The sequence below is a fragment of the Panicum virgatum genome, chromosome 9N (genome assembly GCF_016808335.1).
Source record: "Panicum virgatum strain AP13 chromosome 9N, P.virgatum_v5, whole genome shotgun sequence".
Taxonomy (NCBI): Eukaryota; Viridiplantae; Streptophyta; class Magnoliopsida; order Poales; family Poaceae; genus Panicum; species Panicum virgatum.
Genome location: NC_053153.1, coordinates 78634020 through 78704268, shown reverse-complemented (window position 1 = coordinate 78704268; position 70249 = coordinate 78634020). Strand labels below are relative to the sequence as shown.

The window sequence follows — 70249 nt, the reverse complement described above, 5'->3', positions numbered from 1 at the left end:
AGAATAAACAATTTAAGTGTTCTCATTAGGCAAAAATAATAAAGTCGTTAGGCAAAAATACTACTAACATTAGGCAACATCAAATGATGTTTTGCCAAATGAAGAAATCATTCACAGAAAATAGGAACACACAAGAAGTAGAAAAAATGGACGATACAAAAATCACGAATAGACAATTTTAGTGCTCTCATTAGGCAAATGTACTGAAGTCATTAGGCAAAAATACTACTACCATTAGACAACAATCAAATGATGTTTTTGCCTAATGAAGAAAGAATTTGTGCCTAACTAACGAAAACTCTAAAATTGCTTAATGGCGAAGCGGGGAGCAGGGGAGAGGAGGCTCGGGGAGGACGAAGGAGAGCCTCCATGCCGGCCGAAGTGCTGTGCCCAACGTAGAGGATGAGGAGGCTAGCGTTGGCACGGCGCCGAGCGGCGAGGAGCGGAGAGAGGAGGCTCGGAGGTGGATGAAGCCACCGGCAACATGGATCTGCAGAGCAAAGACCCAGTCGCCCGGCCGCTAGCTCCTCCGCCTGCTCGCCCGCCTCTCGTGCCATCGCCGGCACCGCGCCAAGATCCAGCCATCATTACCAGCGCAGGATCCCAACACTGTGGAGGGGAGCCGCCGCCGGTCCGGGCGGGATCCGCCTCCTCCGCCCTGGTCTATGGCTAGCTCTGCAACCGCGCCACCGCCTCTCGCCATGGCTGGGGTAGCGGTCACGGTGGTGGTCGGTGTAGTGGATAGGGGAGCGGTCGCGGCGGCGGTGCTTCATGGCCCGCCACCACGCCACAGCCGGATCCGGCCGCCATGGCTGCCGCCGCCCGCGCCATGGGCAGATTTGGGGGAGCGGTCGCGGCGCGTGGATGGGGACGGGGAGCGGCAGTGCGGGGAAGGTGATGTGGAGACCATGGAGCGGCCGGGAAGGCACACCACGGCGAAGGCAAGGCGGCGCCCCCGAGCGGGACATGGCGATGGCGGATGGCCGGATCGGGGGTGGGGCGCTGGGGATTCGTGGAGCGTGGGAGAGTTCGAGAAGGAGAGAGAAGCAGAGGGGGAACTGTTTGAGCGGCTGCGGGCGGAGAGGACAGAGGCGAGTGGGCATGGGAGTGGGTGGCCGTGCGGGAGAATTAAAATACGGCTAGCCGTGTTGTAGTCTTTATCATACTATAAAGGAGGAAAAATTGAATACAATTCTTACGGACTCTAACCCACCCATCCTTCTCACAAAGTACCTATTTTAGGCCCACATGAAAGATTCTAGTGCTTGACCAAATCTCAAAACACTATCAAGGTAAATATTTCTGCCTAATTTCTTAATTTTTTTTGTCACCGCGCCAATTATACCCGCCCGTGTATACCCACGTTGCTAATTTTGGTAATGCGCAGCAAATCAGGTGGCAGGTTTAATTTTTTCCATAAATTGTTGAGGCTTAATTTTCTTTCAGCCTCCCCCAACGACGCCGCCTCCCCCGACGCCACCCCCACCTCCCTCTCGCGGCAACGCCACCCCCACGACGCCGCCCGCGGATCGACAGGCTCCGCGGATGCCGCCTCGCCTCGCCTCGCCCTCCCTATCTCCCGCCGTCCTCCCTCCCCATTCGCTCGATCTTCCACAAGAAGCTGCATGGAGGTGGGAGGCGAGCCATGGCGAGGGGAGCTTGGAGGCCGAGGAGGAAGAAAGCCTCGCCCCCGTCGGTGGAAGGCGACGCCGCGGACGGCGGCCCAAGGGACAGGGGCCCGCCGCGTCGGTCGAGGCTTTCCTCCTCCAGCACAACGGCGAGATCACCGGCGGCGCGTGGCACACCCGCCGCCGACGGCCCTGTGAGATTGTGCTCTGCATCTACGGCTTCCCCTCCAACATCGCCGCGCTCCAGGTACCACGCGACCGCCCCCCGCCTTGCTTCGACCCCTGCTCGCGCTTGCGCCTCCTGTTCTTGCATCGCAGTCTTGAACAACGGCCCTGATAGATTAAGGGCCGAGCTGCAGCGCCGCGTCGAGCAGAGATCAACGACAAGTAGCAATGGTTGCTCGAAGAGACCCGCGGTCGGAAGTCAGATCCACAAGATCCGCGCGCGTCTCCATGAGGGCGAGCAGCAGCCGCTGCCCCACGCGGAACCTGATCCCGATTGCTCCGCCGCCACTACCTCGCCGTCTTCTTAGGTGCGTGCGTAGCCTCACTCAATCGAGTCTTGTTATCCGGTTCCGCGATGCTGCCTTGTTGGTCAAAAAATGCTATCGATTGCTAGCAGTAACAATCGATCGTTTCCTGTCGCTGATCGAGCAGTAGTTACCGAATTCCCTACTCAGGTATGCTCTGTCTCTGATCGAACTGTAGCTACCAAATTCTCTTTTCGGTTGTTGTCCATCTCTGAATCTGATTGAACAGTATGGCTCGCAAATTCTTTTCCTTCCGATTTTTGTATGCAGGGCATAGTGCTGCCAGATGCTTGTCGCTGCTGCTTTTCATTTCCGGAGTCCGTGGTGGCGAGGAGCAAGGAGGACAAGGAGATAGGCCGTGGATGTGACAATTTAGTTCTCTCAGGCAGTACGTACCTCTCACCAATGCATGCTAGGTGTGTTTGTTGAAATTACCCATTGAAATATCTGTGCTGCGTCTGCCATGTTCTTTATGAAATTTTGAATTCAAAGAATTGTATCCAGAGGCAGAACCAGCAGCAGTATGGGATCAGCTGGCAGATGCAGTCGTTGGAAGACAGGTTGGTGCAAATGGAGCAGCGGCAGAGGAATATCGTAGCCTCCCTGTGCGACATTCTGCAGCGACACAGGTTGTCTCAACCTCAATGCTGGAGACAGACCACTTCAGCAAGAAGAGGAGGGTTCCAAAGATCGATTTCTTTGTGAACGGACGAACCCACAGTCGAGGAACAGCAGGTGTCATTCCTGCAGACACTAGGTGCAGAAGCACCAAGCAGCCTCCGGACTGTTGAAATTAATCCTCAATCGATCACCATCATGTACATAGCTTTAGTTAGTTGGCTCCTTTACTAATTTTAGCTATTAGCTGCACGTTCTGGTGCATGCTACGTGACCCTGACGCATGCTGCGTTCCTGCGGGGCGCGTCCGAGTCCTAGGGACGTCGTGCGGTGGTGCGGAGGCTGCGGGATGGCACAGTCAGTTAGCGACGTGCTCACCGCACGTTCCGGGAGATTAGCTCCCACGTTTGCTTTGTTGTTTCTTTAAATTCCTAGGCAATACAACAGAAAACGCTGCCGCATTTTGCAGCACCAAAACACCTGTGTCCACTGTGTTCTTGCGTGCGTTCTCTGGAGCTTACCGGCGATCGGAATTCCGGTGATCTCCGACATTTGGTACCAGAGCGGTTACGTTCTCGGCGACCATGTCGGCCGCGTCTGCGCCGGTGATCGGCGGGCGCTCGGCATCCCCGCCACCGCGCCGCCGAGCCTCGCCATCTCCAGCGCCGCGCCGCGGACGTCATCGCGGCGAAGTCATCATCGAGCGCATCAAGGAAGGCGGCGGCGGCTCCGTGCAGTACCCTATGCTCACGCGCACCAACTACCAGGAATGGGTGTTGTTGATGCGCGTGAACATGCAGGCGCAGGGCATATGGCACGCCGTCGAGCCGGAGGAAGACGAAGTCATCGAGTACCGCGAGGATCGCCTCGCGCTCGCCGCCATCCTGCGCGCCGTCCCCGCCGACATGCTTGGCTCCCTCGCGCGCAAGCGGACTGCGCGCTCGGCGTGGGAGGCGGTGAATACTGTCCGCGTCGGCGTCCAGCGCGTCCGCGACGCCAACGCCAAGCAGCTCTTGAAGGAGTTCAACGACATCGCCTTCAAGGCCGGCGAGAGCGTCGACGGCTTCTCCCTGCGCATCGTCGGGCTCGCCAACCAAGTGCGCATCCTCGGCTGGAACCTCACCGACATTGAGGTCGTGACGAAGATGCTCGAGGTCGTTCCCGACCACCTGTCGCAGGTCGCCATCGCCATCGAAACCCTCCTCGACGTCGACACCATGAGCATTGAGGAGGTGGTGGGGCGACTACGTCAAGTGGAGGAACGCAGGAAGTAGAAGGCCTCGCCGGCGACATCTCCGGTGGACCCAACCTACGACAAGCAGGGCATGCTACTTCTCAGTGAGGAGGAATGGCTTGCAAGGCTCAAGATTCGCGGGGACGACGGGGGCAGCGGCTCCAACACCGGCGGCAAAAAGCCCGGCAAGACCCGACGCGGTCGCGGCGGCGGCAACGCCGGCGGCGGCGGAGGGGCGACGCGGGACCCCAACAAGCCGCCGAGCACCCCCTGCTTCAAGTGCGACAAAGTTGGGCATTGGTCTCGCTATTGCCCCAACAAGCCCAAGAAGGAGCAGGCCAATCTAGCCCAAGGTGAGGAAGACGAGTCCAGCCTTCTAATGGCCCATGCCTCTGTCGTCGCTGCGGCCGGCCACTCTACCTCTTCGACGCCGCCGCCGTCACGCCGCCGCATCGACCTCAACGAGGAGCGCGTCTTCGCCCAGCTTGGCCCTCACACAGATCCGAATCCTCACCGATGGGTTCTGGATACTGGGGCCACGAACCACATGACCGGGGAGAGGAGCGTCTTCTCCGAGCTCGACGTCAACGTCCATGGAACCGTCCGTTTCGGTGACGGATCTGTGGTGGCTATCGAGGGCTGCGGCTCCGTTGTCTTCAGTTGCAAGAATGGAGAGCACCGCGCCCTCACCGGCGTCTACTTCATCCCGAGGCTGCAGGCGAACATCATCAGCCTCGGTCAACTAGAGGAGGGCGGCTGCCGCATCGTCCTCGACGCCGGCGTCCTCAGCATCCACGAACCCGGGGGAAAACTGCTGACGCGGGTGAAGCGCTCACCCACGCGCCTCTACTTGCTGGAGCTCAACATCGGGCGTCCGGTGTGCCTCTCCGCCCGGAGCACCGAGACGGCCTGGTGCTGGCACTCCCGATATGGCCACGTCAGCTTCCAGTCGCTGTGCCGCCTCGCTCACCATAACATGGTGCGCGGCTTGCCGCCGTTGGAGCAGATCGAACAACTCGGCGACGCCTGCCTCGCCGGCAAGCATCGCCGCAGCCCCTTCCCCGAGCAAGCACACCGACGCGCGATCGGCCTCCTCGACCTCGTCCACGGGGACCTCTGCGGACCCATCTCTCCCACGACTCCGAGCGGCAACAAGTACTTCTTGCTGCTCGTCGACGATCTCAGTTGCTACATGTGGCTGGTGCTGCTGCCAAGCAAGGATCACGCCGCGTCTGCGATCAAGAACTTCCAGGCCGGCGTTGAGGTGGAGACTGGGCGGAAGTTGAAGGTCCTCCGCACTGATTGTGGGGGGGGGGGAATTCACCTCTGTTGAGTTTGGTAGGTACTGTGCGGAGCGCGGCGTGCACCGGCAGCTCACTGCTCCTTATTCCCCGCAGCAGAATGGGGTGGTGGAACGCCGGAACCAGAGTGTCGTGGCCATGGCGCACTGCATGTTCAAAGCTAAGAGCCTGCCTGGATACTTCTGGGGGGAAGCCGTCACCACCGCTGTGCACATCCTGAACAGAGCGCCGACGCGTGCGCTCGACGGCAAGACGCCGTTTGAAGCCTGGCACGGCGAGCGACCACACGTCCACTACTTCAGGACCTTTGGGTGCATCGGCCACGTCAAGAACACACGCCCAGGGCTGAAGAAGCTGGAGGATCGCAGCAATCCGATGATCTTCATCGGCTACGAGAGCGGATCCAAGGCGTACCGCTTCTACGACCCCAACGCCGAGCGTGTCGTCATCTCCAGGGACGCTGTCTTCGACGAGGCCGGGGCGTGGAAGTGGAAGGACGATGGCGCAGAGGCCTCGGACACGGGGACCTTCACCATCGAGTACACGGAGGAGTACATCCCGACGGCGCCAACAACAGAGCACGGGAGTGCAACTCCACGCACCCCGTCTCCAGCCGACATTCATGCAACGCCTGAACACGACGCTCCGGCCACACCAGTCCAGTTCGTTTCCCCTCCGCCGGATGACGAGCTGGACCTGGATGACGACCATGACGACGCCCCACTGCGGTTCCGCGCCATCGACAACATCATCGGCGCCAGAACCACGCCGCCCGGGCCGGCCACGCGGAACCTCGACGCCGAGCTCCACTTCACCTCCGCGGAGGAGCCAGCCACGTTCACCGCAGCAGAGCGCGAGCCGTGCTGGAGAGCCGCCATGACCGAGGTGATGAAGGCCATCACCGACAACGCCACCTGGGAGCTTGTCGAGCTCCCGACGGGGCACCGCGCCATCGGCCTCAAGTGGGTCTACAAGGTGAAGCGTGACGAGCACGGATACATCGTCCGGCACAAGGCGCGGCTGGTGGCTAAGGGGTATGTCCAGCGCGCCGGCGTCGACTATGACGAAGTGTTCGCCCCCGTGGCGCGCATGGAGTCTGTACGTCTGATGCTGGCCGTGGCGGCGCACCAAGGCTGGGAGGTCCATCACATGGACGTCAAGAGCGCGTTCCTCAATGGCGAGCTCAAGGAGGAGGTCTATGTCGCGCAGCCGCCCGGCTACGTCGTCAAGGGCGCCGAGTACAAGGTCTTGCGCCTGCGTAAGGCGCTGTACGGCCTCAAGTAGGCACCCAGGGCCTGGAATGCCAAGTTCGATGCCACCATGTTGGCACTTGATTTCCAAAGGAGCAACTCAGAGCACGGTGTGTACACACGTGTACAGGGTGAGCACCGGCTCATAGTCGGCGTCTACGTCGACGATCTGGTGATAACTGGGGGCAGCAACATCGACATCCACCAGTTCAAGGCCGAGATGCGGAAAGTTTTCCGCATGAGCGATCTTGGTCTTCTCTCCTACTATCTCGGCATCGAGGTCCACCAGAGCGACAGCGGCATCACGCTCCGTCAAGCCGCCTACGCCGACAAGCTTCTGGAGCGCAGCGGGATGCAGGACTGCAACCCTGCCTTGGCGCCCATGGAGTCCCGCCTCAAGCTGAGCAAGGAGAGTATCACTCCAGCTGTCAACGCCACGGAGTATAGGCGGATCATTGGTGGACTCCGGTATCTGGTGCACACCCGGCCGGACCTCGCCTACGCGGTGGGGTACCTAAGCTGGTTCATGGAGTCGCCACATGAGGAGCATCTGGCCGCGGTGAAACGAGTACTTCGGTATCTCGCTGGAACGCGCGGCTATGGGCTGCACTATGGGAGAAAGAAGAGCGATGAACTGAAGCTGATCGGCTACAGCGACGCCGACATGGCCGGGGACATCGATTCCCGGAAGAGCACAAGCGGCGTCATCTTCTTCCTCGGAGACAGTCCGATCACTTGGCAATCAGCCAAGCAATAGGTCGTTGCTCTGTCCTCATGTGAGGCAGAGTACATCGCTGCGGCTGTCGCCGCATGCCAGGGCGTCTGGCTTGCTCGTCTCCTCGGCGACCTCGTCGGGCTGGAGCTTGCAGTGCCGGAGATCATGGTGGACAATATGTCTGCCATCGCCCTCACCAAGAACCCGGTGTTCCATGACCGTTCGAAGCACATTGACGTGCGCTACCACTACATCAGGGAGTGCATCGAACGGGGCAGGATCGTCATCGACTACATCGAGACAAAGATGCAGCTCGCGGACGTCCTCACCAAGGCGCTCGGGCGCGTCCGCTTTCAGGAGCTGCGCGTCAGGATCGGCGTCAAGGATCTTCCAGGTGATCTGATCAAGGCTTAGGGGGGGGGAATGTTGAAATTAATCCTCAATCGATCACCATCATGTACATAGCTTTAGTTAGTTGGCTCCTTTACTAATTTTAGCTATTAGCTGCACGTTCTGGTGCATGCTACGTGAGCCTGACGCACGCTGCGTTCGTGCGGGGCGCGTCCGAGTCCTAGGAACGTCGTGCAGTGGTGCGGAGGCTGCGGGATGGCGCAGTCAGTTAGCGACGTGCTCACCGCACGTTCCGGGAGATTAGCTCCCACGTTTGCTTTGTTGTTTCTTTAAATTCCTAGGCAATACAACAGAAAACGCTGCCGCATTTTGCAGCACCAAAACACCTGTGTCCACTGTGTTCTTGCGTGCGTTCTCTGGAGCTTACCGGCGATCGGAATTCCAGTGATCTCCGAAGAATTTACCTTTTAAATGCCGAGCCATTCAAGAAGATGGAGCTGGCCTTAGTGTCACTGGAGAATTTCTTCCAGAGGGCGAGCCATGGGTCTGCCGAAGAGATGTACGGTGCTGCTGCTGCTGCTGAACCCAGCCCTGATCTGACTCTAGGAGAGATGAATTCAGCACCAATGGACACTAGCATCAATCAACAGTCATCAGCTGGGCTGAGTCCCTTTTCTTCGACCACAGAGCAAGCTCATTTCCCTTCTTCCTTGGCAGATTCTGTGAGCTACGCGCCGAGTCCAATCCTGACATTAGTGCTGCGCAAGAGACAGCATGATGGTGGCGGCAGCCCATGGTCCTGTATTGAAGGAATGGGCATTGCGATGCGCCGACGCCGCTGCATCCTGCAGGACAGAGCTAGGACGGGGCCATCACCTCCACATCGTCTACCCCGTCGTCCTCTCTTGTATCTTGGAAATCATCCATAGCTTCGTTATCTTCTGTCGTGCCAAGCGATTTTCAGGTTGGTTAATTCAATTGATGTGATTTCTGTTGTCTTTGTGCGTTCAATTTGTTAGGATTGAAATCCTTAACTGGATTCACATGGTCAAGTGCTGGGGGTTTGTTTCCTGTTTGTGTAAACATTTAGATGGATCCAGCGTGCAATGTGCAATAATGCTAATTTCAAGTTCCCTGATTTGGATGATAATTTTTCTTTTTGGCTGTGTACAAGAGAAGTGAAATTGGATTACCAGTTTACCAAGCGCAGCATGTGTGAGGGGTTCAGACATGGCTTGGGAAAAGTGCTTGGGAACATCCCGCGCGGATCTGCTTAGGATAGAGGAGCTCTACTCCTCCCTGTTCGATTCCGCTAAAGGTAACCCCTTTATTACAAGAAAAGTCCTCAAAGACAGCGACACTAATTTTGCCCCCAAATTGGCCAAATGTGGCATTTTTTCCTGAAGTTTTGGTGGAATGGGCGCAGGTGACGGTGTCAGATCGCGCTCACAGTTGATTGAGAGGAAGATTGAAGCCCTCAAGGATATGGCCACCAAGGTGAGAGAGCTCTTCCTGATTGCTGTTATGTTGATGATTAAGTCAAATTGTTGTGGTTCTCTTGTGATGAGAAATAAAATGAAGTTGTGCATAAATAGCAACTTACTTTTTCTTCTTCTAACCTGTCATGCGTGGTGTAAGGAGCATGCTATGTTGTGTATTAGGGTAGGGGTCTGCAGGTTGATGTTTCACATATTATTGCAATGTTACACAGGTCAGTAACAGGTAGGATGGTTGAATGATCGTTTGCTGATTGAACTTGTCCCACGTCTTCATGTCGAAGATATCAAAGACCTCTTTGCTTCTCCACCGTGGGGTAAGCTACAAGTGCTGCTTGAAAAGCTTCAGTCTATAATGACAGAAACATAAAGAGAGTTTTTTCTTTTATTATTAAACATGCCCATTTTATATGTTCAGAAGTACTATAGCACTGAAAAACTGTACGTGAATCACATTCCCTATTCCGAATGCTTATGTGTGAGAGGTCAAGTTGACAAGTACCTTGACCTCATATATTGTGATGAATGATTGTCGTGATGACTTGGAGGTTTTGGCGTGTTAGCTTGATTTTGGCTTGTGTTTGTGTCAGGCTAACCGCCGTGTGTGCGTTTTGTTTATGTTCTTGTGTTTCCTTCTTGAGTGCCTGTGTGGAGCGTTAGGTGTTGACGGGTGGTCAACACGTGGAGTGGACTAACCGTGGTGTAGTCGCGACTCTGTGGAGATTGCGCCGTGCGCTTGGTCTTTGGATTGCAGGTACACGGGCGTCGAGTGTTGACGGGGAGCTGCCGTGGAGGTGCTGTGGCCGATGGACCGTGCGGTGGACGGCAGTGAAGGGCAGCCGGGACCGGAGCTCGGACCGGGCGGCAGCTGTGGCGTCCACTCCTGGATCGAGGGCGCAAGCGGCGACGGAAGGCGGGTTTCTTGGTTTGCGCCACAAAACCAAGGAGGCGGATGGCGGTTGAAGACGTCAAGTCGTGGAGGCACGGGCGTCGGTCTCGGGACTGACGGAGGCGACGGGCATCGACGGCGTCTAGGGCCTCGCTGCGGGCGAGGAGGTGACGGGCGTCGGGCGGCGTCTAGGGCCGTCAGAAGGCCGAGGCGGGAACGGCGTCTAGGGCCACGGCGTGGAGGCGGGAATCTTCCCGCGTGTGAGGTTTTGGCGGTTTTCTCAAAACCGGCCATCTACCCGGGTTTCGCGGACCCTTCAAAACCGCGGACTGGATCTTCATCAAGACGGCGGCATCGCGGAGAAGACTTCGTTTCGAAGAAAGAACCTCGGCCGTCGGATGAGATCATGTACAGGGGGTGCTGCAGGCCAACCGGTCTGACCGGTCCCTGGCACCGGTCTGACCGGTCTAACCAACCGGTCTAACCGGTCCAGCGTACCGGTCTGACCGGTCCCGCGGGTATAAATACCCCTTCACTTGTGTTAGGTTAATTGCGCCTTTTGTATTTCGTCCGTGAATTGTTCTATCTCCCAGGTCGCCGCCCCTGTGTTCCTCTCCCCCTGTTCTTCTCTTTAGAGTAGATTTAGTCCATGGATTATTGAGATCTTGTGTTGGATTTGTTTGGGAAAGGAGGCTCTATCCTCCTCGTGCCCTCAGGGCTTTTGAATCTGATGAGTTCACTCTTGTGTGCTGAGTTCTCGTCCTCCCCCTCCTCTTTCGCGCTTTGGACTTGAATTCTCCTCTTTTGGTGTGTTTAGCGTTTGGAGGAGACAAGTTCATTGATTCGTGGTTTGCTGGACTCTTTGTGGCGATTCTGATCTCTCTAGCCAAGTGCTAAATCCCCTGGAATCGCGAGTGCACCCGAATTGCTGTTCTTGAGTTCTTGAGAAAACCACAATCCACTTTGATCTTTCCTTGATTTCCCACGATCCGTTAATCTTCTGGGAAAGATCTCTTGGGGGTATGTTCACGGAATAGTTGTGAAGGTATCCTCCAAGTTTTGTTGGATTTGAAGGTCGTTTGCTCAAGATTCATCGTTTGGAGGTTGATTTTCGAGCTATCTGGAAAGGACCGGTCTGACCGGTGTGTCGTACCGGTCAGACCGGTGGCTCCTACCGGTCTGACCGGTATCCTGAACCGGGGTCAGACCGGTGGCTCCTACCGGTCTGACCGGTATCCTGAACCGGTCTGACCGGTCCCTGCAGTTCAGTTCAGCAAATTGCCTCTTTTTGCTTCCGCGCAGCTTCCTAGGGCATTTTGTAAAGAGATAGCTAGTCCATAGCTATTCTCTCATATCCTAGGTTTGAGGGCTTGTGGTGATTTTCGGGATATAGGCCGACGGATCGATTTCGAAAGAAATTTTTGATCGGCTCCCATTCACCCCCCTCTGGTCGCCGGCTTCGGTCCCACAATGTGAACTTGCTCTTCCATTCATCATGGGCATCACAGGCATGCTTTTTTCCCAGTGTATATAATGGAAAAGCTCATCTCTATGTTATTATAATGATTATGTAGGTGAGGAACTGCCCTTGTCAGCATTCTGCAGTACAACTCTTGGTGAATGGGATGCCTTCAGGAGCATTGACATGGATGCTTAGGTAGGTAGCACGTTATTGCCTGTCTTGCTATCCACATGATGGCCAAGAATGGCTAACAATATGATTTAGTGAAATGTACAAAGAAAAATAAGATTTATTCTTATTTCTACTAAGATGCAAACCACCAAAAGCTTGCTAGATTTCAGTTAAATGATTATTTGTTTGTGTCTTCCCAATTGGATTATGATTTTCAAATAATTTTTTTGGGCACTGAAGTGAGCAAGTGAACTTGCAAGTCATAGGAAAATTTTGCTCATTTCTTTTCATGTGCATCTGCGCAGGCTGGGGATGATCTGCACCGGTGCTCCCAACCATACCAGATACTTGGGGTGTCATTCTTCCTCAGATCTGAGACCGAAGAGGTGAGTGCGTTTGGTCGGTTATTTGTTGACTGATGAGCAGTGGATATATAGTTCTGCAGATTAATAATTGTGTTTTGTCAGGCTAAAGTAGCTCTAACTTAGCTAGATGAGAGGAAAAGATGGTATGATCTGTGTGCTGTGGCTTATATTGGCCTGGTAGTGGTCAACTTGGAATTCTAATATTCACCAACAGAGGCTGTGATTGCATAATTTGTAACTTGCGGTTGTCGCTCGAGCTGAAGAGATAAAGAAAGTCCATGAAGTATCATGTTTGGGTGTTGATGGCTATAAGTCCGCATTAAAATATGTGTACGAGTACATAATATGATGTGAGAATCTTCAAGAAATCAAAAATGAATTTTTTTACGAGAACATAGATTAGTTTAGATTTAGAATAGAGTTGATTGTTACATTTTTAATAAAAAAATAATTTAGTCATTTTAGCAGAATTTAATTGTTTTAGTAGATTTTGCTTTGTTATATCAATTTTGAATCTCATGTTATTTTTAAACACGTACCTGTGGTATGTGCATCTCCACTAATTAAGAAAATACACATGTAATGTTCAGATTGACCTCCTTCAAAATCTTTTCTTAAAATACTCTCGACCCTTTAATGTGGGACCCTTTAATGTGGTATATTAACTCAGAGGGTAGAAAACGTTCAATGTAACACCTAGAAGTCTCTGTTCAAGATTTTAAGTTTCCCTCAAAATTACGGAATATTTCAAAATTCATACAAAAGCTTTTTCGATCAAATATCACTTTCTTCAGAAAATTAGTGCGCTAAAGGAGAGATGGTGACTGCCACGATAGCATGGTCCTAGCAGATTAGCCATTATTACAATTTACTAACACAAGCCGCCCCTGTGGCTTTTAAAATTTAGATTAATCAAAACTCCAAAGGGAGATTGAGACTCAGTGACTCAGGAAATCACTTCGCCAGTTCTTTCTTCAGATGTCATCAATCATCTAGGTACGAAAAAAGTGTTGGTAGCCTTGCAGTACGGGAAAAAAAAGAGAGATTGGTTGCTTGTGTTAGTCTAGCCAGGCTTATGATCTAAGCCAGGCTTGGTCTGGCTTTAACAATATGATCTGTTGTTGTTTGGTTTACTGTGTTATGAATAAACTTGTACTAGCTAGGTTATGTTTGGTTGGTTGGCTATCGGTGATATAATAACCTTGCACATGATAAGGTGGAGTTACCCCATCGCCTCCCCCTCGAAGCGGTCCCCAAGCTGCTCGCCGTGAGCGGGTGAGCATCGCCGGTCACGCGGGGGAATCGCAGTGCACGAGCTAGCGCCGTTGGCCGCAGGGGAGTGGCCGTCCAAGCGAGCTCCGCCAGTGTGCAGGGGAGTTGTACCTTCGCCCGACCCTTCGGCACCGCCGCCGCTGTGGCCTACGCTGGAAAACCGAGAGGCAGAATGAGGACGCGCAACGCTAGAGCTCGAACACGACCCAATGGCGATTGCAGCAATGGAAGACACGTTCTTCCGCCTCGGCCCACCATGCATCCATATCTTGGAGATCAAGAAGCTCTACTGCTTGTCCACCACGTTCTTGAACAATTGCTGCTGCTGCTTGAGCGGTGTGTCGAGGTGCCGCAGCGCGTGGAAGCCAGCACCGCCGGCCGCGTCGATGTGACAGAACCGCCAAATTAAAACTCAAATCAAGCTAAATGGCCATCCTTTGAACACATCAGGCACATTTGGCTTAACGGTTTAACTTGACAGTCCTTTCGAAAACGACATTCCGATCGAAACAAACACCAGTAGTCCCACGCGAAGGTGAGCGCAGGCAGTACAAATATGACGAGTACATATAAATACGATTACAATACTGAGTAGAGTACACTAAGTTCTACAGACCTGGTTTAATTACATATGTAATATACAAGAGCAACTTTATTTTAAAACAAGGTCCAATATAGAAACCTGACGTCTATAATACACGAAGTGCCGTATCGAATCACACACTCAGCCCACGGGTGTGTGATTTGGAAACTAGCAATGACTAAGCATCTGGTCCGGACACCTCCCAACCATCCGCGCCAAGCTGGATGAATTTAGCACAACAAGGACAGAAGTCTATCTCATCCTGACCTGAAATAGTTTGAGCCACAACCCTGAGTATACTAATACTCCGCAAGGCTTACCCGACCAGTGAGTATAACTTAGCCCACATAACTAGACATGCAAGGCTTTTGGCTGTTGGTTACTTTTGCAGAAAAAGCTCTAGAAATGAGTCCTTATTTTCCCTCTTTTAGCCCCAAATTCTATATTCATAAATCATTAACTATTATTTGCACCTGCTAAGCAATCATAACAACATTGAGTAATAATTCCTGGTAGACTCCACTAATCATCACTTGAAATTCATATAGCATCACTACGATGTGGTGCCGTGATCAAGGTGCTCATATCCGAGATGCGACGTACGGCGGATCGATCCGATTTAACCTTGCAAGGTGGACCTAACCAACACGGCACGTATTAGCCCCGTCGGACCATACGGACCAACCATTCCCCTCCCCGCCTCGAACTACAGAACCGCCCCACCTGCATATAGTCAGCCGAGCCCTACGAGAGACCACCAAAAGTAAACTTAAACATCCCATTTCTCCGCGGCCACTCGACTCGCCCTAAGGGGTGGGTAGAAGTTCTGTACTTTCGAATCAAGGCAGTACTCGGATTACCGGTTTCGACTACCTCCTACTCCCGGCATGCGGTTAGTACAATTCAAACTCGATCACAGGGCCAGGCAACGAACGGTCCTTAACCGACACAGGCGGGGCTAATCTTTCCCCGCCCGGTCTCCATTTTCTTTTCCTTATCCAACCTATTCCAATATTCCATATGCTCAAAATAACGAGATATCCTATATCTCGCGAGTGACCCGAAATCACTCGTCTTCTACCGAGTTCTATTAAGCATAGCATTTCTATCGTCCTCTACATACTAGTATAACTCGAGGAGACCTAGAGATCATGCAATTAGGGTTTCAAATAATTCCTGAACCTAATGCACAAGTAATAGAAACATAATATATGTGTCATAGTTTGAAATAAACGGATGTGCACCGGGGCTTGCCTGCGGGCTGCTGCTCAGAGCTAGTGTCCACTGGGCCTTGGGCCGGGTCGTCACGAAACGCCTGCGGGGCTGGCTCCGTCTGCTCCTGCGGCTCCGCGATCACCTTGTATACGACTTCCTCGGTCGCGGATTCTATATGTATGCATATGAAACAATGAGTAAACGCCAACATGACTTTGCCATTAGATGATAAACATTAAACAACTTAACAATTTACATAAAAGGATGCAAGTATGGTGATAAATAACTTTAATCCTAGTGTTAGAAACAATTAGAGGCCAAATTATTAATTAGAGCATGATTTACTATAAAATAAAATATGACTAGCAAAGGTATTATTATTTGCCTCTTATAATTTGTATAAAAATTTACATGTAAAATAAATATTATTATACCTATACACATATTTAAGTTTCGTTACATATTATATTCATATACTAAACTAGGTCCTATGAGTATGAAAATTTTATGGTGGATCACTCATGTATAAAGTAAGCTACTGCAAAAATTTCATAATTTTTAGATTAACAGATCTATAGAAATTAATTAAGCAAGACTAAACACAATCTAAATTATTGCAGGGGTAAAAAATGTCATTTTTCCACTGTGGATATTTTTCCTCTATAGATCTTACTCTAACAAACCCAACAAAATTTATTTCATATTTTTCTCATTTTTCCTTGAATTTATATGGAATTTACAAGCTATAGCGGAAAATAAACACAAAATAAAAGAAAAACCTCCCCTTAACTCCCCCACTGACCAGTGGGCCCCACTGGTCAGTGGGACAAAACAGAGGAGGGGCGGCCCGGCCAGGCACGCCATGGCGCGCGGCGCAGCTCGCGGCGCAAGGGGGCGGCGAGGCCCGCGGCCGGCGGCGGTCGGCGGCGGCCCGCGCGGCGGCGCGGCAGCCGCAGCGCAGTGGGGCCCGCGCGCACGCGCCCTAGGCAGCGGCGAGGTCAGCGGCGGCGGCATGCCCTAGCGGCGGCGCGACACAGGGGAGGTGGCGGCGCGGCTTGTGCCGGCGGCAGTGGGGCCAGGCGGCGGCTGGGCGGCGCGGTGCGAGCAACAGTGAGCTCGGGTGGCCCTGGTGCGCGCGCAAGTGAGGCGGGGGGGCGGCGCTAGCGTGGCGCGCGCCGTGCGGCGGCGGCGAGCGGGTCGGCCGGCGGCGGCAAGGCGTGGAACGAGCGTGGAAATCAAGCGAACGCGAGGGAACGGGGAGAGCATGAGCACCAGTGGCTCACCTAGGGTCGATTTGAGCCGTCAAGTGAAGAAATCGATGATCGGACGAGGGAGTTCAACGGCGACCAGAGCTCCAAGCGGCTTTAATGGCTGGCGGCCGGGGAACCTCCGATTTCCGGCGAAGCAGGGGTCGTGGCTAGGATTGGAGGGGTTGGGAAGGTCGCTAGAGAGGTGTAGGAGCTTCGGGTGAAATGGATTTGGAATTCGTGGAGCGGAGCTCGCGAATCGGGCCGGCGAGCATGAACTGCTCAGACGCTGTCCATGGTGAGCAGAGGAAGGAGAAGGAGAGCGAGGCGAGGCGCAGAGAGAAGTGAGGCAGGTGGCGAGCTCGGGAGAGGGGCGTGGTCGACTTGGCGACGCCACCGACGGCCGGGCACGCGGCGACGTTCCTCGACGGCCACGCAACGGCTTCGGGAGGCGTCGGCGCCATTACTGCGAACCGTGCGTCACCGGGAGAAACAGGTAGAAGGGAGGTGAGAGCATGACATGTGGGGTCCACATGTAAGCTCCAATTTGGCTAAACTTCCTTAATCTTTGGTGAATTCGTAATTTTGATTTGAATTTGAAAATCGGATTGTTACAATCCTTCCCCCTAAAAGAAATCTCGTCCCGAGATTTAGGAGAAAAGTGGCGAATTGAAAGGAAGTCGGAAAATCATATACCTTGGTATAATTGGAGCAACTCAGGACATTTGGATTGAACAAATTCCTCCGTTTCCCAGGTAGCTTCTCGCTCTGAGTGATTACTCCACTGTACCTTATAGAAATTGCTAGTTTGATTTCGAGTGACCCGAGTCTTGTGATCAACAATTTTCACCGGATGCTCTGGATAGACAAGATCGGGCTCCACTTGTAATTTCTCTATGTCCATTATCTTGTTTGGAACACGGAGGCATTTCCTGAGCTGGGAGACATGGAATATATTATGAACTGCGGATAATTGGGCAGGAAGTTCCAGACGATATGCTACCGGCCCACATCGCTCAATGATAGGAAAAGGCCCAACATAGCGAGGGGCGAGCTTTCCCTTCACACCAAACCGTTGGACTCCTCTCATTGGAGATACCCGTAAATAGACATGATCTCCCACTTGGAACGAGACCGGTTGACGTTTCTTGTCCGCATAGCTTTTCTGTCGGGATTGGGCTATTTTCAAGTTCTCCTGTATAACCCGGACTTGTTCTTCTGCCTCACCGACCATATCAGGGCCGAATACATTTCTTTCACCGGCTTCTGACCAATTCAATGGAGTTCTACACCTTCGTCCATATAATGCCTCAAAAGGAGCCATTTTGATGCTTTCCTGATAGCTGTTGTTATAGGAGAATTCAGCTAAAGGTAGACACTCATCCCATTTATGACTATAGGTGAGTGCACAGGCTCTAAGCATATCTTCGAGAATCTGATTTATTCTTTCCGTCTGACCATCGGTCTGAGGATGATAAGCCGAACTGCGAATGAGTTGAGTACCAAGGGCTGCATGGAAGTGTTCCCAAAAACGTGCAACGAATTGGGTACCACGGTCAGAAATGATAGTCTTGGGTACTCCATGCAAACTCAGGATACGACTGATATATAGCTCAGCATAATGTTGTGCCCTATAGATGGTTTTTACGGGAAGGAAATGAGCTGACTTCGTCAGACGGTCCACAATAACCCAAATAGAATCATATCCTTTAGAAGTCTTAGAAGTCCAACAATGAAATCCATACTAATATCTTCCCATTTTCCTGATGGAATAGCCAGCGGTTGAAGAAGACCAGCTGATCTCAAGTGGCTCGCTTTAACTCTTTTACAAATGTCACACTCAGACACATATTTGGCAATTTCCCGCTTCATTCTTGTCCACCAAAATCGCTGCTTCAAATCTTGATACATTTTATTGCTGCCCGGGTGGATAGAATACCTAGAGAGATGAGCTTCATCAAGGATTTGTTTTCGGAGCTCTAAATCTTTAGGTACCACCAACCGATCCTTGAACCATAGAATTCCAGCCTCATCTAAATAAAAACACTTCACCCCCGGGTCATTTTCCGCAAGTCTTTGGCGAATCTTTTCCATCCCGACATTATGTTGTTGGGCAGAAATAATCCGATCTCGAAGAGTAGATGAAAGGACCAAATTATCAAGACTGCCGTGTGTGATGATCCCCAAGTTTAATTTTTCCAGTTCATAACAAAGGGTCTCATTGAAAGGCACAATAGACAGGCAGTTGCACTGAGCCTTACGGCTTAAAGCATCTGCTACCACATTGGCCTTACCCGGGTGATAGTGAATCTCCAAATCATAATCCTTAATCAATTCCAACCATCGCCTTTGGCGTAGATTTAGCTCATTCTGGGTGAAAATATACTTGAGACTTTTATGGTCCGTATATATGTGAACAGGATTGCCCAGAAGATAATGACGCCAGATCTTCAAAGCATGAACCACTGCTGCTAGTTCTAAATCATGAGTGGCATAATTTTCCTCATGTCGCCGGAGTGCTCGTGAAGCATAAGCAATTACTCGACGGTCTTGCATGAGGACACAACCTAAACCCGTACCTGATGCATCACAATATACATCAAAGGGTCGAGTAATATCAGGTTGGGCTAAAACAGGGGCAGATGTCAATAGTTTCCTCAAGGTCAGAAAAGCCTGATCACATTTATCGTTCCAATTAAATTTCACCCCTTTCTTGAGCAACTCAGTCATGGGCTTAGCAATTTTTGAAAAATCCGGAACAAACCGCCGGTAATATCCTGCTAGCCCAAGAAAACTCCGAATTTCCGGAACAGATGTAGGTGCTTCCCAATTCAAAACATCTTGGATTTTACTAGGGTCAACAGAAATTCCATCTTCTGATATAACATGACCCAGGAATGGAACCTTCTTCAGCCAGAACTCACACTTAGTGAATTTGGCATACAACTCGTGTTCCCGAAGACGCTGGAGAACAATGCGAAGATGCTCAGCATGTTCTTCTTCATTCTTGGAATATATGAGAATGTCGTCAATGAAAACCACGACAAACTTATCTAACTCGGGCATAAACACCGAGTTCATGAGATACATGAAATGAGCAGGGGCATTCGTCAATCCAAATGACATAACGAGATATTCATAAAGCCCATATCGTGTGGAGAAAGCCGTCTTTGGGATATCTTCGAGCCTAATTTTTATTTGATGATAGCCCGATCGAAGATCAATTTTGGAGAATACCTTAGCCCCGACTAACTGATCAAACAAAATATCAATTCGGGGAAGTGGATATTTGTTTTTGATAGTGACAGCATTCAAAGGCCGATAGTCCACACACAACCTGAGGCTTTGATCTTTCTTTTTAACAAAGAGCGCTGGACAGCCCCAAGGTGAAGTGCTAGGACGGATATAACCCTTATCAAGCAACTCCTGCAATTGCTTCTTTAGTTCTGCTAACTCATTGGGTGGCATACGATAAGGTCTTCTAGAAATTGGTGCCGTTCCCGGTTGCAATTCAATGGCAAACTCTATCTTACGGTCAGGTGGCATGCCTGGTAAGTCATCCGGAAAAACATCCTGGTATTCACACACCACTGGTATTTCAGCCAGACTTTTGGCCTCAACCTGATTCACTGTGGATATCGAAGGTATATGGTCCACCAGATTCAAAGTCATAGAACCATGAAGAGGAGAATTAATGTGCACAGACTGAGAAAGAGTGTCCAGAATGACTCCATGAACCCCCATCCAATTCATGCCTAGAATAATATCCATTTTCTGAGTTGGTAGTACTATAAGCTGTGTGGCAAAAATATTTCCCTGTAACTGCAAGGGTACTTGCCTAACAAGTTGATTGGTAACTAAATGCCCCCCGGGTGAATGAATATTGTACGACCTTGATATATTTTCCACTTCCAACCCAAGTCTACTGGCACATTCATTGCTAATGAAAGTGTGTGAAGCACCAGAATCAAACAATACGGTAACAGGGAGATTGTTAACTGAAAACATACCCGCCATCACTTGAGCTCCCTCAGGAACATCCTCTAGCGTGGTATAATGCACGCGTCCAGGCTTGAAATGAGCCACTTTCGGCTTCTGATTGTGCTGATTAGAACCCTGAACTTGTTTTGGTGGCATAGGGCATTCACGTGCAAAATGACCAACTTGACCACAGTTGTAACAGGGAGGGAAATTAGGGCGTACACCCTGTGGCTGCACCCACGTCTTCTGCACATTTTGCTGAGGCACCGGAGATCTGGTTACCCCCTGAGGCTGTGGGTACTGAGGTGGTGTATAACCCGTCTGGTGCTGTGTTGGCCTATAACCTGACTGCTGTTGTGGAGGCCGATATGTGGTCTGATACTGTATTGGTCGGTACACTGGCCGATGCTGATAAGGCGCACGAGGGGGTCCGGCCTGAATCAGACGAAACCTCTGATTAGCCTGACTAGAAGATCCACCCATTGGTGCCTTCCTCTTTTTCTCTGCTTGGTGAGCTATACGGGCGTCCTCTTGAGTGATAGCTCCATTGACCAGCTCACTAAAAGTGTTGAATTTGAACATAATCAAGCGTTCCTGTAGCTTGCTGCTAAGCCCCTGCCTGAAGCACGCTTGTTTCTTTTCATCTGTTTCCACGTGATACCCCGCATATTGAGACAACGTGTTGAAGGCTTGAGCATATTGTGTCACAGTATTATTGCCCTGTTTCAGAGCCAAGAACTCATTGAGCTTCCTGCGAATCACCCCTGCAGGGATATGATGTGCTCTGAAAGCTTCCTTGAACTCATCCCAAGAAAACCGAGTGCCAGCAGGGAACATAGCTACGTGATTATCCCACCACGTACGTGCAGGACCTCTGAGTTGCTGAGCTGCAAATGCTGCCTTGTCATTGTCATCATACTGATATAGAGTGAACTTGGACTCAATGGTCCGGAGCCAACTGTCAGCTTCCAGAGGCTCATCCGCCTTATGGAAAAGCGGTGGCTGAGTACCCAAGAACTCCTGATACCCAGGGACAGGCGGCTGGTGATGATTATGATTTCCATGCCGCGGTGCAGCACCCTGATGAACGAGCTGACGGAGCAGTTCCGTCTGTTCATCGCGCCCAGTCAACATGGCCGCGATTGCCTCAACCAAATTGGGAGGCGGTGGCAGCGCATTAGCGCTATTGGGCGCTGAGGAATCATTATCGGTGTTCGGCATTCTGCAATTAATCATGAATCGATTAGTTCCAATATCTGATTAAATTAAATAATCAAGATAGCAACTAATATTCAGTTCATGAAAAATGCTGAATTTAGAACACCGATTAAATAACTCAATATTTGTATCACCACTTTTATGCCCTACAATTGTAACAAGAATAACTGGATCTTGCATGAGGGAGGCACAACCATTTTTGCATCAACTAGTGAATACAACATAGGCCCCAACTAAATCTCAGAATCACAAAACTTTGCGGTATAGATTTGACAATATCTCCCAAACTATACGTCCAAAAATTCACAACTTTTGCAAGCGAGTGGCTATCAAAATACTCTACCACTTTTGTATAACTCGTTAACCCACTCTTATAATGCAATGAATGATATTATGCATGATCGTCCTACGTCACCCTTCCAACAAAAATTGCCGACAATAATAGGGCATTATACGTGGTCTTTTGGTGGCAACATACGCTCTCAATTATATAATCGATTTCTACACGCCTTAACTTACGCGTTCGTTTGTTAGTGTACCTGCAGAAATCACATGATATACAGATATATGCATATATCCACGACTGGACCCTTCGTGCCAGCACACACGAACGGCCCCCATGTGTCCTGCGCCACATGGGTAACGCATATGCAGTTGCCCACATATTCACACATACATCACCATCCACTATAGAGATGGCGCCCATGCGTTCAACGCTGCATGGACAGCGCTGCATACGTTACCGAGGCAACGTATTCACTTCCCGTACAAATCGCCTTACGGGACATCCAAGGGTACACGTGCCCCAAGGTACACGGTCATAACCAATCGCATGACAGATTTACATCTCGTAACATTGCCTTACGAGATGGCCGTGATTGCAATCACACGGTGGGAAGTCCGCGCTCCATATCAGGCGGCAGATAGCGACAGGCTCATTTGAATGGAGCCTTATCACCTCCTCGTATGCTCATCATACGGGACCCGCGCACGTATGAAACACGTGGGCTATTCTAAAGACTACCAAGAATTGCTCACCTTGCTTACCTCAGCGTAGGTGCGTCGTTACAATATTAAGTAAGGGTTGTGCAAGAAATTAAGGTTTAACAGAAAGAAATGTGCTGGAAGTCAGTGAATATAAATATCGCCACCAATTTATAAATAACCAAGTACTATATAGGGCTTAGTACGGATTTAATCGTAAAGCGTGACTGAAACGATTTTCCTCATACCCCAGAAATTAGTTTTCACTTTTAAAAATCTAGAAAATAGTCACATCCATACCACCCCTGGTGTATTTCGGCTCTGATACCAGCTGTGACAGAACCGCCAAATTAAAACTCAAATCAAACTAAATGGCCATCCTTTGAACACATCAGGCACATTTGGCTTAACGGTTTAACTTGACAGTCCTTTCGAAAACGACATTCCGATCGAAACAAACACCAGTAGTCCCACGCGAAGGTGAGCGCAGGCAGTACAAATATGACGAGTACATATAAATACGATTACAATACTGAGTAGAGTACACTAAGTTCTACAGACCTGGTTTAATTACATATGTAATATACAAGAGCAACTTTATTTTAAAACAAGGTCCAATATAGAAACCTGACGTCTATAATACACGAAGTGCCGTATCGAATCACACACTCAGCCCACGGGTGTGTGATTTGGAAACTAGCAATGACTAAGCATCTGGTCCGGACACCTCCCAACCATCCGCGCCAAGCTGGATGAATTTAGCACAACAAGGACAGAAGTCTATCTCATCCTGACCTGAAATAGTTTGAGCCACAACCCTGAGTATACTAATACTCCGCAAGGCTTACCCGACCAGTGAGTATAACTTAGCCCACATAACTAGACATGCAAGGCTTTTGGCTGTTGGTTACTTTTGCAGAAAAAGCTCTAGAAATGAGTCCTTATTTTCCCTCTTTTAGCCCCAAATTCTATATTCATAAATCATTAACTATTATTTGCACCTGCTAAGCAATCATAACAACATGGAGTAATAATTCCTGGTAGACTCCACTAATCATCACTTGAAATTCATATAGCATCACTACGATGTGGTGCCGTGATCAAGGTGCTCATATCCGAGATGCGACGTACGGCGGATCGATCCGATTTAACCTTGCAAGGTGGACCTAACCAACACGGCACGTATTAGCCCCGTCGGACCATACGGACCAACCATTCCCCTCCCCGCCTCGAACTACAGAACCGCCCCACCTGCATATAGTCAGCCGAGCCCTACGAGAGACCACCAAAAGTAAACTTAAACATCCCATTTCTCCGCGGCCACTCGACTCGCCCTAAGGGGTGGGTAGAAGTTCTGTACTTTCGAATCAAGGCAGTACTCGGATTACCGGTTTCGACTACCTCCTACTCCCGGCATGCGGTTAGTACAATTCAAACTCGATCACAGGGCCAGGCAACGAACGGTCCTTAACCGACACAGGCGGGGCTAATCTTTCCCCGCCCGGTCTCCATTTTCTTTTCCTTATCCAACCTATTCCAATATTCCATATGCTCAAAATAACGAGATATCCTATATCTCGCGAGTGACCCGAAATCACTCGTCTTCTACCGAGTTCTATTAAGCATAGCATTTCTATCGTCCTCTACATACTAGTATAACTCGAGGAGACCTAGAGATCATGCAATTAGGGTTTCAAATAATTCCTGAACCTAATGCACAAGTAATAGAAACATAATATAGGTGTCATAGTTTGAAATAAACGGATGTGCACCGGGGCTTGCCTGCGGGCTGCTGCTCAGAGCTAGTGTCCACTGGGCCTTGGGCCGGGTCGTCACGAAACGCCTGCGGGGCTGGCTCCGTCTGCTCCTGCGGCTCCGCGATCACCTTGTATACGACTTCCTCGGTCGCGGATTCTATATGTATGCATATGAAACAATGAGTAAACGCCAACATGACTTTGCCATTAGATGATAAACATTAAACAACTTAACAATTTACATAAAAGGATGCAAGTATGGTGATAAATAACTTTAATCCTAGTGTTAGAAACAATTAGAGGCCAAATTATTAATTAGAGCATGATTTACTATAAAATAAAATATGACTAGCAAAGGTATTATTATTTGCCTCTTATAATTTGTATAAAAATTTACATGTAAAATAAATATTATTATACCTATACACATATTTAAGTTTCGTTACATATTATATTCATATACTAAACTAGGTCCTATGAGTATGAAAATTTTATGGTGGATCACTCATGTATAAAGTAAGCTACTGCAAAAATTTCATAATTTTTAGATTAACAGATCTATAGAAATTAATTAAGCAAGACTAAACACAATCTAAATTATTGCAGGGGTAAAAAATGTCATTTTTCCACTGTGGATATTTTTCCTCTATAGATCTTACTCTAACAAACCCAACAAAATTTATTTCATATTTTTCTCATTTTTCCTTGAATTTATATGGAATTTACAAGCTATAGCGGAAAATAAACACAAAATAAAAGAAAAACCTCCCCTTAACTCCCCCACTGACCAGTGGGCCCCACTGGTCAGTGGGACAAAACAGAGGAGGGGCGGCCCGGCCAGGCACGCCATGGCGCGCGGCGCAGCTCGCGGCGCAAGGGGGCGGCGAGGCCCGCGGCCGGCGGCGGTCGGCGGCGGCCCGCGCGGCGGCGCGGCAGCCGCAGCGCAGTGGGGCCCGCGCGCACGCGCCCTAGGCAGCGGCGAGGTCAGCGGCGGCGGCATGCCCTAGCGGCGGCGCGACACAGGGGAGGTGGCGGCGCGGCTTGTGCCGGCGGCAGTGGGGCCAGGCGGCGGCTGGGCGGCGCGGTGCGAGCAACAGTGAGCTCGGGTGGCCCTGGTGCGCGCGCAAGTGAGGCGGGGGGCGGCGCTAGCGTGGCGCGCGCCGTGCGGCGGCGGCGAGCGGGTCGGCCGGCGGCGGCAAGGCGTGGAACGAGCGTGGAAATCAAGCGAACGCGAGGGAACGGGGAGAGCATGAGCACCAGTGGCTCACCTAGGGTCGATTTGAGCCGTCAAGTGAAGAAATCGATGATCGGACGAGGGAGTTCAACGGCGACCAGAGCTCCAAGCGGCTTTAATGGCTGGCGGCCGGGGAACCTCCGATTTCCGGCGAAGCAGGGGTCGTGGCTAGGATTGGAGGGGTTGGGAAGGTCGCTAGAGAGGTGTAGGAGCTTCGGGTGAAATGGATTTGGAATTCGTGGAGCGGAGCTCGCGAATCGGGCCGGCGAGCATGAACTGCTCAGACGCTGTCCATGGTGAGCAGAGGAAGGAGAAGGAGAGCGAGGCGAGGCGCAGAGAGAAGTGAGGCAGGTGGCGAGCTCGGGAGAGGGGCGTGGTCGACTTGGCGACGCCACCGACGGCCGGGCACGCGGCGACGTTCCTCGACGGCCACGCAACGGCTTCGGGAGGCGTCGGCGCCATTACTGCGAACCGTGCGTCACCGGGAGAAACAGGTAGAAGGGAGGTGAGAGCATGACATGTGGGGTCCACATGTAAGCTCCAATTTGGCTAAACTTCCTTAATCTTTGGTGAATTCGTAATTTTGATTTGAATTTGAAAATCGGATTGTTACAGTCGAGGTACCGCAGATGCAAGCTCCGCCGGCGTGCGGGGGTGCACGACCGATCGTGCGGGGCGAGCGCCTTTGGCCGCGTCGAGATGTTGTGCGGGCGGGCTCCGTCAGCGGCACCAAGCTCGGCGCATGGCGAGCTCGGCCAGCTGTAGGGGAGTGCCGCTGGCCACGCGGGCAAGATTCGTGCGTGAGGGAAGCAGGCTGCGTGCCGGAGCTCACCGGCTGTGAGGCGCTGAAACACGCGAGCGAGCGCCTCCGACCGAGGACAAGCTCCACCGGCTTCAAGGAGCGTCGGCGGCTGCGCCGAGTCCGCCGCATGAGCGAGCTCCTCTGACGGTGCAGAGTGCTCCCCGCATGGTGAGTGATTACCAGCGGTGAGGAGATTCGGGTGTGGCCAACTTAGGCCCACCAAACTTTGGCCCGCGGGAGTTCAATGTAGGCTGCATAATCGGAGATGCAACTCGATTGCGTTCCCGGTTGTGCAAGCCGTATAAGGCCAAATGCAAAACCGGAACCTGACTAAGGGTGCTATTCAAACAAATCACCTGCATTATGGAATTGTAGCTAGGCCTTAGTGCAGCCTACCAACTATGGTCTTGTTCGGCTGGTCACATCTAGATAGATATGAGTTGAATGCCGATGGGCTTATCAACCCAGCAAGTTCGGCTGGCTGACGTAACGCCCCCTCCCCCCGCATATCCTCTCCACCGCCGTACTCTGTTGGCTGAGCCACCATTTGCCCAGAATTCAAATGTGCAAGCCGTGCACTATTGGTTGAAATCTGATATTGTACACATTCAGCCTATTTCAGGCAACAAGTGACCAGCCGAACAAATCCCATGCCCAAGTGCTCTCTGTACCAGTCACATTGGAGAGATGAGGGGAGAGAAAAAAGTGTAGCCAGATCCAGCGACTCATGCTAGCAGGCTCCACGAGCGAGATTTTTGTGCTGCCTAGGAGGTGGTGCGGATGAGAGAGAGAGGATCCCTAGGTCAATAAGATAGTTGTGGGTCCTATAAAACTTTGTAACAGGTGTCAACAGTAAGATTATTGGATAAGTTGTCTATTATCTCCACAACATCATTCTTGGGCTCATTCCCTTAAACCTGGATAGGGCCACGTCGATATATTTAAAAGCAGCCGTTGGATCAAATTTGGATGGTCAGAAAAAGCACCAGGGTAGCCATTCCACAGCATTCTAGATCCCTCCACCATCGTCGGTTTCAGAGAAAGCAAGCAACGTTTTTACTTGCTCCTTCGTCTCTTCCCCCTCCAAGACACCTTCACAATTGCTGTTGTTTCTTCCCATCCGAGCCACCATCACAATCGGAGCTCACAAGAAATCTCCTGTCAAACAGAAGGTGCGTAATTTTCTTCTCTGTTTTTCTTTTCTCTCTCTCTCCGATGCCTGCTTCTTGCTCCACCATGGCAGGACGCCGACTCCACGCGGCGCAGATTCCCGGCCCGCCTCCTCCAGCACGCCATACCGCTGCAGCATCCTCCCTTCGGCTATGACGCGGAACACGCCGAGGAGCTCGACAGCGGAGCGCGTGTAGGCGACCTCTCCACGCGGCGCAGATTCTCGGCAGATTCCCGTCCTTCCCTCCAGCACGCCATACCGCTGCAGCATTCTCCCTCCGGCTGTGACGCGGAACACGTCGAGGAGCTCGACAGCGGAGCGCGTGCAGGCGACCTCCATTCTTCGTCCTCGAGCTCAGTTTGAGCTGAGCCGAGCAGACCTGCTGTTGGCGCCGCGCCGGCCATCCTACATCACCTCCTCTCGATTCCTCGCGCGAGCGCCATCTCCAACCCCTCCTCCACCTTCACCAAACCCCGGTCACGCTCCTCCCCAGCCGAACCGCCCGGAATCGAAGCTGCACGACCGGCCGCCATGGAAGATCCGCCTGAAGCTCCAGCAGCGCGTCGAAGCTCCACCATGGATAAGTTGTCTATTATGGTATCTATAGCTGAGGTGGACATGCTTATTTCTATAGATGAAAGCCCGTTCCCACGGCGCACAAAGAAATTGGCCACGTCGGCGGTAAAATTTCGTGCCGTCGGATTTGTGATCTAACGGCTAGAAATCGGCCGGGGCCGCAGTTATTTTTCATTTAGGCCCTCGTATTTTTTGAAAATCAACCTGCAGTCCACGGTAAAAATATCTTCTCTTCTCTTTGTCTCGGAATTTACCAATTAAGCCCTCATTGTTTTTCGAAACCAACCCGCAGTCCGCGGTTAAAAAATCGCTCGCCCCTCTCCTCTTCCCGTTTCACGGTGGCAAAAAAAAAACTCTCTTCCTGCGCCCTCCTCCCTCCTCGCTCGGCGGCGCTGGCGGAGTCCACGGGGCCACGGCGGCAGCGGCCATGGCGCGTCCGCTGCTCCCTCTCCTTCTCCTCCGCCGCCCGCACGACTCCTCCACGCCGCGCCGTCCCCGTGGCTCGTCCCTATCCCTTTCTCCATCGCCGCCGCCTCCGCCGACGCCGCCGCCGCCTCGCGGGTCCGCCCCGGCGCAGATCCGCTTTTCCCTCGAGTGGATCCGGCGCGGGCGGCGGCCAACCGGTTCGAGCTCTGCGGCGAGCCCCTCCTCCTCCCTCGGCGGCGTCACCTTCCCCTTCGCGTCGGACATGCGGAGGCGGCCCTGCGGCGGCCGACCCACGGCGGAGCCATGGTGAGAGGGCGAGCGCGCGGCTGGATGTGCTCCTCCTCGGTCTCCTCGCTGTGCCGGCGGCCAAGCTCCGCCGCCCCCTCCTCCCTCCTCCCTCCTCCCTTCCGCTCTCATGGCGGCGGCCGGCGGCGCTGCTGCTGCTCCAGGTCGGGCGGGGCGGAGATGGTTCCGAGCGCGGCAGAGCGGGCCGGCGCGGTCTGCAAAGGCAGTCGTCGCCCTAGGGGTGGAGGCGGCGGCGGCCCGACGGAGGGAGGGGCCACCTGCCTCAACCGCTCTTGCCTGCGCCCGGCCCCTCCCTTGCAGCAGGTCTAGCGGCGGCGAGCCCCACCCGCCATGGCCTCCGACGCGCGGCTCGTACTGCCGCTCCCGCCCGTCTCTTCGGTCAGCCTCCTCCCAGAAGACGGCGAGGACGCGGCGTCGGCCACGGCCGCCCCCTGCTCCTTCGACTCTGGCTCCCCACATCCCGCCTTCCTGCTCCTCCGATTCCCGGCCATGGGGGCTGCCAGGCGCCAGATCCGGCCGCGGGAGGCTCGTGGGTTGCGAGGCCAGCACGGCTCCGGCCGCGTGCTGTAGCGGCGACGGCGGCCGCTGTTCAACCAGGCGCGTTCCTGGTGGCGGTCGACGGCGCGCCTCGCCGCGGGGCAAGCGTGACTCCAGCGGGCGCGTTGCGATTCGAGCCGCTGCGTCCGTTTGCTTGCGATGCGTCATTTTTTCCCAAAACATTCATATTCCGGTGACTTGCTCCAGGACATTGGATTTCTTGATGGGAGACGGTGGCAGCCAAGAACCGGGCCTCAGCCGCTTAGTGGATGGCTTGCCGCAGAAGCCTGCGCTGGGGTTCAATAGCTTCAGGTTTCCATTTTTGAGCTCCTTTCCCCCAACAAATCTTGTGTTCTTATGGCTGATTTCGTTTTGGATCTTGTGTGCTTACATGATCATCTTGCTGTAACTTGCATCTGTGTGTTCCTTTCACGGCCGGGAGAAGGGAGAAACTTGCCTGACCAGGTCTGCCAGGCATCGATCTGTCCAAACATGACATCACGCCTTTTCTCTTCTATTCTTGCTGATGTCTCCAGCAGCTGGTCTCTTGAATCGAGTTCTCCCCAAGTTGATTGAAGAAAGGTGGGTCGAAGCAAATGATGATTCCATTTTTGAAAAACTCTGCTATTTTGGGATATTGCTGAGTAATATTTACTTATATTGGCTTTGAATTTGTTTCTGAATTTCAGGCTCGTAAGGATATCACCTTTTGCAAATCAGCTGTCATTTGATGCCCCTCCAGCTGTTCGACGTCTCAGATGTCTAGCAAATTTTGAAGCCTTAAAATTTTCTAAACTAATCACAACTATATCTAACACCTTAGTTTCTCGAATGAGAGGAAAAAGTGCTGGAAACAATGGGAAATATGTAGCAGTGCATCTCCGCTTCGAAGAGGTTAGTTTTCTATCCAATATTTATTCTCATTTCGGTTGTGGACAACTAAACATCCCAAGGTTGTTGAATAACCACCAGATTTTTCAGAACTGCTAGGTCCCAGACCCCTGGTTTTCAGAAGTATAGCAACCAAAAAAAAATCACTTTCTGTTTGTTTTCCTCTTCTGTTGATATGCACGCAGTGATTAGACAGGATAGCCTCAGCAATTGATAGTTCCTTTTCAGGATATGGTTGCTTTCTCTTGTTGCATATTTGATGGAGGTGACAATGAGAAGAAGCAATTGGATGTAGCCAGAGAAAAAGGTTGGAGAGGAAAGTTTACAAGGCCAGGACGTGTAATAAGGCCTGGAGCAATTAGGATGAATGGGGAATGTCCACTGACACCGTTGAAGGTATGTCTGTATTTAAAAGATGATGTTTCTGCTTGGAAAGAAGCCTCAGGAATATATCTCTATGAAACATTTTTTGGAAACAATATTTTCCCCTTTGTTATGCCCCCATCATGTTCCCATGCAAACAATTTTAGAAATATACAACTATTCCCAACTCTGTAACCCCTGCTTTGCCAGGCATTTAATGTGTGTTGCCCAACTCCTATTGTTGTCACCTTTTGCCTCCTGCTGTACGTGCTGTCATACCTCTAAACTCAATAAGTTGTTACTTTGTCTATTCAAACCATGAAGACAATTGAGTTCCTAACCACTTCTGGATGGAGGCAAACTTTAGGTCTGGTTCAGTCTGTTTGGTATAGTATACTCAAGTTCCTTTCTCCTGGCAGATAACCATAGGCAGATGACCAATAATTGGCTAGACAGCACTGGAGGACTTTGTGCTGCATTTGATTTCACAACAAAGGGTAGTTTTCAAATCAGGCATGAAATTCCGCTGCAGGAACAAATTGTCTTTTGCAATTCATCTGATTATTAATGTTGTTTCTATCAGGGAGCTGTCAAAGGAGAGCTGTGTCGGTTGCAAGATCCGGAAGGAAAACCACCTGGTGTGATGGGATGGTGGCCTTCAAGATCAGATACATTTGTTGAAAATCATGACACAGGGTCAACTCAGGTATAATAATCCTGTCATCCATCTTTGGTCTGCACCAGCTTAGCCGTGTTAACATTTGCCAAGTATTCATGTGCTAATAGAAACGCTCACAATTTCAGGGTCATTGGCCTTTTCCATCTGATCATATTAGGAAGGTATATTGCCTCTTTCAATTCTTCGTTTTGACTACTGGACCCTAATAAAGAGAAAAAAAATTGAGTTACTGGCTCCGTCGCTGACAATTATAATTTCATAAAGTTTAGTTTCATATGTAACAACTTTCACAGGTTATAACACTTCTAAAATCTGATTTTTTTTAACCAACATAGTCACTCACCGAGTCATTTTTGTTTTAGACCGGCTTACTGTTATTTTTAGTAGTACTCCACTTGCTGATTGGTACATGTATAATCTGACGGTCTTTTAGGGATATGCATATATACTCACCCACCTTGGCATTTATTGTGATGAATAAATTGGTTCCATTTTCTAAATTTCCATCGTTCTGAATGCCTTAAAGATGCTCCTATACTAGCCTTGTGAAATAAAATGTGAACAATGTTCAATTATTTAGCATGTTTTTTTTTCCCTTGTTGCTTGTTACATGTCAGGTATAGTTCTTAACTAAATGGTGTGTATTTACATTCCAGGTTGCTGAAAGAGTGCTTATGAAAAACGGCAGCATTCCATTCTTTAATATGCTCTTTGCCTGAATTTTTATGGGTTGTTACTTAGAGTCCTATTTAGATACATGTGGGCTTTTCATCCGCTATGATCTGTTACGAGTCCTACTCACTGAATTAGAATGGGTTCCTGATGCAATGTGGGCTTTTTGTTCCTTTACAAATGCATGGAGATGCTAGGTTGCTATTTCAGAAAGGATCAACATTACCGTTTCGAGGTATGAATATATCCACCTATGTCAATCATGAACATTATGCTTCCTATTTGACTCTGTTCTCCTCTTGATTGTTAGGACTGAAGAGTTTGGCGGCGCGCAGTGGACGCCTTTTCGGATTTGCCTTGGTAGAATATACAAAGGAAAACAAAAAGGTATGCTGCACATCCAACCGCTAGCAAACCATTCCTGCCCATTCAGCCACACTTTCACACTTCCCACAACAAGCACAAGGTGATTAGTGCTTATGATTTTGCTTTTGCTGCTGGTTCGTTCGTTGTTTGTCGAACGACTTCATTGACTATCACCTGCGAGTGCTCTCACATTTACTTCAATGCATCTGCTCGCTGTCCGCTTAAATCACATACTAAGCCCGCAATTCACATTAGAACGCCCTCTTCCTCTTCTACACATGGAGACCCCTTCAGGTTAGAGTGCTTGGTTACTGATCCAAGGCTGCTCTTTTATCTTCTGTACAATGAACTGCTATATCCTCTCCTATTTACACAAGTTATTTCAACCCAAAGATTCACACACATGAATTAGTACTGGTATTCTACTTTTCTCACTAGCACTGCATTCCTCAACCAAATAACCTTCTCTGTATTTTAGGAATGAATTATAAAAGCTAAGCTGTACATTACAATTACCTATCCTGAGCATTTCTACTCGGAATAATAAACTCATATGCCAGAGACCACTTTATGTTTCAGTGAGTCTGTATGATTAAAAAAAAGAATGTTAGCACACTCCCTGATGCCTTCTACAGGTTTAAGATAAACCAAAACAAAGCGGCTATCATGCATGCAACCGCAGCTTCTACATTGGATTGTCAACGTCCAGGTAATGTGCTCACAAGATTTTCCTAATTCTACTGAATGTGTATATGCAGCAACGCCTTTTGCCCACAAATGTGGTGCCTCCTTAAGTATTAATCAGTCTACCATCCCCCAGCTCCTACGATGAGAAACCTGTAGATCCTGATTGTATGCTAAGCGGTGCCTTCCAAAAAACTGATGTGAACCTCTCCCGTCTGTAACAAGCACAGTATTGTGTACTGCTTTATTTGGACAGTCAATCCGCAGCCATCATGACAGACCGTTTATGGCCACTTATTGCTGAAACCGCACGAAAAAATCGTTTAAAACAACCACCAAAGCATGGAATCACCATTTATATCATTGTCTTAAACTCTCTCAAACCATGAAAGTTATACTCTTTTCCAATGCTCACGCGATAGGAAGCAACCTCTCCAGAACATTGTCAGTGCCCTATTGCTAACTCTGGCGCACTTTGTTTCCCTTTAATGAACGGCTTCTACTCATCTGCTGTAACTAACCGATGCACCTCATTCGTAAACATTTTTTAAAAAAGTTACCCTCCTAATCCACCTCTACATCAAAAAATTATTACAGATTGTACTGGTATGTTACCCAAGCAAATTAGTTTGGCTCCGTGCATATGCATAAATGCTGCCCAAACATCTTGTAGTCTAACTTCTTAAACATGCGTCATGCAGATATATCTACATCAATGTTATCCTAGCAACAAAGGCACTCAGCATCTACTGCCGTTATTTCTCCTGGTTCGCCCACGCAGCTACTTCGGCAACACACTTTGACAGCATGTACTTGGGTACCCAGTGATTATGTACAGTCAACGGCTCACTTTTTGCTCCCAAACAGAGTCCTTTGTTCGCCTTTCAGTTATGTACCCCTCCTATGTGAACAACCGCTTAATGATTGTACTGTAAATTATGGTTCCAGCCGAGGTTGTAATGCAGACTCTCCATGACATGTGTAGGCTCTAATGCTGAACTAAAATGCCTGCTGCGCCTTTCACAAAAGCATACCATCCTATGCCACTTTTACGCAAAAAAACTAAACAATTGAAACCATGTTTGCGCGCGATAGCGCGCGTCCGGCACTAGTAGAGACTATAGAGCAAACTTACCCAACCTTTACGGGAGCTCTAAGTTGCTACGCGCCACCATGTCAAAAAAAAAGAAAGAAATCTCCGGGCCGCGTCAGGAACAATTTCCCAACCAGATATGGCCCAAGGCCCAAGCATGGGTGCCAGCGTGATGCGACGCTGCGTGTATATTTTGATCCGCGACAGAAAGAAGATCAGTTGCTGCTCTAAAAAAATGGAACGAATATCAGTTGCCTAACGCCCTAACGGGACGAAAATGCAAACTTCACCTCCCCGATTGCATTTCAGTCACCTAAACACACAATCAATGTAATCAGGCCATCACATTACACACTCCATCCATCCGGCGCTTGGGTTTTACAAAGACAAGAGGGCAAGTTATTTTCCAACTAACAAAAATAAAGGTTTGAGCCTTAGCCAAAAGTATGGCTGACGGTGGGTGAGTACCGCTAGCAGGGATTCGAGGAAACCCTCGTTTAGAGATTGGGCGTAAACCGCGCAAGGATCTCCCTTACGGAAGTGAGTTGAGGTGGTGGTTTTTAGACAGATTCAGACCTCCCGGAAACGTAATACCATACGTCCTGTGTGTTGTGATAGGTCCTTTGTTGATCCCGAGTTGGAGAGTCCAAGCCCGGAGTGTATCAGTCGGGTCCCGAAAGAGCGGCCTCTTTTACATGTCATGAGATATTTCTATTTATAGGCTGCAACTACCTTCTCTACTTCTCTCTAACTCGTGTGAACGCCCTCTCTGCATGGTGGGCGCCGTCTTCCAGGCTGCCCTACCTTCGTCAGGCGGGCAGGTGGCTCGTCAGACTCGCAGTATCAGGCTTCGAGGGGTCCACTGGTGTCAGGGGCGCTCCGGGGAAGCCTTAGGACGTCCCGGGGTGGCCGTAGACATTGGCTGGTGGACCCTACATCCCGGGGTGATCCGGGGTCGTCCAGCTGGCCTTCGTGCCCCTAGGTGTCCCAGGGAACATCTAGGGCGGTCCGAGGTGGCCGCGTGGCAGTTCCGGGGTCGCCCCGCGGACCCTTCTGGTCCGGGGTGACTCTGGTTAACCTCGGGGGGATGGCCGGGGCTGCCCTGGTTTTACCGCGACAGGGGGCGCGATAAATGGTGGTGGGCCCCGGCCACCGTCCATCTTCAAGTCAATGGGACGGGTAGCTCAGGGATAAGCTATCCGTGCACGGCATCCCCGTAATCATGATGTTCTCCGCACCGAGCCTGGCACCGTAACCTCCGGGATTTTCCGCCTGGTAAAGATCTTTTTACCAGGCGGGTGTTTCGAGGGGAAGGACAAGGCCTTCCCAGACTTATCGAGTCGGGCCGAGCCCAGCCCGTTCCATGTGGGTGCCGACCTCCGTGGGCAGTTGTTCTAGGTGAGGACCCCAGCTGCACACGCCGGCTGACGCCTGCTGGTGGGCCCCCTCGCCCTTAATCACGCATTAATCTGGGGTTATGGGTACCCCGTTCCCATTATGCTGACAATGGCTAAACATGCCAAAACTACAATTATTAAAGAGCACAGACTCGATGGCTCTAAAGAAAGAGCTACCTCACCTCAAGTAGTCACAACTACTTCTAGCTAGCAGACCTTAGGGAGGAAGTTGAAAAAGATGTTTTCTATTAACCATTAACCGGCGGAGTCATTAGGCGGAATCTTCTCCTTCGGCGATAGCCGGCTTTCATGAAGTTCTCTTTGGCATTCAATCCTAATTTTCAATCCCATGAATTCAATAAGAAGAACTCAAAAGCTGTGACATCCACTTTAAGACTAGTTAGGAAATGTAACGTTGGTACATATTAATTACTAGTAAGAGCAACTTCCATATCCATAACAATTGTGAGGAATAGAGATTTTGATTGAAAATTATCCTCCAAGAGCTTCTCTAAATGGTTATCCAAATATAGCCATCACCTATTCTGGATTTCTCACTAACCAAAGTTAGATAGCGAAAATGACTCTCTAAAGTATAAATAATATATAGAAAAGTGGAAATGTATAGAAAGTCATTTTTATGTAGATACCTCTCCAAATGATGATTTAAAGAGTAAAATTTAGAAAGACTCTTGACGTACTCTTGACTGGATCTACCTCCGGTCAAACATATGGATGTCGTTTCGTTTCAGACAAGAAAGAAGAAGGTACTAGGCTGGCTCCCTCTATCTGAACGTCAAGTAAAACGACCGTGCCAGAGATGAGATAGTATTACGGGTGTGTTTGGTTTATTTTGGATTTTTAGATTTTGGAAGAAAATCTTTCAACATTTGAAGTATTAAATGTAGACTAATCACAAAACTAATTATAGATCTCCTCTGTAAACTACGAGACGAATCTAATGAGTCTAATTAATTCATCATTAGCACGTGTTTACTGTAGATTTACTGTAGCAATTTAGTGACTAATCACGTCTTAATTAGGCTCATTAGATTCGTCTTGCGATTTACAGTTCATTCGTGTAATGCGATTTATTTTTCAACTATATTTAATACATCATACAGACGATTTACAAAAAAATTGGATTTTGAAATTTTGGATCAAAACACGGCCTACGTTTTTTTTACCACTAGCCTGTGTAGGGAGTGGAGTAGCTAAAGAAAGAGAAACAATGTACTGATGGAGGGATGGTGACACCGACCAAAACATAAGTACCATACTAGATATGGATTAGACAATATAGTTTTTCTGACACAAGCCGCCCATGTGTTGAGCAAATTAGAAGCAATTATTAAGCGAACAATGATGCAAGGAAACAAAAAAAAAGGTTACGGCCGATGAAACCAGGGGCAGAAAATGTCTGATACCTCTGGAAAGATTATCTGCTGCTGCTTTCTGCATGTGCACTTTGACCAGCTTCGGAGCTTGGTCGCCTCGCTGGACCAAATTCCAACTTCTCCTCGCTGGACAAGCGTCATGCGAAGTTGCGAGCGACCATCCGGCCATGCCAGCCACCCCCTAGCATCTTGCTATAAACCAAGGCATCAGAGTAGCTCCTGGCCCATCAGAACGTAGCTATCCTGTGAATCCTCTGAGCTGTTCTTCGTGCCCCCTGTCTGTTGCCTCTTCGTTTCTACTCCAAGGCAACAAGCACCAACTGCCGGTCTGCCGCGCAGGCGCAAGAGCAACCGATGGCGGCCGTCGAGGACATCGTCATCGCCGGCGCCGGGCTCGCCGGCCTCGCGACGGCACTCGGGTTACACAGGCAAGCTACCACAGCTATTTTTCCAGAGCATTCTGAATTTCCGATCGGCCTCAGATTGTTTGCGGCTGTTGATGTACTCCATCGCGATCGAGTTGACTGACAAGGCTGGTGGTTTGGTGGTGTCGTGCCGCGCAGGAAAGGGGTGAGGAGCCTGGTGCTGGAGTCGTCGCCGACGCTGCGCGCGTCGGGGTTCGCCTTCACGACATGGACGAACGCCTTCCGCGCCCTCGATGCCCTCGGCGTTGGGGACAAGATCCGGGAGCACCATTTGCTTTACGAGAGGTAAGCCATCCCTCATCCCTCTTGGTGGGTCCTTAGAGTCAGTCAGTGGTCAAGCCAGGTTCGCAGGCTAAATTATTTTATATCTTTTTTGAAGAGAAGTCAGGCTGGCAGTCCTTGAATATTTTCATCGAGTCTTTTTTTTTTTTTGAGATATTCATCGAATCTTATATTACTCTTGCGCCTACATAGTTGTAGCCCAGCATTGCTAGGAGTATCCAGCCCATTTACCAGCATAAGCCCATTACAGTATGCAAGCCCACTTACTCCGCCGGCGTATTAACCAGCCCAGAGGCCGCAAATTCTAAAACTTCTGGAAATCAATTGAATCTTTTTTAAGCGAAATTTGATTTTTTTACACCAGAAATCAATTGAGTTATGCCTCCTTTTACTATTTTCACAGGATGGTTACCTTCTCAGCTGCGACTGGTGAGGCTGCTGCAAAAGTAAGCCTAAAGATGCAGGGGAAAAGGTACTACTGAAAACTCTGAAACCATGTTCAACCCCAATCTGTCTATGGATAATCTGACGAGCGAACATCTGAACACCCCTTGTCATTTTTTTTGTCACCTCAGCGGACCGCACGAAATCCGTTGCGTGAAGCGGGACTTCTTGCTGCAGACGCTCGAGAACGAGCTGCCCAAGGGCACCATCAGGTACTCGTCCAAGATCGTCTCCATCGAGGAAGACGGCAACGTCACTGTCCTGCACCTGGCTGACGGTTCCACCATGAAAACCAAGGTGAGATAACGATGCACGATCGCGCACTCGATCAGTTTCTCTTCTTCTTCACAGAGATTTGCAGCTGACACGATCAATCGATTTTATGTTGCTCAGGTTCTGATTGGGTGCGACGGCGTGAACTCCGTGGTGGCGAAATGGCTGGGGCTTCCCAAGCCGATCCTCTCGGGGCGCTCCGCCACCAGGGGCCTCGCCGAGTACCCCGCCGGCCACGGCCACGGCCCCGAGATCCTGCAGTTCATCGGCCAGGGCTTCCGCTCCGGCGTGCTGCCCTGCTCCGACACCTCCGTCTACTGGAACTACACCTGGTACCCTTCCCCCGCCGGTACGAGCCACTCTCCTGTTCCATCCCTAGTTGCAACGGGACGTTCGTTCAATTCGTCGGCTGACACGGTCCGGCCTCGCGCGCTTGCAGACGGGGACGCCGAGGAGAGCGTGGCCAAGATGCGGAGCTTCGTGCTGGCCAAGCTGCGCGCCGCCAAGATCCCCGCCACGGTGCTGGGCGTGATCGAGCGGAGCGAGATGAGCGAGGTGGTGTCGTCGCCGCTGCGGTTCCGGTCGCCGCTCGCGCTCGTCCGGGGCAGCATCAGCCGCGGCGGCATCTGTGTCGCGGGCGACGCACTGCACCCGATGACGCCCGAGCTCGGGCAGGGCGGGTGCGCGGCGCTCGAGGACGGCGTCGTCCTCGCCCGGTGTCTGGGCGACGCCTTCGCCGCCGGGGACGGCGGCCACATGGCGGTCGCGGCGGCGCTGGGGAGGTACGCCGAGGCGAGGCGGTGGCGCAGCGTCCAGCTGATCACTGCCGCCTACGTCGTCGGCTTCATCCAGCAGAGCAACAATGTGGTGGTCAAGTTCCTCAGGGACACCTTCCTGTCGCCGTTGCTGGCCAAGACGCTAGTCGCCATGGCTGACTATGACTGTGGGACCCTATAATTCTATACCCTCCTGGATAAGGGAAAAATTAGGGCAAAAATCAACACCGCCATTACCCCCCACCCCCCCCCCCCCCCACCTCGGAAAGAGCAGCAAAAGTTTTGCTGCATGTTTTGTTAGCGAGCTCTTTTACAATGATCGTAAAGTACCACTTTCGGTAATTTTTACTAGCCGTTGAACTTTGGAAAATATTTATAAAAATTAAATTAAATTAGTATTCGGTACTACTTTTTGATACTTGGTTCCAAGTATCAGATACTTTATTCTAAGTAATTCTAGGTTCTTCCTATCTTCAGCAACGTAGAATTTTATGAGATGGATGACTCTTTTTTTCAATCATTGTAAAATTTCTCTTTGTTAGCAGGAGAAAAAAATAAAAAAAATAAAGTGTTGTAGCAGCCACCGGAGGAAGCAAGCAATGTGTCATCAAATGGAAGTGTTTTTTTCTAAAACTGTGATATCAAACAAATCAGAAGCATACAATTTGTCAAATACACCGCACACGATGTACTGCTACGTACAGGCACCATGTGTGGCAGCTGATGCACCATGTGAAATCAGGAGCAGGTCGATGCATTTTATAAAGAGGAATATTTTGCACATCTTGTTTGTTCTGATACCACTTGAAAGGAATCGGGTGCTCGTAGCCTAAGGAGGGGGTGAATTAGGCAAACTAAAAACTTTAACCTCAAACTCCAACTATTTGCACAAAACATAAACTAGATCATGCTATCTAGATGTGCAACTAGTGTTCAACTAGTGAAAATCCTCACCCCAAAATAGTTATGCAACTTATAGCCAATCCTATCAAGAAACTACTCTATGAAAGTAGAAGCACACAAGAATTGCAATAAGTAAATGCGGAAGTTTAAATAGAAATGAGAGAAAACAAACTCTTGACACGAGATTTATCCCGTGGTTCGGTTAGGCACTAAGCCACACCTACGTCCACGTTGTTGAAGCACTCTATCAAGATTATCGCTTCTCGGCCACCAAGTCTCTTCCAGGACTCTCCTTGCATTGCCGCCAAGACTTGCAAGTCACCACGATCACCTTGGCCCCAGGTTCCACTAAGGAGCTTCTCAATTAACGATGGGGGTCTCCACGTCTCCCACACAAACAGTGTCGTCGCCGCTCCACACCAAGCCGGAGGGTCGATGATGTTGCCGGCGAGCCACCAAGACTCCAAGTGGCCGGCACACCGAGTACAAGATGTGGTTCTCTCCTAGAACCAAGGCACAAACTTTGGTCACTCACTCACTCAAGAGCTAAACTAGTACTATACCTAAGGATGTAATCAATTTGTTCTTTGGTTGGCTTGGAGATGTTCTTCAATGTGTCTAGGGTCTCTCTGAACTTCAGCAAATTTCAAATGACCGGGGAAACCCATATATATAGCCCTTCAAGTTGAACTAGCCGTTTAGAGCCATTGATCTTTTTCTTGCATAGGGCGTCGGATAATCCGACAGCTTCTGAGACTGGGCGTTGGATCATCCGATCTCACTGTGGTTTCCACGGTAGCCGTTATATTTTAAACCCTTTTGCTGACATCATTGATCCGACGTGTTTGTCCGACGGCCTTCAAGCCATACGTCGGATCATCCGATCCTGAAGACTTTTTCTCCTTCTGGCCTATCATGCTGACGTCGTTAGTCCGACTGCTTAGTCCGATGCTTGGTCGGATCATCCGGTCCTGAAGAGAACGCCTTGATCGCCCAGACATGCTCTCTGCAGAATGCTCCGAGCATTAGTCCGACGCATCCTTTTCCTAGCGTCGGATCATCCGGTTGCACAGAGAGTTTCTTCAGCTGAGACTTGGACCTTGTCAGAATTGATCCGATGGTTGTTCTTCCTGCATCGGATTGTCCAGCTGCATTGGTCGGATAGGCCGACCCTGGGGGTGTCGGATTATCCAGTCTCACTGAGTTTTGCAGAACTTGTCCATTTCAGCATTTCTTTGAGTTCTATCTCCGTGTTTTGTTTTGCTAGGGCTTTTTACTTCATTCTTGGGACCTGATGAGATACACTTGACAAACACATTAGTTCCATTGATTGTGTTGTCACACGATCACCAAAATCACTCGAAATGGCATAAATGGGGCCATGTTCGTTACATAGTCACCATGGCTGACTACGACTGTGGAACCCTATAATTCTGTACTCTCCTTGACAAGGGAAAAATTAGGGCAAAAATCAACACCGCCATTACCCCCCCCCCCCCTCTGGAAAGAGCGGCAAAAGGTTTGCTGCATGTTTTGTTAGTTAGCTCTTTTACAATGATTGTAAAGTACCAATAGGTACTTTCAGTAATTTTTATCATGAATTTTTTCTAGCCGTTGAACTATGGAAAATATTTATAAAAAATAAATTAAATTAGTATTCGGTACTACTTTTTGATACTTGGTCCCAAGTATCAGATACTTTATCCTAAGTACTTCTAGGTACTTCTTACCTTCAGCAACGTAGGATTTTATCAGATGGACGACTCTTTTTTTCAATCATTGTAAAAATTTTCTTTGTTAGCAGGAGAAAAAAACAAAAAAAATAAAGTGTTGTAGCAGCCAGTGGAGGAAGCAAGCAATGTGTCATCAAATGAAAGTGTCTTTTCTGAAACTGTGGTATCAAACAAATCAGGAGCATATAATTTGTCAAATACACCGCACACGATGTACTGCTACGTACAGTCACCATGCGTGGCAGCTGATGCACCATGTGAAATCAGGAGCAAGTCGATGCATTTTATAAAGAGGAATAGTAAGGTTGATGTCAACAGTGACTTGTGACCGAAAGGAGTTTGATCACGCTTTGGAGCTGAGTTTTCGCGTGGTACAGCAACAGAAACTGCCATAGCCACGTGCTGGGGATTAATGAATGAAACGAACATATGGTGCAGATGGGCGGATTAAAACAAACGGGTTTGATCCAGCGGCGGTTTCATTCGCATCCGGGAATGGACCGCGATTCGAAGCAGTATCTGCCGTGCCAAGTGTGAAAGAGGCCCTGGTCCTTATCATTAGCCGACAAAGAGCATGCATGCATGGCCTGCTCATCAGCATCTCTTCTGCGACAGATGGATCCAATGGCTCTGACTCTGATCCAGGCGAAAAAAAGTAGGAAAAAATGGCCGCTGAATAGTAGAGCGAGTACTCCGTGGTCGGATTGCATGATTCGTAGGCACATACGTTATGCCATGATGGGTTTGTGAGGATTATTACCGCCGCAAAACATTGCCAAACTGGAGTGATATAAATAGACATTGCTTGGAACTTCCTAAGATCTGAATAGTAGTCCCTAATAAAGTGACAGGCCATTTTACAGGAATCTGTTTGTTATTGACTACTGAGGAGTTTTCTATGAAAAAACAGCATTTTAAGTGATAATGCTAGTCCATTGTAAGAAAAAAGCTGAAAAAAAGGAGTCATGCATTTGACTTTATATTCAGTACAAGTGCAAGTTAAAAGGAACACAGGATACATTAGTGCTGGAGTACTCAACAGGGGCTCACACTGCAGAGAAGTGCAAGCATACTCCCACTATCCACTTGCCCGTATCAGCTTATCTACATCCAAGTGTCACCGCCTTGTAGCCAAACTATACAAAGGGGAACCCCCCCCCCCCCCCCCCACCCCCCAAAAAAAAAATTGTCAGCTCTTTTTTTACCATATTTTGCTTCATTCAAATGTAGTCAGTAGAGGTTTGACCATAAATCTAGCAGGGCCACTACTCCTTGGCCCGCATATTAGATAAATAAAGTCATAGCAGCTGATGAATCAAATGGTAAAGTAGCACTGGTACAATTGGACACAATCTGCCCTAATATGAAGTCCAATTGTGGCCTTAGCCACAGGAGGTGGCAGTTGACTTGCAAGTGAGTTCCTTTTCGTCGATTCCAATCGACCTGACAAAGCAACAGATCTTCTAGATAGCTCTATTCCGAAGCTAAAGTTACCAACCTCTATACACTGCTAGACTCCCTGAAACTACAGTTACCTACCTAACCTACTCCTACATGCAGCAAAATTCCCTAGCCTCGATCATCGGCCACTAACTGTCAAGCGTTTTTGTCAGGCTATTAGGTTAATCAGTAGATGGAGCGAGCGCGTCAACCGCCACGATCCAAGGGCTTTCATCGTGGTTGCAGGGGGCCGGGCAGTGAGAGGCTCCTCGACCCTCCGCTCATCGTCTGTAATCACGCAACCCCCTCGCCGTTAATCCCATGTGCTCCAGGCACTCAAGTCTCGTGAGCTCGCGTGACGCTCCCGCCTCCCGCTTGCCTCTCCGAGCAGCAGGCAGCAGCAACTGATCCTTCTTTTTCTGCCCTAATCATTGTTTGTTTAGTCGAACGTACGTATCGTAATCGCACCGGCTCGAGCTCGCTGGATCCTATCGTTTTGTTGGCCAGATCGCGTGCGCAGAAAATGATGGGCTTCTTCATTCGATCGGGTGGCAGGGGAGAAGCCATGGCAGGCATAGAAAAATGACGGGGTCGGCCGGCTGCAGAGCAGAAGAATCTTCTTCGAAATGCCAATGGAGCAGAGGAGGCCAGGAGGGAGAGACTTTTTGTAGGTACGGGGCGAGAGGGAGGTGATGAGGAATCGTGGCATTTAAGGCGGCACGGCGCAGCGTCTGGGTGCGGCATGCATCGGCATGTGAGTCCGCGCCGGGGTCCGCGCCGCGCGCGCGAGCTCCGCCTCCCCCGTCGCCGCATTCCTATTTAAGCACCGCCGCGATCACCGCCATCTTCCTCACTCACCAGTCTAGTACTCCAGTCTCCCACATTTGCCTCGAGCGTGCCCACCCACACACTGGCCTGCGACTGCCGGAGGTAGATTGCCTGCCAATCGACATGGCGCGCAAGGTCTCCTCGTGCCAGTCGCTGGTGGTTGTCGTCGTCGTCGCCGCGAGCCTCGCCGCGACGGCCCGGGCGCAATGGATCAGGGGCTCGGCGACGTTCTACGGCGGGGCCGACGCCTCCGGCACAATGGGTGAGTGGCCAAGCTAGCTAGGCTCGATTCCCGGTTGCAATGCACTTCCAATGGCTTGGACCCGTGCGCTGATCGAGGTGATGATGCAGGTGGCGCGTGCGGGTACGGCAACCTGTACTCGACGGGGTACGGGACGGACACGGCGGCGCTGAGCTCGTCGCTGTTCAAGGACGGGGCGGCGTGCGGGGAGTGCTACCAGGTCATGTGCGACCAGCAGAACAGCCAGTGGTGCAAGCCGGGCGTGACGGTGACCGTCACGGCGACCAACCTGTGCCCGCCGGACTGGTCCAAGGCCAACAACAACGGCGGCTGGTGCAACCCGCCGCGGCAGCACTTCGACATGGCGCAGCCGGCCTGGGAGAAGATCGGCGTCTACCGCGGCGGATACGTCCCGGTCATGTACCAGAGGTACGTACGTACGTACACACCATGCGCGCGCGCCCCCCCCCCCCTCGCCGCCGGTACGCCGACGACATGACTGACGTGTGGCGGCGACGCGTTGCGAATGTACAACAGGGTCTCGTGCTCGCGGAGCGGCGGCGTGCGGTTCACCATCAACGGCCACAACTACTTCGAGCTGGTGCTCATCACCAACGTGGCCGGGCCGGGGTCCGTCAGGTCGGTGCAGATCAAGGGCTCCCGGACGGGGTGGGTCACCATGTCCCGGAACTGGGGCGCCAACTGGCAGGCCAACAACTACCTCAACGGCCAGAGCATCTCCTTCCGGGTCACCGCCACCAACGGCCAGACGCTCGAGTTCTGGGACGTCGCGGGCTCCAACTGGCAGTTCGGCCAGACCTTCACCAACGGCCAGAATTTCTACTAGCGCCGGCTCTCCTGTTTTCCCTTCAATTTTGCATCTGGAAACTTGCCAAAAACAAAAGTGGCTTTATTTAGTAGCGTCATTGTGATGGAAATGTTAGTGGCTGGATTAGCGGCTAGGTCGCATGCCACTACAAGAAATCCAGATACTTTCGGCGGCCAAAAACCGCCGAAAAATAAGCGACTACTGCCGAAAATAGGTAATTTTCGGCGGCTTTTAGCTAATTTTCGGCGGGATTTGGATGCCGGAAATGGACAGCCGAAAATTAGCACAATTTTCGGTGGCCCCGCCGAAAGTTGATAATTTTCGGCGGCTTCAGGTGAACCGCCGAAAATTGTCCTCGCCACTTTAACTTTCGGCGGTCTGTGTAGCCGCCGAAAATTAGCCAGGTTAAGTTTCGGCGGTTCAACCGATCCGCTGAAAATAATTCAGGTTTATTTTCGGCGGTTTTGTACAGACCGCCGAAAATAAAAGTATTTCCAGGTCAAATACGACCCATATTTTGTTAATATCATCAACAGATAATAATCCATATAACATTCACACATCAATAGATAAACAATCTCGCAATAATAGATGACAATAATCAAATCTCAGCACATATGATTCACATAACAAAGTACAAGCTCCAAAGCACCGCTCCAAATCTCATTACAAACTCCAAAGCACCGCTCCAAATCTCATTACAAGCTCCAAAGCACATTCATAGGTCATTACAAGCTAGGTAACAAAAGAAAGTTCAACAAAGAAGGCATATATCACGGCATTTGAGGGTCATTGGAGTTGTGCCTGCTACCTCCGGAAGCGAATAGATTGTTGGGGCAGTCAGTAGCCCGATCATCCTGTTAATAGGAGAAAAGTCCGGTATTAGAGAGAAATTAGGAGTTATCAATTATAAGTAACCAATAGCTATTGAGAACTAACAAACTAACCTCCTCTCTAGGTGTATTTCGTACTTGTGCTGGAGGGGATTGGCTGATGTCTCTCACATTTACTCCTGATCCCTAGTGTATAGGAGATGAAATTGATTTACTGATTCGGCTATATTGACTACATGTGTTTAGAATCAACTAAATTCAACAGCATTGGGTTAATTAAACTGAATTTCTGGCAGTTAATCGAACCTCGGCTGCAGGAGGTCTCAGAGGATATAACTCAGGCAACATTGGCGGAGGTGGCAGTGGTGGTGGCGGTGGCAAGATATTTCCATGGCCATGCTGCTGCTGTAACACCGACTGTAAATGCAACCGGTTAGTAACACAAAGTGAGGAATGGTCGAAATGCTAATTGTTCAGGAATCATACTTACAGCAATCCAATCTTGCTGCTGCCTCTGGTACTCTTGCTGCCGTAAGTTATACTCGTTTTGCGCTCTCAGCGCCTCTTGCAGATTCTCGATGACGGCATCTTGCTCCGTGCGGCGATATCGGCTCGAAGTACAACCCGAACTCTAAGAGGAAGATCCCCTACGTGTTTGAATGTCTCTCGAGTCGACCACCCTGGTAAACATGGAGTACCTTCAAAATTCAAAGTATGAAATTTTAATTGTAGTAAGAAAACAATTTAAGAGATAGTGATCTCACCGTCCATGCGCCTTTCCACCACCGCTAGCATGCAACGCCTCTGGATCAATAGGTCCCTTCCGCCAATCGAAGTTTTCACCATGGCGTCTAATCATCTCCTGCCCATATAGCTCCTGCAATTATAAAACAAATTTCGAACTTAGAGTTTGAATGTTTGAGAACTATTTCTAAATAGCGAACAACTAACCAATCGGTCTGACGCTTGCTGACTACATAGGACCTCCGGATGTGCCGGGTCTGGTCCCCTATGCCCCCGGAGATACACATCGATGGGTGACGGCTCGACACCAGTTGCCACTTCCTGCTTTTAGCAATTAGTAGCATATAACTATATATAGGTTTATGAAAGAGCTTTGTACTGTCTTACCATTCGTTTAGCCGTACGAATGTATCCATCGCCTCCAAACGTATGGTTGACACCCTTCGTGGCACAGTGTCTTTTCTTCTTTGATTTCTCTTGAAATGCTTCAGAAGCCCATAGTACACAAAGGGCCCGATAAGCATCTGGACGGTCCTCCAACCACGGGAGTTGGACCTGCACACATATTAATGTAATTAAGATATTCTTAAGGTAAATGAGTAAACTTGATCACGGATATCCTTTACCTGTTGGTACTCCTCTGCGGTCAAATAGATATCTGAATACTGCCGAAAATGGAATACTGGAAGCCCTTTCACCGTCTTCATGAACTGATTTGTAACCTGGAGTCTTGCATTTGAGAATGCATCTCTGCAAACCTTCTTTGCACAGACGTCAAGGACACGATCTGCATGCTCCTTGTCTGCAGGATCCACACGGTAACGTTTCTACAATATCAGAATTAATATTGTTAGTGCAGTATTTATAAAAATGGCACAAATATAAAAAAAGACCAAGTAATTTACCCAGAAGGCATCCTTGACTGCTCCCTGCGCATTTCCAAACCGTGCATCTGGAGCAAGTGCAAAGTCCTTCCACGCTGTGCACGCAATAGGCTCACCGTGCTTGTTCGTCACAACTCCCGGGTTGTGCAAACGACAGAGGTTACCCAAGACGGCGTTAACCTGCCTATGGTGACCTCTGCCGTCGAACCCCGTATCCTGCCACGAGCTGGACGAAGATAATTAAAAAAAAGCATCATGTACAGAATTAAATAATCTAAACAAGCAAAGTTATTCGTACTCGTCTCCGGTTGGGATAATCAGCACCCTGTCATCCGGCCGTGTAGGTATCGAAGGCGGGCAAACGACGTGGCTCTTCCGAAGCCTCAGCCGCATAAATTCGGAGCTTCTGGCCGAATCTCCACCCAACGAGTCCTCGTCATCCTCCTCCTCCTCCTCCTCTCCACCCTCATCCTCTTCCTCCTGTCCACTCTCCTCCTCCTCTCCACCCTCATCCTCCTGTCCACCCTCATCCTCCTATCCACCCTCTTCCTCCTCTCCACCCTCTCCGCCCTCGTACTCCTCATCTTCATCATCAGATCTTTGAAGCACAATAGGTGTGTCTTGCAACTCTGGGTGCAGACATCGCATCAACGCTTCCCGCCTGGTGCTGCTTGAAGAACTCCCTTGAAAAAGTGACTTGCTCGCCTTGCTCGCCTTGGTCACAACTCTGTTCGCGACTTCCTTGATCCTGCGGTTCATCCTGTTAAGTGAATCAAAGTAGAAGTTAGTCCGACAATTATGTAAAGTATAATTAAGCAACATAAGAACACATGGAAAACATTTACCAAAACAAGTTTTACTCCTCAAAATTCATGAGCATCACGATCAAGTAGTCCCCTCCGTCCTACGGTACACCTCCTAGCTTTTCTCTGGGTAGGTAGTCGTTTCCGTCTATGTAGAACGGTGACATCGTCACCGCCTCCAACTAAAGAATCAAGTCCTGCACCAGGCTCGATATCAAAAGACATTGGCATTTCTTCTTCTTGATAGACCTCATCAACGTTGTCGTTCTCGATATGATAAGCAGCTTCAGCAGGAGTATGTAACCGTTCTCGAGGATTCACTTTGTACACTACCCACCAAGCATCTAGCTTTTGACATGGGTATGACAAATAATACACCTGCTCGACCTGGTGCGCAAGGACGAAGTTATCATTGCCAGATAGACGTTCGCTGTGTTTGATTTCAACCATGCCGAACTGGTTTTGTCGAATCCCATGAATGCTATCAAACCATTTGCAATCAAAGAAGAATACTTCCAGTTTCTTGTCGCCTGCAAAACTGAACTCGAGAATGTTTTGAATGATTCCGTAGTAGTTAATTTCTCGTCCTTCTGCATCGACTGCCCTAGTCACAACTCCAGAGTTAACTGTGGCAGCACGAGGACGAGCGGCTTCAAATGAGGCTGACCGGAAACGAAAGCCATTGACATCATAACGCCCATAGCTTCTAACGACCGCCCTCCCATAGGACAGCTACCGCAAGTCATCATGGACCTCGGTACATCTTGTGCACTGGAAACAATTTCAAGTTACTTGGACCATACCATTACCATGTAAGAGGATGGAGAAGATAAATAGGAGAAGGTCGTACATAAGTTTGAAACCAGTCGATGAAATTAGGTCCTCCGTTTATCCCACGCCGTCGCATCGCAACTAGTTGCTTGTTCGTAGGTTGTTGTTTAGACCTCCAATTCTGCTTATCAAACTCACTGTACAGACAAAGTGGGTAAGGGCTAGAGCAACATGACTAAGGACCTGAATAATACGGGCTACACTTACATGAAATATGGTTCCATCTCTTCCATATTGGTATACATGTAGAGCAAAGCAGACGTTCGTTCTTCTTGGGTATGATAGTAGGGCGTGCTGCTACTACTGGAAGTTGTGCCTCTCCATTGAAACATTTTGAGGTTACTGGTAGGCCGGGGCGGAGGGCGAGGCGGCGTCAGATCTTGGCCGCGGCGTCAGATCTTGGCGGAGCCAGTCGAGATCCAAAACTGATAGCGCGGGGGGGGGGGGGGGGGGGGGGGGGGGGGGAGGAGAACACGGGAAGAAGGAGAAGGGCACTGACGTGTGGGGTCCGCGCCACAGAGAGAGAGAAGGGAACAGAGAGCGCGGGCCGGGCCGGAGCAGGAAGCTGGGCTGCGCCAGGAAGAAGAAAGGGGAGTTGGGCCGGGAAAGAAAAAGGAGAAAAGGAGAGAGGGAGAAGGGAAAATGTTTAAACAGTTTCCGAGAAATGTTTAAACAGTTCAAAGAGTTAAATGTGATCTATCATATGAATTTGCATATTTTTTATTTTTCTTGATGATTGTTTTGGGTTAAGCTAAGCATAAAATCATTTTTTTACTTCCGTAAGCAGTGATGCATTGTTGTTTAATGATACATGTAAGCAGTCATGCAAACTGGATATTGTCTCATTCATCACCAGAACAGTACATCCATGATAACATAGTACATTCATCAAGTTTCTTGCTTCCACTTAACCAACTACCTAATTAGCATCCCTACGATAACACACACATGCAAACAATGCCCACATCAACATCAGCACATATGATTCACATAACACAAGTACAAGCTCCAAAGCACCGCTCCAAATCTCATTACAAGCTCCAAAGCACATTCACAGGTCATCACAATGTCTTCCCATACAACTCCTAAATTTAGCCACAACTCCTAAATTTAGCTGCCTTCGACGCCGAGGAGACGGTTGACATATCCTTTTGCGGTCTCGTCCGCTAGCGTCATGAATATTTCACGCGCTTCTAGGTCAACCTTTAGCAAATCGATAGCCTCGAAAAGTCTTGGGTCTTTGAAACCAAGCCTCTGAAGTTTGGCAACACAACGAGACATACTAAATTCACTGTCCATCAACTTAGCAAATTCAGGACTGATGGCATCATCACTGCATCTAGAATAGGAAGGGCCAGCAGAACGACGAGATTTGCTCGGTCGCCTGCTGGTCTCTGCACCTCCATCAGTGGACGAACGTTTCCTATGCTCGTATAGTGGAATAGATAATCGAGGTGCATCTATTTCCAACGATGGTGGGAGAGAGTCTATCTGGTCCCCGAACACTTTTTCCGCAATATCGATATTTGCTCCGAAGTTCGCTTCACCTCTCTGCATCACCAAATGGCATGATGGTTAGAAAACTTTACTAAGCTTTAGTAATTAACCAGTATGGCCTTCATTGAAGTGGTCACCTTGTGTTGGCGGAACTTTTCTTGCAGGTGGACAATTCTCTCTTTGACTTGCGTGGATGAAATTTCTAGGTGCAGATCACTTCTCGCATTAATAATGAAGGGCTGGACACATTCATTAGCGACGGGATCCCATGTGTACTCACTACAGATGAACCCCTTAGTGCCATTCATGACACGTAGCAGTAATCTGTCCGTGACATCGTCAAACTCCACCTTGTCCATGGACCTACAGCTGGAATGGAAACAACATTGACATGTAACTCGGTTAACCCAAAAAGAAAACAATCATAAGTTCTGGACATCATGTAAACAGTTCCTTTTGGCCACGTCAAGCATTCACGAAATAACTTACTGGAACGAGTTTGAGCTTGCATACGACGAGGGGGAGCTAACTGCTAGACGGGGTTCAGGAGCAGTAAACGCTCGCAAAACCTTGACACGTGCAGGAGCGCTGCGAACAAGGTCACTGCAGAGAGAGTCAATAACAGAGAGTCAATAACATAGGCGTGATGGGCTGTTTGTATTAATAATGAAGTTCGGACCTTTTGTCGCAAACGTACAAGTTAGTGGAGCAGCAGTCACCGGGATTCCATGCATTTGACGTCTCGAGGGATACTCGGTCCCTTATGTTGCTGTCCCCTTCACTGCCCCATGGACGCTTCGTCAGTACCATTATTTGAATTCTTATCTGATAATATTGTGTGACATTCAGGTGAAAAGTGGTTTAGCGACAGTTCTATGTTATACTCAGTGCGGTTGGTGTAACTATTTAGACGAAAAGTGGTTTATCTCGGCCAGCCCATCTAGTAACATAATAAGCAGCTTTTAACAGCGAATGTATCTACAGATTGTTTATTGAACCCAAAATCTAGAAATCATCATAGGAAAGTTTATATACCTGCAGCACACAAATCATTAGTTAGAAACTTGGTCAATCATCACAAATACAAAAAAAATGAACAAAGCCAAGTTCAGGTTATTACTTTTCCTTTTTTTAGTTACAAAAAAATCACTAGCACACAAATAATTGCTGCGATATAAGTAGGCTGTTCAGTACTAGTAGAGAACTACAAATAATTGCTGCGATACAGGACCCTTTTCCATCTCGTGGCAACAAATTTCCACAAGGAACCAGCAGGAGATGGTGACTCAGCACCCACGGGCATATCCCCTGAAATCGTGACTAATTGTGAAAGCTCAGTGTTACTAATAGTTCTGTAGTTCGGTAAGTTAGGCTGGTCACTGATTCATTGTCTATGTTTATTTGGAATAAGATGTGTAATGTCCGTGCTTTTGATTCTATTTCTTCCATTTGAATACCATGATAAAAATATTGAGTCATCATATTACAATGTTGTAGTTTAGTTTCTTACCTCATACTAGTATAGAGAAATAATCAAGCCTTTTTATGGGAATCATATATGACTATGTCCATGCATTTTACAGGTTGATGAAGTAGGTCTTGAACAGGTACCCGATGTTATTCAAAACTATCATTTATGTGTGGTAAAAAATAGGCGTATAGATTCAGATATCATTGCCAAGGCAACTCAGATGAAGATTATTATGCAGTATGGTGTTGGGTTAGAAGGTGATTAGAACTCTGGTGTTATCTTGTATACTCAATCAATCTATCAACTTACTAGTCCATCTTATTTAAATTTCACACTTTTCGGCAGGTGTCGATATAAATGCTGCCACATAACACAAAATCAAAGTTGCACGGATACCCGGAAGCACGACAGGAGCGATAACAACACTGGAAGATACTAAAAGGTACCTACTTTGAAGGTACCTAAAAGGTACCTAAAAGGTACTAAAGGCTATTCGAACCAAACATTACTTGATAATTATGAATATTGTCAATCGATCGATTACAAGTAGAACAACAGTTAACCAAACTAAGTTCAGGCATATCCAACTTCTATTCCATCATAGATAAACTATGCAGCTAAAATAAAATGAAATTAGAAGAACTAATCTCAAGGGGAGGGGGGCTATACCTTGGAAGTGTTGCGGATCGATGAACTTCTGCAGATGACCTCCCAGTTGCTGCGGATGAACTGTTGAGGACGTCCGCAACCAATGCCGATGGCACGTACACGAAATCAACCCTCCCCCATCTCCGGTGCACCTAGGGTTCCCATGGAGGGGCCAGAACCAAGGGGTGGTGCGCCGGTGGTGGGGGCGGTGATGGGGGCCGGCGCCAGGGGTGGAGAGCGCACCACTATCTCCAGGCACCCCGGGCGACGGCTGGAACAGCGCGGCGGCGGCGGTACCGGCGGCGGAGGGGGAGAAGGAGAGGCCGGAGAACGAGCGGCGGCGGCGGTACCGGTGGCTGGAGAACGAGAGGCCGGCGGCGGAGGTACAGGCGGTTGCGGAGGTGGGGGAGAAGGAGCGGCCAGAGGCAAAGGGGCGGCGGCGGCGGCGGCTGGCGGCTGGCGGCGGGGGAATGGGAGGAGGAGGAGGAGGAGGGCGAGGAGGAGGCGGCCGCGGCTGGCGGCGTGGGCGCCGGCGGCGGGCGTTGGGGTCGGGCGGCGTGACGGGGGAAACAACGGGAGGATAAGGAAGAGAGAGAAGAACTGGGCGGGTGCGAGGATAAGGAAGAGAGAGGGGGAAAAGGAGAGAGAAGAGCTGGGCGGCTGGGGGTATAACCCCTTAATTTTCGGCGGCTAGTACAGGCCGCCGATAATTAGGCTCTTATTTTCGGTGGTCTCCTTACAGCCGCCGAAAATTATATTAATTTTGGCGGTTTTTTGTTATTTTCGGCGGCTAGTTCTGATGCCGCCGAAAATAAGTTAATTTTCGGCGGCTTTTTCTCTAGCCGCCGATAATAAATATAGCCGCCGAAAGTTTCTGGATTTTTTGTAGTGTGCGTAATGCGGTTGGCATGGCAGAGGTGGGGTTCATGCGTCTCTGGTCCGTCCATCCGGCCGCCCGGCCTGATCGAGTGCCCGCCATGCCTACTGCTTCTAAGGATGATTAATTTTGATGGATAAAAAAAACGCAAAAATGGAAGAAAAAAAAAGGAGTTGATTCGTGGCGACTGCCTTTGCTTGGACACGAGGTCACGAGCTTATCGTGGACTGATCGATCCATGTGCCAAGATGGCTTTTAGCTTACTGGAAGAAGCAAACCGCATGTGAGCGACTGTAGCAGATTGGTGTTTTTTTTTCCTACTGAAATGGCCAAGCATTGACTCGAGTGCCTGCGGTCATGGTCTGCAGTGCTAGGGTCAAATGGTATGCGTACAAGTTGGAGTCCTACCAAGAAATTGAGAGAAAATGACTGTACCAAATTCGGATGGGCCTATTTGGGCCGAACCGCCCGTCCACGAACTGAACTCGAAGTGGGCTGGCAGTACCAACCTGCATGCAGCTCAGAATCCACCACATGCCCTGCAGGCTGCGCGCCGAGCGCACTGGGGCGCAGTTTCTACTCCATCTACTAGTATTTGGCGAGCGCGCGGGGATACAAATGATTGCGGTAGAGTTAGCTGGGGAATAGTGGCAGTATATTAGAAACATGTATGTATTTATAGAGACAGGGCCGTACCGGCAAATCCGGGGCCCTGTGCGAAACAATAAACTGGCCCTAGTCGCCTAGTAATAACAGATAACTACAATAAAAATGACATATACTATAACATATTATATGTAAACAAAATGTTTCAATAATTATTATCATATCTAGCCGAAGTCGCGACGCGGCCGCCGCTGATGTCGTCGGTGCATACTACGGTCTGACGGTCCGCCATCTAGGTGGATGGTGGTGGTGAGTGAGGTTGTGCTGCCGTGAGCGCATTGGCGTGGCGGGCGGTGGCGCACTGGCAGGTTGGCACTCGGCAGGATAGTGAATACCATGCGACAACAGCCGGCAAGCGCGATGTGCGAAATGAAGCAGCAAGCGATACACCTACGATTCCAGGAGCAATTTGGGTCATGTTTTGTCCCAAATTGAACCAACAAGCAACTAAATTAAAATCTCTACATCATAATACTTAATGTATACCTAGTATTTTGGGGGCCCTTCGAATTTGGGGGCCTGCGCGGTCTGCACGTGCCCAAAAACAGGTCTATATAGAAAGAGGTTTCGGTAGATAAATATATAGAAAGAGGTTTCGGTAGATAAATAACAATTCTTCTCTACATCTGTCGCATAGAATTATGACGTTGTAGGTTGTATTCTACATGGTATGTTCATGTTCTGAGGTATGTAGAATATAACACGTGTCAGGATATATTGATTCAGTTTTGAAGTCATTTGATGCATGATCTGTGTGTATATTCTACATCATAAAAGAAGAAAAGAACCGAAAAATAAAAAATACCATGTCGCTAAAATGAGAAGAAAGGGACCATTTTTTTAACAGGAAAGTGACGAGCCCATGGTTGATCAAATATTCATAATAAAACATAAGCGTATCCTTATCCGAAAGCGCCCAAGGCCTCCTTACACAAATCATGTAAGGAAAGAATGATGTCGGATGAAGCAATAGAAAAAGAAGGAAAGAAAACAAGGAAGAAACAAGAATCAACAGAAACCAATGGAATAACCAGGCAAGAACAAACCGCAAGAACACACTGTAAGAAATATCCAATAAAAAGGAAGAATATCCAACCTCTAATAGAGGCATCATAGCCTAAAAGAAGAAGAAAAGAACCGAAAAATAAAAAAAGGCCCGGCTAACCTACGGCCGGCCGTACGGCCCTTCCTCTTTTTTTTTTGGAAAAAAGACAAATTATGTACATATATCTTTCCTTTTTTGGTAAAAATATATAATCAATCAATTACAACGAAGCAACTACAACAGAAGCATATGCTCTCAGGACAATCACATTTCTCCATGACACATCTGTTTTGTGATGCCGAAAAAGTTGCTTTTGACGGACAAAACTAAACTGCTTGTGTTGAAGTTTCTGAACTGATTTGGTAGATACAGCTTGTTGCCCTCCATCCCCATGTACTGTTGTAGACCTGATTAAATTGTAAAAAACATTGATTAGTGATTTCGATGCTGATTAAGCAAGAAATCTGGAAGAAACAAAAAATGCATAATTACCTGACCAAGAAATATTGATCTGCCGGTTTAGAAACACATTATTGCCTCTTAAAATGACTTATACTATTTTGATGCTGGTTAAGCAAGAAATTTGGAAGGAAAGAAAATGCGTGATTGCCTGACTAAGAAACACTGATATGCATAATTTTGGAACACATTATTGCCCGTTAAAATGACTTATATTGCTTTGATGCTGGTTAAGCAAAAAATCTGGAAGAAAAGAAAATGAATAATTGCCTGACTAAGAAACACTGATATGCCTATTTAGAACACATTATTGCCTGTTAAAATGACTTATATTGCTTTGATGCATATATGTTACTGTTGTATAAAAAATCAGATTTGTTGTTCTGCAGTTTGAAAAAAAAAAGAAAAAAAAGCAAAAAAGCAAGATAGAATGGATCTAAACGAGCTACCACCAGAATTTGATCGTGATTTCCTATAGATGATCAAGATGCAAATCTTTTGTATTGCACTCAAGCACTCAGATAGAATGGATCAATGATGCCGGCCTAAAAAAGGCAATTCAAGCGGAAACGCTAAGCTGCTGATTTGCTGAGCCAAAACTGAGATAAAGATTTGTGAAGCATATTCCGTAATCTACACAAATTCATATGCAAACATATCAAATAGGAGCAAACAAACACATCAGAAATGCCCATAAACTAGCCAACACATAAATGGTGGTTTGCCTAATTAATAGAATATTATTGTTTGTTTATGATCAGATTAATGTTTGTGTCAAATAGAAAAGTTGCTTAGAATGAAGTGTGGAACAAATTTCAAAAATGATCCCAGCAATGAGGGTAGCTCACCAGTGATTAGGAACAGCAATGTTTACCCAGAATGATGACTGTAAAAAATCAAACCGAGGATGAGCACACGAGTATTCTACTCCGTGACCATCTCCAAAAAGCAAACACCACACAAAAATCCCCAAATCAAAATGCTGAACTACATTGGGTAAAATGCTTGTTGTTTTAGCATACGATACATATAATCCTGATCTCCTGACTTGTTTCCTGTTGTGGTTCTATATTTTTTTGCGAACATATGTAACAGTATGGACAAGTGTAGAAATACGTGTAGGAAGGGATGGGACCCCCCCCCCCCAAAAAACAAAAAAACTGTTTCATCCCTATAAAATCCACTTAGTGAGATTTGTACCAGATTCTTATAACTTATCAAGTACGCATCAGTACAGAATAAAATGAAAATTTCTTGATAGTATCATAATAAGGAACACATCATAAATATTTTAGAGGATACTAAGTACGCATTCTGATAATATCATTTAAGCATTTTACATTCCAGCTACCAGTAGTTTCAATAAAATAAAGACTTCATAACCCTATAGCCTTATATTGGTCAGTACTTTTCAATGCTCTTCAATATCGTAAGTGTTTTAATTAATGTTCCATATATAGGCACTTTAATGATATTAGTTAAGCATTTCATAAGTTAATATCCCCTGTTCTCATGCGCTAATCTATCTCAAGACAAGAATGCTAACCTGGCGCCATGAGATCCAGACCAAGAGGACCAAGAGAACATCGGAGAGGTCATGGTCGCCATGCTCCGGCCCCATCAACGCGCAGCCACCACTAGCAAGTTGAAAGAGATAAATAAAAATGCAAGGTAAGTGTCTAGGAAAAAACTAAAAGCACGATGCAGTTGCATGTGTTACCTGATTATGATTCTTGCAAACACAATGCCTTTTGCTGGTTCTTGTAGAGCAGTAGCACATTTCTTCTCAGTGTTCTTGGTATGTTCCCTCAGAGACAGGAATATGTTCTCCTGCACTTGCTCCTGTAAGAAAATTTAGAGACCTGACAAAGTCTCCTTCAATGCACAGGCTCTGAAAAGTCATTACCACCTGTGTACTCGTTCTAAAATATCAAGATATCATATGTACAAGTTATAACTTACATGCACAGGCTATTGTCTAATAACGATTTTAACATAAGGCCTCTGCTTCCTTTTGCCCCAGTCTATATTATTTTTCAGAGACAAAGAAATTTTTATCCAATAGAATACTGAATAGAATTCAACTCCTGAAACGATTTTTAATTTCTGCAAGTACAAAGAATTGCCTCAACAACGATTTTTAATTTCTGCAAGTACAAAGAATGGCCTCAAGCACGGGAGCATTGAACCACATAACACAAATATATGGTACTCCCCAAAAGAATTAGCACAGATTCATTTTGCGAGTGATCGAACTTGTGAGCAAATGCACATGTACACATACAATGTATCCTCCATTAGCTCTATAGAGTTCAGTCCTTAAGGCTACTGTATCCAGTCCAACAACTTAATACATACTTGAACTCCCAAGTCCACAACCTGCAATAATTTCATCCAACTCCCAGAAACAGGTTAAAAAAACAAGCACAATTCTTATCTAGTAATTCAAGCGACCCCTATCCAAAGGGGAATGCTGACCTTGGAATCGGAGCCTAGGCATCAGACTTGTCTAGCGCCCTCTCTAGCTCGCCTACTGCAGCCGCACCGTCATCAGCACACCTTTAATTTCTACAATTCATAGAAGCAGCCGCATCGCGTTAGTACCATTCGATTAGCAGCCACACCACGCTCGAATCAAGACTCGCCATTATGTGCGGAGCTCCTCCTCCTCCTCCGTCCTGCTCAATTTGGGCTTCTCCCTCTACAAATACAACCCAGGAAAATGAGCACCCAAAATCAAATCATTTCCAAATGAAAAAACCAATGACTCCTATACAAACGATTTCTCACCTTTGTGTGCATCAGCTCCACCTCCAACAATTGAATTCACCCGCATCAGCACCTTAAAATTGACCAGAAAAAATTCGCCCAAAATTAGTTCGCTTCGCAATGAACAATCAACGAAATCCATGGAAACAACAGCGCAATGATTCACCTCCGAGCTTGCCCCTTGCATCACCATCCCCGATCTATAGTTTCCACTGCATGAAATTGCCAGATCTGAGGGCAACAATGATGAATCGATGAGGGAACGAGCGAGATAGAGGAGGGAGAGGCTAACCCTAGATAGAGAAAGGGTGAAGAACATGAAAATGAGAAATGGATGGCGTTGAAATGAATGGTTATGGCCTTACGGGGCATCGTGGAGATTTGCCCTAAACGCAATGGAAAAATCGCCCGCCTCCATGAATCCAGCTACCTAGAGGAGCACCCGCCCACCGCGCTGAGCTGCCCCTGCATCCCCATCCCATGCGTACCTTGAGTCTGGGTGCTATTGGCGGAGATCGTGAGGTAGCTCGACGGCGTCGTGGCGCGGTACGAGGCCGAAGAGTGGCGTGCGGAGGTCATCATTGGGGCTCCAGTAAAGCAAGCGGAGCGGGAGCACGCGTGGTACGCGGCCACGGTGCTGAGGAGGGGCACGCGGGGTCGTCGTCGGGGCTCTAGTGCCGGCTCGCGAAGCGGGAGGACACGCAGTACGCGGTGGCGCAGGACGCGGTCGTGGGTGCTGGGGAGCGGCGTCCCAGGCTCGTGGGCGGCGGGGCAGAATGGTGGCGGTGGCTGTTCGTGGGCTGCCGCGGTGCGGGGAGGAGGACAAGCACAGGAAAGAGATAAGGTTGGGTATTGGTGGACCACTCACGCGCGTGTGCGGTGTGCGGGGGGCACGTGGGTGCCGTACGAGAGCGCTTTCGCACGGCCGGCCATTGTTAAGTCATTACCATAAAAAAAATACCACATCGCTAAAATGAGAGGAAATGACCGTTTTTTACTAGGAAAGTGATGAGCCCATGGTTGATCAAAATATTCACATAATAGAACATAAGCGTATTCTTATCGGAAAGCGCCCAAAGCTTCCTTACACAAACCATGTAAGAAAAGAATACCGCCGGACGAGGCAATAGAAAAAAGAAGGAAAGAAAACAAGAAGACAAGGAAGGGTGTGTTTAGATCCCACAAACTTTCCAAACTTTCCATCACATCAAAACATTAAATATAGCAATTGACCCATGCATGGAGTACTAAATGTAGGTAAATAAAAAAACTAATTGCATAGTTTTGATGTTCGTTGCGAGACGAATCTTTTGAGCCTAGTTAGGTCATGGTAGGACAATATTTACCACAAACAAACGAAAAGTGCTACAGTGTGCTGCAGTGTTTTCCCATGGGAACTAAATACAGCCGAAGAAACAAGAATCAACAGAAACCAACGGAATAAACGAACCGCAAGAACACACCATGAGAAATATCCACAAATAAAAAGAAAGAATATCCAACCTCTAATAGAGATAGCAGACGGAAGTAGGTAGAGACAGTGAATGGGCGCAACGAAAACTTAAAAGAGTATGAAAAACGAGGAACGATAAAACAAACTCAGGTGCTATGGAAGAACTCAAGATTTGCAGGAATGCACCGGGCATATCACATCTCCTCTTTGCAGATGATACATTGTTGTTCTTTAAGGCCACAGCTGAGCAGGCTACCGAAGTAAAGGATGTGCTGGAAACCTATGGCAGATGCACTGGTCAACAGATAAACCCATCTAAATGTTCGATCTTGTTCACTGATAAATGTCAGACTGATATGCAGGACCAAGTTAAGTTCATCCTGCAGGTAGAAAAGACAGTGTTCGAGGCTAGGTACTTGGGGCTACCAACACCTCTCGGTAGGATGAAGGGCCCCGGGTTCCAATATATTAAGGAACGACTAAGCAAGCGCCTAAAGGATTACAGTGAGAAGCACATGTCGATTGCTGCAAAAGAGATCCTTATTAAGGCTGTCGCCCAAGCTTTGCCGACTTACGTTATGAGCATCTTCAAACTCCCTCTTGGGTTGTGCGACGATCTCACCAGCATCATCCGTGAGTTCTGGTGGGGGTCGAGAACGGCAAAAGAAAGACAGCATGGATCGCATGGGACGAGATGTGAATGAAGAAATGTTGTGGAGGAATGGGATTAAGGGATCTTCGCTTGTTCAACCAAGCTATGCTGGCAAGACAAGCCTGGCGACTAATCCAATAACCAGAGAGCCTCTGTGCCAGATTACTGAAAGCGAAATACTATCCAAGAGGAAGTTTAGTGGACACAGCCTTTTGTTCCAATGCTTCAGCGACATGGCAAGCTGTCATACATGGTCTCGAGCTCCTGAAGCAAGGAATTATTTGGCGAGTGGGCAATGGATCCCAAATCCGTATTTGGCGGGATCCATGGATCCCGCGGGAACTGTTGCTCCGAGTGACCACCAAGCAAGGTCGATGCAGACTACGTTGGGTTTCAGAGTTGCTGGATATCGAAGGTAGAGGTTGGGACTTCGACAAGCTAATCCAAATTTTTAATCCTGCAGATGCTGATGAAATTGCCAAGATTAAGTTACCGCCCAGGTCGCCTGATGATTTCATCGCTTGGCACATGGAGAAGACCGGACTCTTCTCTGTTCGTAGTGCCTATAATTTGGCCCTCAAGATTAGAACGACACCGCAAAGTCAGGCAACCAGTTCAGCTCCGGGTGGGGAAAGGAAGCTGTGGGCGCGTGTTTGGAGTGGACGAGTTCCACCTAAAGTCAGCGTGTTTATTTGGAAGCTGGCCAGGGACATTCTGCCGACTCGACGTGCAAAATTTATTAGGAAGTTGGAGCCTAGTGACATTTGTTCATTATGCAGTAGAGAAGTGGAATCTAGCTTCCATGCCATAGTTGCATGTCCCCAGGCGAACAGTTTGCGGATGGCCATGAGAGATCTTTGGCAGCTGCCGGATGAGTCACATTTTAGATACACGGGGCTGGATTGGTTACTCCTGTTACTGGATCATTGTTCAGAGTTAGTGAGGGACCAGCTCAAACTGTTGCTGTGGAAGACTTGGGCACTCCACAATAATTTTACGCACCAAACTGGCACTATGAGCATATCAGAAGCTGTCCATGGCCTCCGCACCTTCTACTCCACGATATTCGAAGAACCCCATGCGACAGATAAGGCAGTGGGCAAGGGGAAGGCGCCCTGCCCAGTATCAGACAATAGGAGGAAAGGCACAGAGTGTCAAAAAAAGCTGTTGGGAAGTGCACGTTGGGTGCCACCTCCAACAGGTTGGGCCAAATGCAATGTCGACGGCTCCTTTGTCTCTCAATCCGGGGAAGCAGGTGTTGGTGTTGTCGTACGTGATAGTGAAGGTCAAGTAATTCTCGCAGCCTGGCGGGTGATCTTCAGATGTCAGGATGCAGTAGAAGCAGAAGCATTGGCATGCTTAGAAGGTTTACGTCTGGCAGCTCAGTGGGTACAAGGCTCGATCATTCTTGAATCCGACTGCGCCCGGGTCATCCAAGCTATGCAGCAAAAGGAGGATCGTTCGGCGCTCCGTTTCATCCTGGAGGAGGCCAAGGACCAGGCGCAAGTGCTGGTGGATTGGCGTATCACCAAGGTAAAAAGAGAGAGTAATCTAGTTGCTCATGAGTTAGCGCATTTTGCTAGAAGGAACATGCTGTCTGGTTAGGCCGTGCGTCTGCGTGCGTTGAGGGCCTGATCAAGAACGATTGTAATCTTTGCGCTAATTAATATATCTCTCTTTTACCCGCAAAAAAAAAAGATAAATACGCTGCGCAGCGAATTTATCCTCACTCAGCCGCAACCAGCAGCGACGAGACACCGTGGGGCAATGCTGCGTAAAGAAACATGCGGCATACAGGAGGGCGGCAACACGTCGGCATGAGAACCAGCATCAGTGCTAGACAAGCAGCAGCTTGCGAAAACAGCACAACAATAACCCATCGGCAAAGAAGCCACCATCAGCAGCGATCGGCCAGCAGTTATAAAGTAGTAGTAAAGAAGCAGCAGCAACAACCAAACGGATCACGACCGCAGCAGCGTCAGACCACGCGGCGTTCGGGCGTCGGCAGCAGGGTAAGGTGCAAAGCCAGACAAGCAGTCAAGCACCTAGGTCTCCAGCGAGGCGGCACGAGCCGAGCGAAACAAATCCAGCAGCCGCAATCCAAAACCCCGCTAGCCATCCAATCGGCATCGCAAGGCCCAGCGATTTTTAGGCGACGTGGCCGGGTTGCCCACGCGCCTCCCCGCCCTGAATGTGATCGGAGATCCCTCTCCCGCTGTCCTAAACACGTAGATGTAGTGTTGATAACAATTTAATTTTTCTAATAATATTACCTAAATGAATTAATGATAAAGTAACATATAATTCTAGCAAAGTTAGCTATTCATGTAGCAGACATGAAAGACTCGACAACCTGGTTTATGGTTTCTTCGTCCGTGAATTGCTGAGAACGAGATGCAGTCCACATCAATGGCAAAAAACGAGCCCCCCCCCCCCCCCCCCCCCCCCGATATTGATTCACCTGCATTCTCACTGTGATTCAGATTTCACATACGGTAACACACAATGGGCTTTAGAACTGTCAGCAAGACCTGAGACGATGCTCTTCAAAAAAACGAATCCAAGTTTGTCACGTTGATTTCACGGAGGAGCAGACAGACAGACATGGCTGCGGACTCAGATTGGGTGACATAGGGTTGGCTTGTCATAATATAACCAAATTGGGTGATATAGGGTTGGCACGTCATAATATGATATAGTCTCGATCCCAGCCCTCCAAAACGAATTCAAAGGCTCCCTTCATTGGACCCACGCGTAGGCAAATATTCCCCATCAGCACCTAACAGACAGGAGACGGAGCCGTCCACGCTCACGTCGCCACACCCAATCCCACGCGCTCGGACTCGTGTCGCCGCCCGCCGCGATAGGCTGCCGCCGCGCCTAGCCACCGGCAGACCGGTCCTCCTTTCTCCTCAACCATGAGCACTCCTCGCCGGCTGGAAGTGATCGGATCGTGCTCTAGCCTAACAGGAAGAGGAAGTAAATTAGACAACTTAAAACTTTAACATATGGCTCCAACTAAATTGCACAATATTAAACTAAAATATGCTATCTATATGTGGAACTACGGTTCTTCTATTATGAAATCCCTATCCCAAAAGAGTTTAGCAACTTATAGCCTTTCCTATCAAGAAACTACTCTACGAAAATAAAGGCACACAAGAATTGCTAATATGAAATGCGGAAACGTAAAGAGCAGGTTAGGAGGAAGCAAACTTTCGACGCGGGTGTTTATCCCATGGTTCGGTTAGCCACAAAGGCACACCTACATCCACATTTTGAAGCACTCACTAAGAGTATTGCTTCTCGGCAATCAAATCTCTTCCGTGGACAATACCACGGTCACCTTGATCCTGATTTCCACTAAGAAGCTTCTCCACAAAGGATGGAGGTCTCCACGTCCCCCGCACAAGATCGTCCACGCCGCTCCACACCAAGTCAGAGGGTCGTTGACGTTGCCGGCGAGCCTCAAAGCTCCAAGGGGCCGGCGCACCAAGATATCTTCTTGGTTCACTAAAGAATCATAGCATAAAGGCTCAAAGCCTTCCTCTCTCACTCTCTAAAGAGCTAACCTAGCACTAACACTCTCAAATGTGTGCTAAGAACTAAAGATATGATCACTAAGCTCTTAAATGGTATGGAGATGTTCTTGGATGTGGGTGTGATGTTCCTGAACTCCAGCAACCTTGAAATGCCCGGGGGATGGCATATATAGCCCACCAAGTCCATAGAGTCGTTTGTAGCCGTTGGGGCTTTTCTGCGCAGTACACCGGTTAGACCGGTGAGGGGGCACCGGTGTAACCGGTCACTCACGTCACTAACTAGCCATTGGGCCTTCTGACAAGGGCCACCGGTTAGACCGGTCCATTGCACCGGTGGTACACCGGTTCAACCGGTCCTGAACCTTTTCTCCTTAACTTCCGCGATATTGCACCAGTGCATTGCTCTGGTGAGGCACTGGTGTAACCAGTCCTGAACCATTTGTTCTCCATTGCTTGACATCGTCTCTGAGTGATGGTATGGTGCTTGCACCGAAGCCTCAATCTTGACATCACCGGTTCATCCGGTGCCACTTGACTTTCTCCACGTAGCCAGGGCATTGCATGGCCCATTGCACCGGTGATAGGACACCGGTGTATCCGAAGCCTACTGGTTAGACCGGTGCTTAGTCACCGGTTCAACCGGTGCTACTGTTTTCTGCATCCTTTGTCCAACTCATCGTTGCGGTGTTTTGGACACATCTCTGCGGTGAATTTGACGTCTTGGAGATGGGATGGTTTGGATATCATCCATGGAACCTAAAAATCCTATAAATGTGATCTCACAAACTTGTTAGTCCCATTAATTATATTGTCACACAATCATCAAAATAATAAACAATGGCCTAATGGGGCCATGTTCCTTACACCGGCCAACGCGGGCGGCCCTCCTCGTGGTGCCTCTCCCAATGTGCAGGAGATCCTGACCCGGCTCCCACCAGACGATCCTCAGAACCTTCTCCGCACCACACTCGTGTGCAGTCGGATCGTCTGCAATGACGGCACCCGCTGCGCGTACCGCGCGCATCACCGCTCGCCGCCAGTGATGGGTTTTGTCGTCAATGTGCAAGAGGAGAAGGACCTGGCGCGGCTAGCGCTGACTACCCGCTTCATCCCATGGACCATGGATCACGAGGATCTAGATGTTCTAGACGCCCGTCGCGCCCGGGTTCTTCTACATTCCTTATTTCTGCCAAACTTGAGCCGATGTTCCTCATCTGGGATATCAGTGACACACATTGGAAGGTGAAGCCCCCAGAGATTAAGTTCGATTTCATGACCGCTACATTGCTCTATAGCGACATGCTGTGCGATCACCTGCACGACATTAGAGGTGACTCCTTCCTTCTCATCTTCATCGTAGTAAACACATCAATAGGGGTTACCTCGGCTTTCTGCTACCGTCAGGGTACAAACACATGGGTGGACACTACCACCACTAAGGGGATGTTTGGATCCTTGGGACTAAAGTTTTAATTCTGTCACATCAAATATTTGGATACCAATTAGAAGTATTAAATATAGGCTAATTATAAAACTAATTGCATAAATGGGGGCTATTTCATGAGATGAATCCAAGCCTAATTTGTCCATATTTTGCTCATGTTGTGCTACAGTAAATCAGTGTCCATGAACTTAACACTGATTTCCAAGAAACAGTACAAAAGTAGTATAACACCACTTCTTCTACGGATCTTATTAGACACCAACACTGAGAGACCAACTCTGTACAAAATAACTCAACTCTTTATTCACTATTACTTAGTACAACACAATATTCTTGAACTCTTTGGTTTAGTCTCAACCATCTATTGATTCTTTTGTCGTCATCCGAGGGCACAGGGGCGGAGCTAGCATGGGGGCAGGGGTGCTGAAGCCCCCCTACCCCAGGAACTCCATTGGAGGCAAAGGGGAAGCAAGAGTAGGAGGAGGAGGAGAGAGAAGAAAGGAGGAAGGAGGTGAGGGAGGAAGAGGAAGGAGCCACTGCAAGGGCATGAAGCCCGTGTGGCTCTATGCTTAGATCAAACAAACTGCATGCTTTTGACGACAGCAGATGGCGGCGCGTAGATTGTGCGGAGAAAGGGGTCACAATTGAGATTGTGACTTGACAATTGAGATTGTGACTTGGGACCACCGTCAGCGTGGAGGGACGAATTTTCTACTACAACATTTTTACTTCAGTAATATAAAGACTAGATCACCATAAAAATTTCACCATAATTGAACCACAGAAAATATAGTTATAAGTTAATTCCAGAAAAGTCTATATCTAAAAGTACATAAATATTTTTACTAATTTTATTATATCATATTTTCACTGTATAGATCTACTCATGTGGAGTTCAACTAATTATATCATATCATATTTTTGTAATTTACTATGTTTTTTTAAATTTATCCAAAATAAATATAAAAGAAAAGGAGGAACAACACTAAGAGAACCCAATCAGGAAAGTCATGTTCCCGGTACCGGGAGTCAGGGAGCCGGACACAGATTCAGTGTCGTGGCTCTTTAAAGGCACTCCTTGCCGTCTCCTATCAAATCTACCGTGAATTGAACATCCAATGGCTAGAAAAGTCTGCCGCTAAAATATCTTATCCTTCCATCGTTTTTCAATGGAAAAGGCTAGGCGAGCCCTCGTGCGCGCTTTGTTCACGCGGCTGCGCCGCCTCCCGCGCGAGAGCACTACGCTCCCGCGTCTGGGCCGCCTCCTTTGCGCCGCTCCCTCCTAAGCGTTGCGCGCGCCTGCGTCTACACCGCCTCCCGAGCTCGCGTCTGCACCGCCTCCACGAGCCATACACAAGAAGGTGAAGGTGAAAAGGAAACTGAAGATAAAGAGGAAGATGAAGAATCTCATATTCTATCTGATTTTAGTGCTTGTATGTATGGCTATGAGGACAAGGCAGCATTTCAATAAGTATTTGACCTCATGAGATCTAAAGTGCATAAGCAAACTTGGTTAGATAGTATCTACAAGGTCAAAGAAAAATGGGCAGAATCTTATATGAGAGATGTCTGCAATTTAGGAGGGAGAAGTACACAACTAAGTGAAAGCTTCAATAATGCATTGAAGAACCATTTAAAATCAAGTTTTGATATAATCAGATTTTTGAAACATTTTGAGAGGGCAGTATAAGAAGAAAGAGACAAGGAATTGCAATCTGAATTTGAGGCAAGAAAGACAAATATGCACACCTATGTTGTTGCAAGCAAGTGAAGTTTACACTCCAATTAATTTTGAAGCTTTCCAAGGTCAGTATGAAAGATCCATGGCTGCATGCAGTAGAGAATTGGATGAGAATAAATATGCTATTGCTATCGAGAGTTTCCATGGTGATTTGAGTTTTGAGGAAGAGCGCATAGTGATTGGCGATCCTTTGAAACAAACAGCAACATGCATTTGTCAAATGTTCAATAGGACATGAATATTATGTGCACATGGTTTGAAAGTTCTTGATTTGATGAATATAAAGATATTTCCAACACATTATATCTTGAAGAGATGGACTAGAGAAGCTTGCCATGGAAGTATACAAGATAGGCAGGGAAGAAACATGGTGGAAAATACGAAGTTAGAAGCTCAACTTCGATGCAAAAATTTGTTCCGTAATTTTCTTAATTTAGCATATAAAGTAGCTGATTATCCAGATTATTGTTTTCTGACTTGATTACTTGAGTACACAGCTGGAGAACAAACTCAATGCATCTACTACTGCCTTGAATAAACCGTGTAATGATAAAGAAAATATTGAGCCAAATGTGCAGCAAAAAGATGAATTGCTTAGTGCTGCACAATTGAAGAAAAAGGAGGTGAAGTCAAAGAATTCAAGAAGAAAAAAACATGGCTTGATAAATTACAGAACGGTAAGCGTAAGCCAACTAAAATTGCTGGACCAAAGAAACAAGAAGCAAAGGTATGTTCTCAACTCGCACTCTAGAAATTTCTATATGATGAAGCCATTTATTCCTAAGCTATTTGGGTGCGCTTTAATCGGTAGAAACGAAAGAAGAATGATGGTATACAACATCCAAAGAAGGTGGAGAATGATGGCAGCAACATTAGACCAATTGTAGGGGTTGAAGAGTACAAAGTTATTGGCAGTTTTATCCAACTCGTAACGGCTCCAATTTGTGGTGATGATATTCTCCATGTTGACGATCTGTTCTAATATATGCAAATTGGTCAGATGATATTTTGGCAGGCTAACTATAGTATTTTGTGGGTTAACTATAGTATTTTGTGGTCTAATTGTACAAGGGAAATGGCCAACTGATAGCATTTGGTGTGTTAGACTATCAGTTTAAGTGTTTGAAAGTGCCATGGATTGGTGTTGTACTATGCCATGTTATTCTCTAATGAAATCTGTATATAACTATATATATTGTGTTGTGGTGTGGTGTGGATTTGCTAGGCCACTAATGTTGAAAAATGCCAAGGCATGCAGTTTTGGTTGAAAAGAATGGAGTACGTCATATTGGGAATAGATGGCTGGATATAGAGCAAAGTTACAACATGCCTTTGCTCAACAAAGGCACTGAATCTGGGGGGGTGTATTCCCCGCATATGCGAGGGGGAGCATCGCGTCGCAGAAGTGTCGGTGTCCAGACCCGGCGGTCCGGCACCAACTAGTGAAGATGTTGCGTGGTCCCTCACCCTAGATGGTTAATGCAAGAGATAACACAGGAACGCACGGATTTATCCTGGTTCCGGCCGCGGGGCCGTACGTCCAGCAAAAGGGTGTGCGAGTGCACTGTACTATCTTGCACGGAGTGCTTGTAGTAGGGGGTACAAGCAAGACGAGAGAGGGAGGGAAGCTCCCAGGTCTCTGCTAGATGATTGAGGCAAGTGCCAATATCAGAGAGAGTGAGCGAGTGAAGCTAAACGAGTTGGTCGTATGAGAGTCTGAGCGGATGAGAAGTTAGATCGGATCCGCCCAGGAAGGATCCCGCCTCCTCCTTTTATAGACACAAGGAGGGGCAGTGTACATGTACGGGGGGTCGGAAGTCGTCGTCGTCTTCTCTCCGAATTGGGGGTGTACAGTGGATGTCTACTGTAGAAGGTACACTGTCAGGCACTGGAGAGTAAGGCGCTGGGCGTGCAGTTGTCCTGGGCCACGTCCTGGCCTTGTGGAGATCGCGCCGGCATCCTGATAGCTCCTGTGGGCGTCGTGGCGGTTGCTGTGGAGGGTACCGTCCTCCAGGCATGCGTGGCAGAGCGTCAAGGGTCCTCCAGGCGGAGGTCTTGCTCTGTTCAAGGCCCAGGCCGCATTCGAGGGTCGCGCCCGTGCCGATCGAGGGTTCTGCAGTAGAGAAAGTACGAAGGGAGTACGGGGAGTAGGCAACACAGTGGCGGAAGCAGTGCCAGGCATGTCCGCACAGGGCGTCGCAGGTTCCCACAGTGTCACCACAGGGCCCAGGATGGCGGAGCAGTGACCGGAGTTGGCGGACAGGACTCCGGTCACAGCTGTTGTGCGGCGTGGTGGTCTGATGCCGCATGACTCCCCACTCCGCAGTGGAGTGGTTGGCATTCATTACCTCTTTCAGGCGGGCAGGTGAGCCGGTGGATCGTTAACTCCGTCAGCTGAGGGGTAGCCTCGAGCGAGGCAGAGTTAGTTTGCTCTCCCGAGGGTAGATCCGCTACCCTCGAGTGAGGCGGAGACGCGGAGCGCTGTCGAGGGTCTCGGTGGGGGGCCTCGAGCGAGGCGGAGATTGCTCCGCGGGTTCGAGGGGGGTTCGGATGGGCCGTACCGCAGGGCTAGGCTATGAATTGGACCTCTTCGGGTCCTGGAGCGTACTTTTGGTGTTGTTAGGAGAGTTGGGACCGTCGAGTAATTCTTCTTTCCCTTCGGATCGGAGGAAAGCCGTGGGCCTTGACTCATTGTGACTGTAGAGCGTGTCGGGATGGCAGGCGTCGTGGGCCCGGTTGCCCAATCGTGTTTTGCGTTTTTAGAGGTGATTTAGTCCCTGGGTTAGGGTGCCCCTAATTATGGTACCCGACAAGAAGAAGGGACGGCCGCCGCCCCGCCCTTGCTCTCCCGCCTC

General features: G+C 48.8%; 4 protein-coding genes across 15 annotated transcripts; 3 read left to right on the top strand and 1 right to left on the bottom strand.

Moving 5' to 3' along the window:
- Positions 1-27284: 27284 nt before the first annotated feature.
- Positions 27285-33966, top strand: LOC120690712 (protein ESMERALDA 1-like). Of its 12 annotated transcripts, none has more exons than XR_005681885.1 (10): positions 29410-29901; positions 30009-30213; positions 30439-30606; positions 30993-31070; positions 31157-31279; positions 31378-31413; positions 32122-32159; positions 32235-32311; positions 32926-32999; positions 33676-33966. XR_005681885.1 is itself a non-coding variant. In XM_039973480.1 (9 exons), exons 2-9 carry the CDS (start codon positions 29846-29848, stop codon positions 33699-33701), a joined length of 729 nt encoding a protein of 242 aa, XP_039829414.1. In that variant the 5' UTR covers positions 29407-29631; positions 29765-29845; the 3' UTR covers positions 33702-33966. The 12 variants fall into 12 exon arrangements, 3 of the variants coding, with proteins under 3 accessions (XP_039829413.1, XP_039829412.1, XP_039829414.1); XR_005681886.1 differs by having other exon boundaries at positions 32115-32159; XR_005681883.1 differs by having other exon boundaries at positions 29411-29901; positions 31909-32159.
- Positions 33967-36633: 2667 nt separating this feature from the next.
- On the top strand, positions 36634-39412 carry LOC120687736 (monooxygenase 2-like). The gene is made up of 6 exons (XM_039969770.1): positions 36634-37289; positions 37425-37571; positions 37972-38040; positions 38144-38309; positions 38406-38634; positions 38725-39412. Exons 1-6 carry the CDS (start codon positions 37216-37218, stop codon positions 39240-39242), a joined length of 1203 nt encoding a protein of 400 aa, XP_039825704.1. The 5' UTR covers positions 36634-37215; the 3' UTR covers positions 39243-39412.
- A 4592-nt stretch (positions 39413-44004) lies between these two features.
- LOC120691159 (expansin-A12-like) lies at positions 44005-45304 on the top strand. The gene is made up of 3 exons (XM_039974159.1): positions 44005-44227; positions 44317-44635; positions 44744-45304. The coding sequence occupies exons 1-3, from the start codon at positions 44089-44091 to the stop codon at positions 45051-45053; spliced, it is 768 nt and encodes a 255-aa protein (XP_039830093.1). The 5' UTR covers positions 44005-44088; the 3' UTR covers positions 45054-45304.
- A 4808-nt stretch (positions 45305-50112) lies between these two features.
- Positions 50113-52898, bottom strand: LOC120687755. The gene is made up of 5 exons (XM_039969780.1): positions 52768-52898; positions 51307-51408; positions 51117-51230; positions 50765-50996; positions 50113-50681 (listed from the first exon to the last, which is right to left on the bottom strand). The coding sequence occupies exons 4-5, from the start codon at positions 50984-50986 to the stop codon at positions 50241-50243; spliced, it is 663 nt and encodes a 220-aa protein (XP_039825714.1). The 5' UTR covers positions 50987-50996; positions 51117-51230; positions 51307-51408; positions 52768-52898; the 3' UTR covers positions 50113-50240.
- Between the last annotated feature and the right edge of the window lie 17351 nt (positions 52899-70249).

Excerpts from the sequence above, each read along its gene's own strand:
- LOC120691159 (XM_039974159.1), top strand. The coding sequence starts at position 44,089 with ATGGCGCGCAAGGTCTCCTCGTGCCAGTCGCTGGTGGTTGTCGTCGTC. Across the intron at positions 44,228-44,316 it reads CGACGCCTCCGGCACAATGG|GTGGCGCGTGCGGGTACGGC; the intron begins GTGAGTGGCCAA and ends GTGATGATGCAG. Across the intron at positions 44,636-44,743 it reads GTCCCGGTCATGTACCAGAG|GGTCTCGTGCTCGCGGAGCG; the intron begins GTACGTACGTAC and ends AATGTACAACAG.
- LOC120687755 (XM_039969780.1), bottom strand. The coding sequence starts at position 50,986 with ATGGACAAGGTGGAGTTTGACGATGTCACGGACAGATTACTGCTACGT. Across the intron at positions 50,682-50,764 it reads AAAAGTTCCGCCAACACAAG|AGAGGTGAAGCGAACTTCGG; the intron begins GTGACCACTTCA and ends TTGGTGATGCAG.
- LOC120687736 (XM_039969770.1), top strand. The coding sequence starts at position 37,216 with ATGGCGGCCGTCGAGGACATCGTCATCGCCGGCGCCGGGCTCGCCGGC. Across the intron at positions 37,290-37,424 it reads ACGGCACTCGGGTTACACAG|GAAAGGGGTGAGGAGCCTGG; the intron begins GCAAGCTACCAC and ends CGTGCCGCGCAG. Across the intron at positions 37,572-37,971 it reads CACCATTTGCTTTACGAGAG|GATGGTTACCTTCTCAGCTG; the intron begins GTAAGCCATCCC and ends CTATTTTCACAG.
- LOC120690712 (XM_039973479.1), top strand. The coding sequence starts at position 28,892 with ATGGCGGCGGCCGGCGGCGCTGCTGCTGCTCCAGGTCGGGCGGGGCGG. Across the intron at positions 29,380-29,526 it reads GGCGGCCGCTGTTCAACCAG|GACATTGGATTTCTTGATGG; the intron begins GCGCGTTCCTGG and ends GACTTGCTCCAG. Across the intron at positions 32,312-33,675 it reads ATACAAAGGAAAACAAAAAG|ATATATCTACATCAATGTTA; the intron begins GTATGCTGCACA and ends TGCGTCATGCAG.